The 72,089-nt window shown below is 44.2% G+C and overlaps 1 long non-coding RNA gene across 1 annotated transcript; it reads right to left on the reverse strand.

Moving 5' to 3' along the window:
• Nucleotides 1–17,582: 17,582 nt before the first annotated feature.
• LOC134928948 (uncharacterized) lies at nucleotides 17,583–40,022 on the reverse strand. The gene is made up of 3 exons (XR_010178149.1): nucleotides 39,892–40,022; nucleotides 18,742–18,980; nucleotides 17,583–18,583 (listed from the first exon to the last, which is right to left on the reverse strand). It is a non-coding gene; the product is annotated as an uncharacterized LOC134928948 (long non-coding RNA).
• Between the last annotated feature and the right edge of the window lie 32,067 nt (nucleotides 40,023–72,089).

Genomic DNA, 72,089 nt, shown 5'->3' on the forward strand with positions numbered 1-72,089 from the left:
TTGACCAAATCTAATTAAGCTTCTAACTACAGGTATCATTTCATGTGCTGTGCTAGATAAGTGACAGAAGATGATTGGGTGGTTTGGACATCTGCACTTTATCTCTCTCCAAGGCTTGATACATCTCCCCAAGAGTGCTGTGTATAAAATATATGCCTGGCTGCTATACAGCAGGCCAGGAGCACCAGCAGAACAGTAGAGTAACAGTCATATCAGTAATAATTTGCAGACCCTGTGAAATTAGCATTCAGTAAAGACGGGAGACTCAGTCAATGAATACATAAAAATTTTTTAGTTTATGTTAAAATATAAAATGTTTATTAAGTGGAATATTTAATAAATAATATTTGCGAGATATCTCCAAAAACAGTCAGTTTTGGGGGCTGCCCACAAATATTAACCAGCCCCTGAATGTATGTATTGGGGACTGCAATGGATATTTGAGATATCTATTGCATACCTACTATTTTGAACACAAAAGCAGCCACCAAAAGTTTCTACGGCAGATGGTAAACATGTGAAACTCATCAAGCTCCAGAATGCAAAGCATTTCTGAGCTTGGCCCGGCAGCTAATGCCATTTCTAAATTACTTTTGTAGCCTGTGGGATACATTATGAAATAATTCCCAGGAGAAGGATCCTTGGGATCCCTTTTCATTACTGTCTGCTCTCACATACGCAGTCTGACGATTGCACATGTGAACTAGCGCAGCCGGGGTCTAAACCCAGAAGTAAAGTGATCGCATTAGCAATTATTTTACTCCTTATACATTGCAGAGACGGGCATGAGATTGGTACTCATTATGGCATAAAAGCTACACCTCTGGACTCATGAAGAGTCATCCTTCAGCACTCAGGAGAGGAAAACCCCCTTGGGGGGAAACCTCTGGGGAACCATGGCCTCAGGATCGCCCTTCCCTCTGGGCATTAAGAGGTGTACTAATAGAGGGGTCAGTATGCTATCCCAGCACATGGGATCCTGGTGGTTGTCATACCGATGCCGGGATCCCAGTACAGAAAAGACCAACAGGGGTGAGTAAGAGGTGTTCTCTCCTCTCCCCACCCCCCTAACCCTGCCTGTCCGCAGTCTAACCCTAGCCTACACCCTTTGTGCCTAACCCTCCCACGGACCTGCTTAGTCCTAACCTCAATCCCTGCTGCCTAAATCTAACCCTCCCTTTCCCACAGCCTAACCACTCCCGGGGGTGCCTAACCCCCTCTACCCACAGCCTAACCCTAACTTCCCCCCATAATTCCCAAGAGAAGGATCCTTGGGATCCCTCTGCCATACTGTCTGATCTCACATACGCAGTCTGATGATTGCACATGTGAACCAGCGCAGCCGGGGTCTAAACCCAGAAGTAAAGTGATCGCATTAGCAATTATTTTACTTCTTATACATTGCAGGGACGGACATGAGATTGGTACTCATTATGGCATAAAAGCTACACCTCTAGACTAATGAAGAGTCATCCATCAGCACTCAGGAGAGGAAAACCCCCTTGAGGGGAAACCTCTGGGGAACCATGGCCTCAGGATCGCCCTTCCCTCTGGGCATTAAGAGGTGTACTAATAGAGGGGTCAGTATGCTATCCCAGTGCATGTGATCCTGGTGGTTGTCATACCGATGCCTGGATCCCAGTACAGAAAAGACCAACAGGGGTGAGTAAGGGGTGTTCTCCCCTCTCCCCATCCCTGTAACCCTGCCTGTCTGCAGTCTAACCCTAACCTCCCCCCTTTGTGCCTAACCCTCCCGCGGAGGTGCCTAATCCTAACCTCCATCCCTGCTGCCTAAATCTAACCCTCCCTTCCCCGCAGCCTAACCACTCGCGGGGGTGCCTAACCCACCCTACCCACAGCCTAACCCTAAATTCCCCCCACCCGCAGCCTAATCCTAATCCCCCACCTGACTCCTAAACCTAATCTCCCCACATGATGCCTAAACCTAAACCTCCCTCCCCCGCAGCCTAATCACCCCTGGGGGCCCCTAACCCTAACCCACCCTACCCACAGCCTAACCCTATCCAACCCCCTCCCACAGCCTAACTCTAACCCCTCTGCCTGATGCCTAACCCTCTCCTTACCCCCCTAACCCTGTCTGTCCGCAGTCTAACCCTAAACTCCCTGCTTTGTGCCTAACCATCCAGCGGAGGTGCCTAATCCTAACCTGTGTCCCTGCTGCCTAAACCTAACCCTCCCTCTCCTGCAGCCTAACCACCCCCCTCCATCCCTGCTGTCTAAACCTAACCCTCCCACCCTCCCAGACTAACCACTCCTGGGTGTGCCTAACCCTAACCCACCCTACCCACAGCCTAACGCTAACCTCCCCCCACACACAGCCTAAACCTAACCCAGCCCCTGATGCCCAAACCTAACCCCCCCTCCCCCACAGCCTGACCACCACCAGGGGTGCCTAACCCTAACCCACCCTACCCGCAGCCTAACCCTAACCTCCACCCCACCGACAGTCTAAACTTAAGCTCCCCGCCTGATGCCTAAACCTAATCCACCCGCCTAAACCTAACCCTCCCTCCCCTGCAGCCTAACCACCCTCGGGGGTGCCTAACCCTAAGCTCCCCCCACCCGCAGCCTAAACTTAACCTCTCCGCCTAATGCCTAAACCTAACCCTCCCGCCTGATACCTAAACCTAACCCTCCCTCCCACGCAGCCTAACCTCCCCCGCGGGTGCCAAAACCACCCTATCCACAGCCTAACTCTGACCTCCCCCACCTGCAGCCTAACCCTAACCCCCCGCCTGACACGTAAACCTATCCCTCCCTCCCCCGCAGCCTAACCACACACCCCGTGCCTGATGCCTAAACCTAATCCACCTTGCCCATCCCTAAACCTATGATCGTGGGGATACGGGCGTCAGTATCCTTGCCCATTCGGAGATCCAACGTCGGGATTCTGAAGAGTGTCGGGATCCCAGTGTCAGTATTCTGACTGCCGTAAACCCGACAGCTGGCATCTTTACCGCATCTCCTAATAGGTAATGCTTATTTCCCAACATTTGGAGCATGTGTCCGCAGCTCTCCTCCAAGGGCAGCTATTCAGGGATCACCAACTGCGTGTAGACGAAGAGGAAGAGATGAAAAATCATTGTTAGTGGATGAACAAGCAGAGAGACAAACTGCAAACAGTGGTGTGGTTGTGTAGAGAGAAAAATCTCTCTATGTAAATATGTTACTCTAACTACTGAGGACATGGAAAATACCTAAAATAAGGACAATTATCCCAAAGGGCCCATTGTTTTTATACAATACACACATTGGGGGGATAAGTTCTCTCTTATAGTAATTAGTGGGTACCTTCAGAAAATAATTTTGACCAGTAAATAATAAAAGCTATAAATTGCTAACATTTAGGGGTCAATCCAATTAGGTACGAGTTACCATTGCTGCAACGTTTCAACAGCATCCAAACTCACACCCTTCGTGGCCAGATTCAGCCTATGGGGCTACCGGAAAGTGCGGCTGTTGTAAGACAAACTGGCACTTAATTAAACTGACCCCTTAGTTGTTAAATGTGATAAAATAGTAAAATATAATGGTGTAATTGTGGGCCTGATTCAGTTGTGGTTGTTGAAGCGATCGCTGGTGCAATCTTGCCGTTCACATTTGCATCTTGAGTCTGAACAGTCGTAGGCTGAGCAAGTCTCCTAGATGCAGGGGGCTCTCCAGCAGCAACAGAGGTCGCAATGGGTAATTTATGCACGCACATGGAACGGCGTTTGAACGGACCTGACATGCCTGTAGACAGTTAGCCACCCCCGTTACCACCTCAAACGCTGACTTCCTGTCAATCACTTTGCGATGGGATCCGCTATGTGAGCTTGATTTCATTTTGTGCACAGTGCAGCTTACATGCATGCACAGTGAAAAAGCATTGAACCACTTGGTGCAACAGCAGCTCTGCGTCCGCATCTGAATCAGGCCCCCTGTGCGGTAAGGATTAGGACTGTAGGGAAAGGACTATGTGACCTTTATTATATGTAAAGATAGGGAAACAGTCACTTGTTACAGCTCCAATTCACATCATTTATACCATTCTGTACCATTTCATCATTTGGTTATTCTATGGGGGAGATGTATTAAGCCCTGCAGAGTGATAAAGTGGAGAGATGTAAAGTACCAGCCAATCAGATCCTAACTGCCATGTTACAGGCTGTTTTTGAAAAATGACAACTAGGAGCTGATTGGTTGTTAGTTTATCTCTCTCCACTTTATCACTCTCCCAGGCTTTGTACACCTGCCCCCAGTTCATTGATATACTGTAAATGTCAGCCATTTCACTATCTCCCCGATCTGTATTGTTCTTCCCCCGATATGTATGTTCTGTGTCATGCTCTCCCCACCCTTCCTGTTTTTCTGTATTACAGTATGTTCTACATCTCGCAACCCCCAAAAGTGTATGTCCTTCCTCTATATGTCCTATAGAGTACTCCACAATTTCTATGTTTTTGTATTGTTCCCCCAGACCATCTGTATTTGCTATACCAAGTTGCCCCCTTCTGCATGTTTTGTAATGTCCGCTCTCCCCCACCATAGACCCTATGTTTTGTACTGTGCTCTCAATACCCCCCACCACACACACACAATTACACAAGTATGGTAACTTACCTCTTGCATGCTATTCTCCAGTCACTAATTCCTCTGCGACCCCTCCCGTCATCTTCAACTGATACTTTGCAGATCTCTTTGCCGGTCACCCGACACTCTGCAAATCTCTTTCTAAATAACCAGAATATCCTGGTCAGACATACTATGTGTATTATTATACTACTACATTTTGTTACGTACTTTCATTTTTATTCATTTGCAATTTATCTATTTTATTGACTTTTTATCCAAAACCCAAGATCCTTTCTCATAGAGACCCTAGTTATCTGCTCCAGGTTTTATCTTCCCTAGTGCTAGGACCATGTTAGTATCATACACTGGGCCTAATTCAGACCTGATTGCAGCAGCAAATTTGTTCTCTAATGGACAAAACCATGTGCACTGCAGGTGGGGCAGAAGTAACATGAGCAGAGAGAGTATGGCAACTTACCTCCTGCATGTTATACTCCAGTCATTGCTACCTCTGCAAACCCTCCCGTCGTCTTCAACTGACACTTTGCAGATCTCTTTGCCGGTCACCCGACACTCTGCAAATCTCTTTGCCAGATGAACTAAAAAACACATAAGACTATTATTAAGCATAGTACTAGTTTGAGTACAATAAAATGTCCATGAGTCCACCAGTTTCCCAATTTTCCTTAAACCAAACAAGATACTTTCAAAGTTATCAATATCCCATTTATCTATTTTATTAACTTTTTCATCCCAAAGCCACAATCCTGCCTCATAGAGACCCAGGTTATCTGCATCCCCTGTATGTGTGCTTATCCTCCATACTGCCCTCTTTATTCCTGTAACGCTACATTTTTATTCCTAAATATGTCGTTCCTTCCTGCGCTTCTCCTATTTATGTGTCCTTGTACCTGTATTCCCTGTTCTGTCTATCTTGTCTTGCCTTTCAGTTGACTATACTGCACTCTGTCTTCCTTACCCCCTCCATCATACCCTGCTATGTAGTACTCACCTCCTCCTACCTGTCTTTCTGCATGGAAGCTGGAAACGTCAGCAGCTGTAGATAGAATGTTACAGGAAGAAGCATTGTAATGTCACGGGCTAGTGATGTCACAGGCTAGGTGTGATGTCACAGTAACCAGCAGCAATGCTACAGAGTTACAGCTATCTTACATATACATTTTCTACATCAATTACAACTGAATATATATGAGTTTCTAGTTTAAAAAAATTAGACTACTGTAGAAAATGAAGCATAAGGCAATGTTGTACAGAGTGCCTCAATATATAGGTAAAGGGAAAACATTAGTGACAGGAATTTCTAGACTTAATCACCGCTTATATTTTAGAATGAAATAAAGCTTTTTATCTCAGAGGCTGAATTAATCATTTTCCGTTATGTGTGTGTGTGTGTGTGTGTGTGTGTGTGTGTGTGTGTGTGTGTATATATATATATATATATAGAGAGAGAGAGAGAGAGAGAGAGAGAGAGAGAGCTATACTAACTATACTGTCCCATTAAACCAGGAAACTCACAAATTATACAGTTTCTGTGGCTGGCTGACCTCCAGTCTGCATTTCACCTGGTTTAATCAGCCACAGAACCTGTGTAACCCATGAGCATATAAAGAGGAGAAGAAATAACAGTTGTCTTTTTTGCTGGCGCACTAGAAATTTATTATTCAGTACCAGCATATATAAAACTGTAAGGCGGGCCCGCAAGGTGACATTCACAGGGACGTGTTGGAAAGAGGTTGAGTGGACAATGAGAGTGGCTGTGCCCTGTGGCACCACGTGGCACCATTGTACCGACAGCCGGACTGCTGAGAACGGAACCTGGAGGGTACATAACTTTATTGTTTTAATTTCATCTCATGACACTCCACCCAAAGCTACTCTCCTGGTTATCCTATCAACTAGGACAACAATGAAGGTGACTCCATAACATTTCTTCTATTGTTTTTCCATGTCACAGAAACATTACATGTGTGTTACAGGTGACCATCCTAATCATCTCTCCTTCACTTCACAGTAATGTCATTGTTACTGATACATTATTTGTATCAAGCATCAAAAGGAAACTTAGGTATAAGAGTCTGGCCGGCAAATCACTTATTGCATGACGACCTTGTGCCTGCGCTGTACTGTATGTAGACGGAGTATTTGGTTTTGCTAATGACTTACATAGACTCCATAAGAGGGCATGCCGACATAGTATATTGTTGAATGTTAACATGTATGATCTTAAACTCCATCTATAAATGTTCTGTTGCGAGACTTCCAATATGCTCAGAATATTGCTACTGTGACAAATGATTTAGTATATACTAGCTGGACTACCCAGCATTGCCCCGGATTTTAAGAATGTCTGTTTACAAAAATAAATGTAAATAATAAACACACAGTATAAATAACATTGTAGATAGCTGAACACCCGTGCTTTGTTACGGGATGAGGATGGTAAATTAGAATGATAATTTAATAATTTACGTTGATAGAGATCTAGTATATAGGCATATCTTGCTTCCCTGATGCACTTTGTGTAGTAGCCGCACCCCTTTTTGGTCCCCCAAGGGACCCTGCTCTTCCCACTATACAACTCTCAGGATGTGTACACACTGTGAGATATTTTCTTTCGATTTTGACTATATAGTCAAAATCGCATGAAAAGTTAGTGCAGATCGCAAGGTGAAAGTCACCTTGCGATCCCGATTCGATCCCGATGCGTTGTCCCGCCAGGTCGGCATCGCAAGAAAAGATAGACTGTGCAGGCAAGTCAATCCTTTCTAGATCGGTGTACTATCTAGTTCATCTCACATGTCAATGACATCTCACATAAGCCAAAATCTCACATAAGCCAAAATCGTAAGCACACATAGTCCATATCTCAAGAAAATTTAGTCAAAATTGGTGGTGCTGGGCTCCGGGGAGTTCAAGGGAAATCGCAAGTGAAAATCGGGCATAGCAAGGATCTCACCGTGTGTACACACCCTCAGTCTGTGGCTTCCTGCTGCTTCCATTGCCCTCCTCACATCATGTCACTGGCCCTGTCACATGTAGCCCTGTCATCACTGAGATATCATGCATGTCCTGATTTAGTGTGTTCTGCTGGCCCACCCCTAGGGATGCTAGTGGTGTGTTAAGGGGGGTACACACCAGGGACGTGAGGTGAGCTAAATGGCTTAGGGGGCACTGGCTAACCCCAGAGCCAGAATTCCATGCAATATATGAGCCAAAGGGTACATCTAGGCATTATACACAGGTGCAGCAGTATAAACTCCTGGAAATTTGGTGAGTTTTGATCACAGATGTGCGGAAAAGATAGTCAGGTGAGGCACTGCCTCACCTGCCATAGACCTTTTACTCCAGAGTTTGTGCTATAAAATTATTAGAATAATGCAAAGAAGATATTTCAAACAAATTATTAGTATTTTTCATATACTTTATTCAGTCAAAACTCTGGTGTAAACGTAAGTATGACAGGAAAGGCTCTGCCTCACCTGCCTCACCCCACCACACGTCACTGGTACACACGGAGAGATCCGTGTTTAAAATCTAAGCAATCTGACCAGATTGCTTAGATTTTAAGCAGGGATCTGTCGTGTATATGCCCCACAGCGATAGCGATGTGCGTCCCTGCGCTTCGCTATCGCCGGTGCCAATTTGATCATGCATGCAGGCTCAATCTAGGGGGTTGCTCACTTCACCACTGTGTGAAGTGAGCTGCCCCCCGTCCGTCCGTCCCCCTCGCTCAGCACATCGCGCTGTGCTGAGCGGGGGGAGAGATGTGTGCTGAGCAGTCTGTGTTAAGATCGCTCAGCACACATCTCTTCCATCAGTACCCCCCTTTACCCTCACAGAGTTTGTTCCCAAAGTGTAAGTCATCTGTGTAGCAAGTTTGGTGTAAATTGCTCCAGGCATTCCAGAGTTATGCTGACTGCTGAAAAACTCTGTGCTGCTGCCTCCCTCTAGTGGTGCTAGGGGTGTCTTACCCTACAGTGTTTGTTCCCAGTTTGCAAGTCATATGTGAACCAAGTTTGTTGTAAATTGGTCCAGGCATTCGGGAGTTATGCTGTCTCTTGATATACTCTGGGCTACTGTCCCACCGCTAGGGGTGTCTAACCCCCCACAGAGGGGTATATTTACTAAAATTCGTATTTTTCTGAATGAGGTTAAAGTTCAAACACGAATGACATCGAATGTGTGAAATTGCAACTTTTTTGAATTTTTTACGCCTCATTTACCATGCTGTTGTATTCTGCATTTTCGAGTTTTCCGATGTCGATGTCATTTGTATTTTCAGACAGTGTTTTACGGGAGTGAATAGTAAAACACTGCCGACATTAACACAATGAATCTCGGCCGGATCTGTGAGATCCGTGTAGGGCTTCATTGTGCACCTTTAAAATTTAAAAAAAAAGTGTTAAAAATCAAGAAAAAAAATGCGTGGGGTCCCCCCTCTTAAGCATAACCAGCCATGGGCTCTTTGAGCCGGTCCTGTTTGAAAAAAATATGGGGGAAAAAATGACAGGGGTTCCCCCATATTTGATCAACCAGTACCGGGCTCTGCGCCTGGCCCTGGTGCCAAAAATACGGGGGACAAAAAGCGTAGGGGTCCCCCGTATTTTTAACACCAGCACCGGGCTCCACTAGTCAGAGAGATAATGCCATAGCCAGGGGACACTTTTATATAGGTCCCTGCGGCCCTGGCATTAAATCACTAACTAGTCACCCCTGGCCGGGGTACCCTGGAGGAGTGGGGTCCCCTTAAATCATAGCCAAGTGTAAAAAAAGAATATTGTTTTTTGTAGCAGTACTAAAAGTCCCAGCAAGCCTCCCCCGCAAGCTGGTACTTGGAGAACCACAAGTACCAGCATGCGGTGGAAAAACGGGCCAGCTGGTACCTGTAGTACTACTACAAAAAAAATACCCAACAAAACACAGAACACACACACCGTGATAGTAAAACTTTATTACATACATGCACACCTACATACATATATACTTACCTATGTTCACACGAGGCTCGGTCCTCTTCTCCATGTAGAATCCTTGGGGTACCTGTGAAAAAATTATACTCACATAATCCAGTGTTGCTTGTGTTCTTTGAATAATCCACGTACTTGGCAAAACAAAAAAACGTAAACCCGACCACGCACTGAAAGGGGTCCCATGTTTACACATGGGACCCCTCTCCCCGACTGCCAGGACCCCCCCTGACTACTGTCAAAGAGGGTCCCTTCAGCCAATCAGGGAGCGTCACGTCGTGGCACTCTCCTGATCGGCTGTGTGCTCCTGTAGTGTCTGTGAGGCTGCAGACGGCAGAGATACAATGTTGCGCCTATGCGCTCCATTGTATCCAATGGTGGGTACTTTGCGGTCAGCGGTTGACCGAAAGTAACCTCACCGCTGACCGCAAAGTTCCCACCATTGGATACAATGGAGCGCATAGGCGCTACATTGTATCTCTGCCGTCTGGGACATGGGACCCCTTTCCCCTGGCAGTCGGGGAAAGGGGTCCCATGTGTAAACATGGGACCCCTTTCAGTGCGTGGTCGAGTTTCCGTTTTTTTGTTTTGCCAAGTACGTGGATTATTCAAAGAACACAAGCAACACTGGATTATGTGAGTATAATTTTTTCACAGGTACCCCAAGGATTCTACATGGAGAAGAGGACCGAGCCTCGTGTGAACATAGGTAAGTATGTATGTTTGGAGGTGTGCATGTATGTAATAAACTTATACTGTCACGGTGTATGGGTCCTGTTTTTTTGGGGGTATTTTTTTAGTAGTAGTACTACAGGTACCAGCTGGCCCGGTTTTCCACCGCATGCTGGTACTTGTGGTTCTCCAAGTACCAGCATGCGGGGAGGCTTGCTGGGACTTGTAGTACTGCTACTAAAAACAATATTCACATTTTTTACACTTGGCTATCAGCCCCCCATCCGCTGCCCTTGGATGGGGGGGACAGCCTCGGGCTTCACCCCTGGCCCTTGGGTGGCTGGAGGGGGGGACCCCTTGATTTAAGGGGTTCCCACTCCTCCAGGGTACCCCGGCCAGGGGTGACTAGTTGGGTATGTAATGAAAGGGCCGCCAGGACCACAATAAAAGTGTCCCCCGGCTGTGGCATTATGTACCTGGCTAGTGGAGCCTGGTGCTGGTTTTAAAAATACGGGGGACCCCTACGCTTTTTGTCCCCCATATTTTTGGAACCAGGACCAGGTGCAGAGCCCGGTGCTGGTTGATGAAATATGGGGGAACCCATGTCATTTTTCCCCCCATATTTTTTCAACCAGGACCGGCTCAAAGAGCCCATGGCTGGTTTTGCTTAGGAGGGGGGACCCCACACATTTTTTTATAAAACATTTAACACTTTCCCACCCCTTACCACTGATAAACATGCACGGATCTCACGGATCCGTTCATGCCTATCAGAACACGGTAACAAAAAGCAGGTCTATTTTAAAACTGCTTTTTTTACGATTTGTATTTATTCACGGCAGTGTTTGGCTATTGCCGGCAGTGTTTGTGAAATACAAATTTTAGTAAATGACCGAGTTCTATCAAATAACAGGCGTATTTGACCGATGGTGTATTCATTCGTATTTTTTTTCTTTGACTTCAAAAAAAATACGAATGCCCTCATCACTGCCGAGATTTGAGTTTAGTAAATTCCCGAGATGACACTTTGACAAAAAAACACCAAATCGGTCAAAATCGGGAGCTTAGTAAATATACCCCAGAGTTTGTTTGCAGATTGTACGTCAGATGTGTACCAAGTTTGGTGTAAATTGCTCCAGGCCTTCCACAGTTAAACTGTCTGCTGACATACTCTGTGCTGCTGTCCCTTCCCTAGGGGTGCTAGGGGTGTCTGACCCCCACAGTGTTTGTTTCCAAAGTGAAAGTCATATGTGTACCAAGTTTGTTTTAAATTGCTGCAGGCATTCCAGAATTATGCTGTCTGCTGAAATACTCAGTGCTGCTGCCTCACCCCTAGGGGTGCTAGGGGCGTCTTCCTCCCACAGTGTTTGTTCCCAGATTGTAAGGCATATGTATACCAAGTTTTGAGTACATTGCTCCAGCAATTCCGGAGTTATGCTGGATCCTGATATACTCTGTGCTGCTGTTTGACCCCCTAAGGGTGCTAGGGATTTCTAATTGTTTTAGTTGCCTCCGCCGTGTTTTAATACGCTCGTATGTAAAATTTCACGTTCGTTTCTTGTAAACTGTGGATTTGTATAGAAAGACAGGAGGACGGATTTTCGCTTTATATAGTATATACACTTAGAGTTTACTTTGATATGTGACTGTCATACTTGCCAACATTTTATAACAAGTTCCAGGGATGCTTGGAGGCTGAGCCCAGTGCATGGTGGAATGTCATGTGTGGATCTGTCTAGGAGGACCTTGGTGCACAACAACTCCCATTGTGTCGTGTTTACTGGACTTCATTATAATGTGATGATTTGTTTTTAATTCATGTTAATTACTCATGTTCCATACATTTTCATTTATACCACTTAATGTGCACATAACACAGTGTTTATAGGGCCTAATTCAGACCAGATTGCTCGCTAGCGTTTTTTGCAGCGCTGCCATCAGGTAATTACTGCACATGCAGGCACGTCGCACAGGTTCAAAGCGGTTCGTTGCTCTGCGATGGGTTTGTGCAAAGAATCCATACGCATGGGCGATCGCAAGGAGATTGACAGGAAGAAGGCATTTGTGGGTGTCAACTGACCGTTTTCTGGGAGTGGTTGGAAAAACGCAGGTGATCCCAAGCGTTTGCAGGGCGGGTGTCTGACGTGAATTCCGGTCCCGGACAGGTTGACGTGATCGCAGCGGCTGAGTAAGTCCAGGGCTACTCAGAAACTGCACAAAATCTTTTTGTACCGCTCGGCTGCACATGCAATCGCACACTTGCACAGCTAAAATACACTCCCCAGTGGGTGGCGACTAAGTGAACGCAGGACTGCAAAAAACAGCTAGTGAGTGATCAGGTCTGAAGTGGCCCCATAGATCCTCCAGAAACCCCATGGGGCTGTTTTACTGGTCCATGTCAGGTTTGGCCATCCAAGTGTGAGGTCAAATAGATGAATAATCCTGGGCCGCAGCTCCAGAGGCGGGATGGGCCTGCGTGTGGCCAGCTGTACAGTGGAGACATCGGATAACAGCCCATGTCCTCTCATACTTTACAGTGTTTAGTTGCATAATTGGTGGTGGTGGTGGTGGGTGTTTGGTAGGCTAAAGCACTGGGGCTCGTTACAAATACTGGAGTCTATTTACTAAGCCTTGGAGAGAGATAAGAGGACGGAGAAAAGTACCAGCCAATCAGCTGCTAACTGTCATATTATAGGCTGGGTTTGAAAAATTACAGGAGCTGATTAGCTGGCACTTTATCTCCATCCACTTTATCTCTCTCCAAGGATTAGTATATAGACCCCATTGTATGCAGTGGATGTGGGGGTGATGAAGTGGTTAAAAAATAGATACTTTTTTGCTGGTGAGCTACAGGTCCCAGATATCACACACTTACCAAGTTCTTGGCTGCCTGTTGGGAGTGGTATCGCACAAGAAAATGTTGTGGGGACTAACCCCAAAGAAAATTCCTTTTTTGGAGCACTCTTTTGAAATAATTAAAGATATATTGTGTAAAGAATTAATGACTAGTATTAAAACTTAACTTTTATTTCTAAAATGAAAGGGAGAATATACAAAAACAAATACACCAACATTAGACACTACAATAATTATCACTCTTGTTCAATGAATATCACTATCTCCCATTATATCAAGAGTGAATCAACATGTACATATAGTTACTTTTTTTCTTTTTTCTTAAAAATGCAATTGCAAAACACTACGGTTACTAAAAGATTTTTTTTTATATATATATAATAGTGCACGTTTGGCATATGTCAATGAAACTCACATTTTTTGTTTAGACACGCACTTACTATAACCGTACATATGTCATGTGGCTATCTTGCAAAGGAGGAAGAAGTTTTTTTATCTATGTATACATCGTGCAGTCGCATTTAGTTTAAACCACCTCCTAGACATTTCTCACAACTTACATGTTGCTCAGAGGTCATTTTTACTATCAACAATCATGTATTCCACATAACTAATTCAGCTCTGCAATACTTCTGAGCTCATTCTCAGCTCAAATGACATTAAGTTGCCCTGTGGCAAATTGTTGCAAAAGCTAGATTTCTCTCCAACATATTTCCCTGATGAATCAAAAACGGGGCTCAAGCGGCCTCACAGTTGTGTATAAAAAAGCTTATAATAATCACATACAATGTTTCCATAATAAACATGCAATATTATCAAAGACATATCATCTCTAGTAAATACTCTGAAACATTTTTCTTTCCCAGAAAGGTGTTACCCTCCTTGTTCATTTCCAATAACAGGGCACACAGAACTACAAATCATCACAAATGAGACCTTATACCCAGACTTGATCATATGGGTCTGGGACTCAGGATCGACAGCAAAAAGGTCGACAAACATTAGGTCGACGCCAATTGGTCGACACACCTTAGGTCGACATGGACAAAAGGTCGACATGGACAAAATGTCGACAGGAACAAGGTCGACATGGAAAAAGGTTGACATGAGTTTTTTATTTATTTTGGTGTCGTTTTCTTCGTAGAGTGACCGGAAACCCCAATTAGTGCACCGCGTCCCCTCGCATGGCTCGCTTCGCTCGCCATGCTTCGGGCATTGTGCCTTCGCTTCGCTCGGCACAGATTATCGTTCCAATCGTAGTCCACGTGGATCGTTAAGTATGAAAAGGTTCCAAAAAAGAAAAAAATCATGAAAAACTAATGTCGACCTTTTTCCATGTCCACCTTGTTCCTGTCGACCTTTTGCCCATGTCGACCCTTTGTCCATGTCGACCTAAGGTTTGTCGACCAATTGGCGTCGACCTAAGGTTTGTCGACCTTTTTGCTGTCGATCTGGAGTCCGGATACCGATCATATATGGTATACGGTGAGGGACAAATGTCACCTTGACTTTCACCGTTATGCCAGTGTGATCTGTCAGAAAAATATTAAATAGATTGTAGGTGCACCTTTATTTAATTATACCCATAGGGCTTCAATTGTGTTATATTACTGTGAAGTGTTTTAGGCTGCTTGTGTAGAAAATGGAGAGAAATAGTACAATCCAATATACAGTTACCCCCATCTGCTGCCCATACTCATCAAGAGAGCGGAAGAAGAGTGAGAGTAGGGGCACTGATGGATTGATAGAAAAAGAGCCACGGTATCCCCCGCTGCATGTGTCCGGTCTCCGGCGTTAGCCAATCAGAGCTTGCGGACCGGCTCCTTATTGGCTGCCGGTCCGCGAGCTCTGATTGGCTGGCAAACCGGCGCCACACAGCCGCCGGAGACCTGGAGCGGTGAGGGGAAGGAGAGGCGCTGTGCTCTCCTCCCCTCACATAGACACAACAGGTGCCGGTGAGTGACCGGGGGGAACGGACTCGGTGGAGCACAGTGGGGCATGTATCTGGCACTCGGGGGAGCACAGTGGGGCATGTATCTGGCACTTGGGGGAGCACAGTGGGGCATGTAGCTGGCACAGTGGGGCATGTAACTGGCACTGTGGGGCATGTATCTGGCACAGTGGGGCATGTATCTGGCACTGTGGGGCAATGTATCTGGCAATGTATCTGGCACTGTGGGGCAATGTATCTGGCACTGTGGGGCAATGTATCTGGCACTGTGGGGCATGTAACTGGCACTGTGGGGCATGTATCTGGCACTGTGGGGCATGTAACTGGCACTGTGGGGCATGTAACTGGCACAGTGGGGCATGTAACTGGCACTGTGGGGCATGTAACCAGCACTGTGGGGCATTGTATCTGGCACTGTGGGGCAATGTATCTGGCACTGTGGGGCATGTATCCGGCACTGTGGGGCATGTAACTGGCACAGTGGGGCATGTATCTGGCACAGTGGGGCAATGTAACTGGCACTGTGGGGCAATGTATCTGGCACTGTGGGGCAATGTATCTGGCACTGTGGGGCAATGTATCTGGCAATGTATCTGGCACTGTGGGGCAATGTATCTGGCACTGTGGGGCATGTATCTGGCACGGTGGGGCATGTATCTGGCATGGTGGGGCATGTATCCGGCACGGTGGGGCATGTATCCGGCACGGTGGGGCATGTATCCGGCACATTGGGGCATTGTATCCGGCACTGTGGGGCATGTATCTGGCACAGTGGGTCATGTATCCGGCACAGTGGGGCATGTATCCGGCACAGTGGGGCATTGTATCTGGCACTGTGGGGCAATGTAACTGGCACTGTGGGCCATTTTCAGTGGCCACAGCCCTTCTGGTGCATGACCACACCCCTTCTGGAGTGTGGCCACACCTCTTCTGGTGTGTGGCCACGCCCATTGTTCGGCACACTCGCCTTCGGCGCGCACACATGCTTCTTTTGCTTTTTTTTTTTTGGGGGGGGGCGCCATTTTACATCTTGCCCTGGGCTCCAAAAACCCTAGCTATGCCTCTGGGTGTAGCTAACATAGGTGCAGGGAGTTCAGCTGCTATGGGGCCCAGAGCTGAGAGGGGCCACCTTTCCTGTCACAGATACATGTGTTATATACAGGGTGTAGCTACTATAGGTGCAGGGAGTGTAGATGCTATGGGGCCCAGAGCTGAGAGGGGCCACCTTCCCTGCCACAGTTACATGTGTTATATACAGGGTTTAGCTACCATAGGTGCAGGGAGTGCAGCTGCTATAGGGCCCAGTGCTGAGAGAGGCCACCTTTCCTGTCACAGTTACATATGTTATAGTATATACAAGGACGTAGCTACCATAAGTGCAGAGAGAGCAGCTGCTATGCAGAGCTGAGAGGGGCCACCTTCCCTGTCACAATTACATGTGTTATATGCAGGGTGTAGCTACCATAGGTGCAGCTGCTTTGGGACCCACAGCTGAGAGGGGCCACCTTCCTGTCACAGTTACATGTGTTATATACATGGGTGTAGCTACCATAGGTGCAGGGAGTGCAGATAGCTACTATAGGGCCCAGAGCTGAGAGAGGCCAACTTCCCTGTCACAGTTACATGTGTTATATACATGGGTGTAGCTACCATAGGTGCAGGGAGTGCAGATAGCTACTATAGGGCCCAGAGCTGAGAGAGGCCACCTTCCCTGTCACAGTTACATGTGTTATATATAGAGGTGTAGCTACCATAGGTACTGTGACTGCCTACCAGTACAATGCCTCAGCTACTGGTGTGATTTCCATCTCCTGTGACATGATTCTCCTGCAGGTGATGTGACTGCTTACCAGTGCAATGCCTCATCCACCGGTGTGATCTCCACCTCCTGTGACATGATCCTCCTGCTGGTGCTGTGACTGCCTACCAGTACAATGCCTCACCCACCGGTGTGATCTCCACCTCCTGTGACACGATCCTACTGCTGGTGCTGTGACTGCCTGCCATGCTGCATTATACTTGCTTACTACCACTGTGGGTAATGCTAACAATTTGCTTAAGACCAATTTGTGTTGGGCCCCACTTATAGCTGACAGCCTACATGAGGCCACTTTTCATATATTTCTAGGGCCACTTTACATTCCCAATCCGCCCCTGCTCCCTCCAGGGTGGTCGTGGATCCTCAAGAGGGTAAATAGTTGTCGGTATGCCGGGTGTTGGGATTCCGTCGCTGGTATACTGAGCGTCGGGATCCCAAAAGCCGGCATACTGAATACCACCCTTGGATATATTTAGTGTATTGTGTGTACACACAGGAATGAGCCACCTGCAGATTACTTTTACCCAGTGGCCTATGCTTTACCTCCTTTACCTTAAACTTATTTTTAACAATGCTTAGGGGCCTGAGAAGAAATGACAATTATCAGGTGTAAAACCCAACAATTGATAAAAATTAGCCTATATCTCACCAACTACTTTCTTTTGCTTTTATATAAATTCAAATTATCAGGCAGAATTATTTATTCATTTTTTTTCTGGTATTTTTGTTGGTTATGTAAGGGCATTTATAGACCAATAAATGAATGACATCTAAATGTAGAACCACTCCCCCCTTTTAAAATATTTACAGCACAGATGTTTATGCAAGCCTAAAAGTACACATCCCGTAATAATGTTTAGGTTAATGTGTAATAAAAAGAGAGAGAAGAATAAGTATAAGAACAGAATTGTGTATCCTATACAGACTGTCAGCTATGTCTTTCATTCCATTATTGGAAGGTGTCTTTCATCTGACTCATCCCCCAGAAGAATAGTCTTTTGCTGCTGTTGCTGCAGCTATAGAAGTGCCAGAAGCACTTCTGCTCCTCCGCTTCTTCCGTTCTGTAGCCAGCAGAAACTGTCATTTCCTCCTGCACGTGGCAAATGACCATGTCTCCGGCTTCACCATCCTCTCTTCTCTATAATAAGTGTAACAGGGAACATAATTTGCGTTGCCAGCTTTCTAGGGCACTGATGAGGACAATGGTGTTCCTGTCTTCTAAGCTATGGCTCTGGCACGTAGGAACATTAAGTGAATTAGGGATAGAGAATAAAAGCAGTATGTTTGGGCACTTTGTCATGAGTGAGCACAATTAGTGGTGATTCATATCTGGAAGAAACCACCTTGGGACAGTACAAAAAGCCAGCTAAACATAAAGAATAGTTATCAGTCTGGCAGGGCGGGTGTTTGGGACATTTTGCCGTGTTGTAAGAAAAAAAAAAAGAAAGAAATTATTTTTCTCTTCTTGTTTTTAAATGTACAGTTTAATAATTTTTACTATGTGATCATACAAATTTAGCAATACATTCTGGGAATTGTAGTGTTCCAAGCAGGCTGCCATTGCTGGTTTCTTCTGTGCCCCCTTTCTGAACATGGGCGTATGCAGCATTAAGACCATCTGGTGCCTCACAGCATATGGACAAAAGAGATACCTCCACTTTATCCCCAAGCTTGCTTCGATGCAGTCGCTCAGCTCTCTCATAGTGGTGGATTTTTTAAGTGCTGAGAAAAAAACATACAGATTTTTTAACGCATTTGGGGTACCATGGTAGTGTCAGGGCCGGAGCTTCCACTAGGCAGCTTTAGGCAGCTGCCTAGGGGCACTGGGACCTGAGGGGACAGCCTGCTACAGCTGCCTAAAAAAGGTAGCATAGTCCTACCTTTCACAGCCACTGCAATCCCCCAGAATGCGTATCTTACAGTAGCCGTGACTGCTAAGCTCCCGTATTGCAGCCTCCAGCTCCACCTCCACCCGGCACTGGTAGTAACTTTGACAGGTCCTGGAGTCCTGGCTGGGGGTGACATGCAGCACTGCTCTTCATTCCAGGCTCTTTCACAGACTACTCAGTTCCAACTCTGTACTGCAGCCTGCAGGTAAGGTGACTGCACAGTGCATTCTCTGCATTGGTAAAGAAAGAGGGTGAGAGCAGCGGTGTGGTGAGGGGGTGGGGGGATGAGCAGCAGCATGCACGCAGATTTTGGGGGGGATAGCACAGCAGACATTTAACAGAGTAGAGGGGAGGGGGTGAGAGCAGCATGCCTTTCATCTGAAGGTTGTGGTAGGGGGAAGGGGCAGAAGGTAGAAGTTTTGCCTAGGGTGCCGAGAAACCTTGCAGTTTGCCTTGGGTAGTGTGACGCCCTGCTGCCCGCGTACTGGGCTTAACGTGTTCTGCTGACCTTGGTCACAATATTTTGAGAGCCACACAGGGCTGTGACTAGTTATGTGTGACTGGTGTCTCCACCTAGACTCCAAGGCTGAGGGGAAAGTCTAATTGCTCCTGTCTCAGGACATTTACTTTTAAGCACTTGTGATTTCATGATATCACGTGTGCAGGGGCTGTTGTCAGCAAGCCTGTGGCTGTATTCACGTATCACAAACTCAAAAGATATATATATATATACATAATTATTATTTTTTGGGGGGTGGGGGGGGTTGGAGGGGGGGGGGGGGGTCTGCCACAAATATTAAGGCACATGTATTAAACATGGAGAAGTGATAAAGCAGTGCTAAGTGGAAGGTGATAAAGCACCAGCCAATCATTACGGATTTGAGAAATGACAGTTAGGAGCTGATTGGTTGCGGCATTATCGCCTTACACTTATCACTTCTTTATCACTGCTTTATCACTTCTCCAGGTTTAATACATCAGCCCCAATATTTGATAAATAGTTCCATAATAGTGTAAAACATTTTCCTGAGCAGGTGAACAAACAATAACATATTTCAATCCTGGACAGTGTATTTTTTTAGGTCCCTACATCAGGAGATTCCATTAGAGAGGCTAATGGTGGCAAAATTAAGTTGCATTTCATTAAGCCACAAGTTGTGTTTCAACTTTATTTCATTTACAGACACTTTACTTCCATTATGTTTCTCTACATTGAACAAAGTTTCTCATATGGACAGAGGCATTTGCTTTATCTTTGGTTGCAGTCACATATACAATATTTATTTTACTGTACAAATAGAATTGAGAGGCTGATTAATCGGAAGGATAAACTTCTGTAACCATAACTCCTAACATCAGCTAATGGTAATTTGTGACGGGGAGGTGTGGCAGCAGTACACTGAGGTGTTGGTCGCTTATAGTAGGGTTAGCCATTCCCCGCTTAGCAACGGGGCAGGAGGAGGTGTGGTAGCACACTATGGGGTTCGTTGCTTTATAGTGGATTAGCCATGCCACCTTTGTCGGTTTTTGCATGAAAGTTTAACTTTCATGGTGTCTTTATAGAATTACTATTTTAAAAGGCGGTAGCTGAAGATAATATTAATAAATACAGTATGTCCCAGTTTGTGTAATGTAAGTTACATCTTCAATATACCTGTTAATGAAAGATTTTAATATACAGTACATACATGTAAAAATTCTATGCAACTGACAAATCATTCAGTGTTAGCAGTGAACACTGTAGACAGCAGTATGGAATTGCGCAGAACTGTGCACCATGAGTCATTGGGCGGGTACGGGTGGGTACGGCGTACCCGTAAGAATTTAGCCGTGGGTACGCCGTACCCACACCGACGGGCCGCCGCCGCTCCTCGCACCGCCGCTGATGTGTGAGGGAAGGAGAGCGCAGCCTGTGCCTCTCCTTCACCTCAGTCTCCGGCGGCTGTCATAGTTTAATTCAGCGCCGATCCGTGAGCCAATCAGAGCTCGCGGTGCGAGCTCTGATTGGCTCACGGATCGGCGCTGAATTAAACTGTGAGACACCCGCCGGAGACTGAGGGGAAGGAGAGGCACAGGCTGCGCTCTCCTTCCCTCACACAGGACGGCAGCGGCCAGCGGCAGCGGTGAGCAGGGAAGGGGGGGGGGGGGGGTTATACCTGGCACTGGGGGATATCTGGCACTGGGGGGGCATTTCTATCTGGCACTGGGGGATATCTGGCACTGGGGGGCATATATACCTGGCACTGGGGGGCATATATACCTGGCACTGGGGGATATCTGGCACTGGGGGGCATATATACCTGGCACTGGGGGATATCTGGCACTGGGGGGCATATATACCTGGCACTGGGGGATATCTGGCACTGGGAGGCATATATACCTGGCACTGGGGGATATCTGGCACTGGGGGGCATATATACCTGGCACTGGGGGGCATATATACCTGGCACTGGGGGATATCTGGCACTGGGGGGCATATATACCTGGCACTGGGGGATATCTGGCACAGGGGGGCATGTATACCTGGCACTGGGGGATATCTGGCACAGGGGGGCATGTATACCTGGCACTGGGGGATATCTGGCACAGGGGGGCATGTATACCTGGCACTGGGGGATATCTGGCACTGGGGGGGCATGTATACCTGGCACTGGGGGATATCTGGCACTGGGGGCATATCTGGCACTGTAGGGGCATTTCTGTATCTGGCACGGGGGGCAATGTATATCTGACACAGTGGGGGCATTTGTGTATCTGGCACTGTGGGGCAATGTGTATCTGGCACTGTGGGGCAATGTATATCTGGCACTGTGGGGCAACGTGTATCTGACACTGCGAGGCAATGTATATCTGGCACTCTGGGGGCATTTCTGTATCTGGCACTGTGGGGCAATGTGTATCTGGCACTGTTAGTCAATGTGTATCTGGCACTGTGGGGCAATGTATATCTGTCACTGTGGGGCAATGTGTATCTGACACTGCGAGGCAATGTATATCTGGCACTCTGGGGGCATTTCTGTACCTGGCACTGTGGGGCAATGTGTATCTGGCACTGTGGGGCAACGTGTATCTGACACTGCGAGGCAATGTATATCTGGCACTCTGGGGGCATTTCTGTATCTGGCACTGTGGGGCAATGTGTATCTGGCACTGTTAGTCAATGTGTATCTGGCACTGTGGGGCAATGTATATCTGTCACTGTGGGGCAATGTGTATCTGGCACTGTGGGGCAATGTATATCTGGCACTGTGGGGCAACGTGTATCTGGCACTATTGGGGTCATACGTGTATCTGCCCCTCCCCCATATGTGTATCACGCCCCCATTTCCATTGGCCACGCCCCATGTGGCATTTGGCCACACCCATTTTTTTGCGCGCGCGCCTTCGGCGCGCGCACACAGTACCCGTAAGACATTTTTTCTACTTGCACCACTGACCATGACAGAAGAGTGGGTATAAGGCAGTGCACATGGCTAGGTTTCCCTATTTGAAAGGGCAGAGGCAATTTTGCATGTTTGAAAAAAATACTAAAATTAATTTACGGCTGTGATTTTGCACAGTAACCATTACCTTTCTGACAGCAGCATATGTACAGGCATTGAGTCCAACTATCATCATTCCCAGTGGACTTATAACCAGTGTACAAACCCATAGCGGAAAATATTCTTCCTTCCACACATGCAGATGACAGGCTTTAGCTGTACAGCCAAAGAGACGTCTCTCTTGGCCCTGCAATTTATGATTGCTTTAATTTACAGGTCTTGCTAATTAATTTTCCAAGATCAACTGGAATACTGCCGCAGTCACAAAGAGTTTCATGTACCTCCAGTGGGACCTTTTTTCCTAATCACATTCCAGACAGCGCTCTTTTCAGCAGAAAGCTCATAAAATGTATTATGCTGAAAATGGTATTTTAGGGAAATAGAAGCAGATGAAACTGGTCTTTATTCACACTCACAATATAGTAAAAATGATTTAACTTTTTCCTACACATTCAATGCAACTATTTCCACTAAGTGACTTTTACCTGTAGGTTTCTAGAATAGCTGACTTATGTGTAATGTCAGAGGAGACTTGAGACCTAAAGCTATGACAGTATAGTAAATCAATGTAATAGTTCTACTTATACTATGGAACCTATTTATAAACAAATCTTTTTACCGCAGCACTCTGTACAATTTATGATCACCACTTATTGCAGTGATAAAAAAATGACTTCTCACCTTGATATATTAATATTTTATTGCCGTGACACCTGAGCAATACTCAGCTGCCACTGTGAAAGCTATCCAATAAGTTTACGGTCATCTAAGCTCTGTGCTACAGAGCCTGCGCAAGGGGTCACTAATATTAAAAATAAGAATATGAAATAAAAGCTTTTATGCATTAACAGTTGTAATATATCTTATTGTAATACTAATTCATCATTATAGCTACTATTCTGGCAGAGCATCTCCATTTGGGACTAATGTGCATGGCTGGACACAGCCACACCCCTGTGATAGACCACGCCTCCTCAAAGTACCAGGGCCAGGAAATTTACACAGCCACCCTGACAGGCAAAGACATGGGAAAGACTTCAGTGGCAAGAGCCAGCAATATGGTTTGACACATCTAAACCATAGGGCAGAGGTTCCCAAACTGTGTGCCGTGCCTCCCTGGGGTGCCTCGGAACACTTGTAGGGGTGCCCTGGGTTGGTGGTCCAGGACCAATTCAAATTAGTCATGGTCAATATAATAGGCAAAACCAGTGCTGATGGCTGCCAGTCATAAAATATGTGGCCAAACAGAAGCAAATCTTGTCCCTCATCACACAACTGACCCTACGGATGACATATAAACGCCATCTACTTAATGTAATATTTCTTTCTAAATTTCTCAATAAGAAATTTTTGGCCATGGGGTGCCGTGAAAAAAATTCTGATATTCTAGGGTGCCGTGATTCAAAAAAGTTTGGAAACCACCGCCATAGGGTGAAGTGGAAACAAGACCTATCACATAAACAAAGCAAAAGGCTGTTCACTCATAGATAAATCAGGCCCTACGGGGTCTATTTGACGAATATTGTGGCTAAACCCTAAAAAGTAAAGTTCCTTATTGTTGCATATTGCCACGATTTGGAAATCACTTTCTATTATATATATATATATATATATATATATATGCACAGAAAGGTATTATGCACGTTGTATGTATATATTTTTTCACTTTGTTTCTTCTTCTTTTTGTTAATGTGGTTGCCCAGGTTACCACCTTGCTTAGCGCCGCCGGATGACGTCACGAGTCAGCAGCGTGAGACCGCTGAGAATCCCCTGGTGTCCAGCGGGTGCAGCGTCAGGTCACCATGGAGACGGTCGAGTAGCGCGGCTGGATGACGTCAGGGGAGAGCGACGCGGGAGCGCTGCAGGACGTCTGGACGAACAGCTTGGCGCCGTGGAGCAGGTGAGCTTTATTCCAGCATGACTGTTTGTTCTGGGTTAGGTATAAATGTTTGTTTTGTGATCAGTTTGGGTTGTTAAGGCCCTGAGGACAGGGCAAGTCCCCGAAACATGTCGGTACATTAAACTGACCTTTTTTACCTGCAAAAGTCTGCGTGAGTGCCTCCTCTATTCTTTCCACATTGATAATGTTGATATTATCTTAAACCATAAAGCTATACCTTTAAACACACCTTTACCATGGAGCTGCTGCGGTCGCTAGCTCACGCTACGTACTTCGTACGCTGTTTGCGCACAGAGTCCCGTACCGTATACACACTCAGCGTACAAACGCCGCACTGTGGGTACAAAGCACACACAGCGTGCGCACACACAATTAATACACCTTAAAACCTTGTTAATGATACAATGTAATGATATGCTTACACTTTAAACCTTAGCAGCAAAGTACTGCAACAATGTAATACCTTTAAACCTTAAGTAGCGCTGGCGATACAAAGTATCCGCAGTGCATACACCTTAACAATGCTTATACACCTTAAACAGGTTAATCTACTTTAAAGCCCAGGCAGGAAAGTGAAAACACAACACTGTTTGTAGTTGAAACCACAGGGTTCTAAGGCCTCCGTGGATTGATTCCAAAAAGGTAAAACAATACAATTTATACACTACAGGCTAACAAGTAAATCTAAACAGAATAATGGCTACAGAGAATGTACATACGTGAGAATGTTTCGCAAGCGCAACCCGAGTCGGTCCTCCGCTGGTCATACAGATAGCGTTCAGAGTCTTTGATAGTGACCTGGCCTGCAGCTCGCTCTTTATTCAGTAGATAGATCAAGGCATAATACAATAGACACTGTGTGCTCTTCTTCCATTGGTTAGGGGGTGGGACATGTCCTGCACTGGGGACCATTGGTTAGTTCAAGAAGTGGGCGATGGCTAGGACTTGGGATGTGGTTTCTGTTTTTTACATCTAAGTTCTCGCCCCATGATCAGTTAAACCCATCACATTACACATAAATCTGGTATTATTAATATCTTAATGAGGTAAGTTTTAACAATGTTCTTATTCCCACCAGATTAATGTTCACGTGACTCTGAACAATATGATCCCACACATGATATTACTATCTATTTCAATCTTCAAGATATTCATATATCCACATATTCATATATAAATATATATATATATATATATATATATATATATATATATATACATACATACATACTCCTGCTATTACAATTTGTTAGGAATTATATATATATTTATTTATTTATATATATATATATATATACATATATAATATATATAAATGAATACCTCTATCTCCATGGATTTTGGACTAGGAATGTTAGTATCCTAAATTCCTGTCTGGTTTTGTTGTGGTTAGCTATTGTTTCTGATCTTCCAAACATACTCGGCTCCTGGGCATTGTTCACCCTTGTTTGTCCCTTACTTTCAGGTGAGACAATGACAACTCAGCACTCATTATTCTGAAGAGAAACCTGGCCATCTTAGTAAACAAAGGTGTTTGCCCTCTTCATAGAATCTCAAAGCTTAGTGTAAATAAGGCCATTGTATCTCAGTCTGTGGGAAATTTATGTGTGACTGGGTTCCATTCTCGTTCCCTCCACATTCATAATATATTTTAAATACAATTTATATCTATATTCTACTTCTGCACATAACTATACGCAGGAACATGCAATTTTTCTCTAACCAACACCAGTATGTTTCCCTTAAAATACCCTACAGCTGGATACTAGACATCACCTTCTAACCTTAGTCTGACCCTTCCTATCATGTAAAGAGGAATCTCTCTGTACAGGAACTGTTTAAACTAATAATACTCGCTGACATGGTCTAGGGGAACTATATCTACAATATACGCTATTTGGGTTAAATATGCTATGTTCTAATAACACGCTACACGCTCACAAACTCCGCCGTAAATACCCATATCGTGCGCATGATCGCCGGAGCGATCCTACGCAAATTGCGGATATGTGCACGCACGGCGGACTGAGTGCACGAGCAGCGGGCATGTGCATGGGGTTAGTACAAGGCATATGTATTATTATATTTTTCGACTTTGACAGTCCACCCTTTGACAGTCAACAATAACTGCCACTATCTAAACATTAAACAGAAAAATATACACTACGATATCTATAAATGATTGGGTGGTAGGAGGAGAGGAGTAGGCGGGAAATGTATAACCTAGTGGAATAGTAAAAGCATGTATGTATGAACTTCATGTCTGAGGGGCATGTATCATCGTGCCGTACATGTTCTAGATAAGCTTCGAGGTATTGCGAAGTATACATTAAATCCTTCTTATCCCGTATTAAGGGTCTGTAAGTGGGCCAACAAACACTACCGAGCTCTTTTCGGCTTCTTGTTCCAACAAATGGGGTGCACATTTAGTTGATGATACATGGAGGGGGAACATATGTGAATGCTACTATGTGGATATCACCTGTCGACTATGTGTGATACTACCTGAAGATTGTAGAGATGAAGATAAGAAACATATCACAAATACATTCACATAACAATTGTGCTATCATCCTTGGGTGTTGATTGAAGTCTTGTCCGGATGGGTGTATCCTTGCTGTGGGTGGTAATCAAAGTCTTTCAAGTGTCCATAAAATGTCTTTAAAAGTCTTTAAAGTGTCTATCAAAGTCTTTAGAATGTCCATCAAAGTCTGTAGAAATGTCCATCAAAGTCTGTAGAAATGTCCATCAAAGTCTGTAGTCTTCTTCCGAATGGATGTATTTTTGCTTGGGAGAAAAACAAAGGAGAAACGGGTGAAAGAAACGGACCGTGGAATCACGTCTTATCACAACATTGTCTCAATTGAAGGGTCATAAATTAAATCAGTTGTTGTAACAATGCCCCCGCTCCTCAAACTCATCACTTTGGTACTATGCTTGCGCCGCGTTAAAAATCGAACACACCTAAATATCAAACCAATCATTACGACGACTCCCAGGATACAAAGGAGAAACTTCCCTACATTCACGATAACATTTTGAGCCCATTCTCCTAAACCTGAGAACCAATTGCGTGGGTTCAACCATGAGACCCAGCCGGTCAGTTCATTACTCACAGCAGTAAGGGTAAGGTTGTGTCTCCTTCGGAACTCCCATTTCAATTGCAAGATATCGTCCATCTTTTGATCTATGACCTCGGTTGGGTCATCAGTGCTGTTTGTGATATATGTACAGCACTTCACACCATACTGAGTTGCTAGGGTGACAGAGTACCTGCCTGTCACCGCTGTGATGTAATTGAGAACCATCCTGTGCTGGATCAGTTCCGTTTTGTAAGCTTGCAACTCCCTCCCAGTGTACCTGAAGGTGTCATCATACATCTCGGTGATATTATCTATCAGGTTCGCTAGCGCATGAATATACCTAAAATTTATAATTCCTCTGGCGGTACGGGTGATATCTAACGTGAGTAGGAATTGAATCCCGGTGGATTCATGGATCAAATCAGAGGCTGCGTGCTCTGTCCTATCTATAAGGTGTCTCTTAACGATGTGTTCATAGTGAGTGTGGGTGTAAGGAGCTTGAGCATTGCGGTGAATGTCTTTCATCTTATTATGGGTTATGGTCATTACTTCTGGCAACACTCTTCCAATGTAACACAATCCCTCTGAGTTTGGGGCAAGCCACTTATACGCCTTCCTCCCGCATATGAAATATGCATCATCGGGGAGAACATTTGGGACAGAATATGACATTACCATATTGCAAACCTTCCAGGTGAAAAATCCTATCCCTAACTCTCTCATCTGTTCAGTACACGTATCAGGCTGTATGATATGCGCACAGTACCCTGGTGATACTTCTCGAACCCGTCTGGTCCTACTTCCTAGAGTATACCTGTACCGAAAATACCTTCCACCGTCGGCTATTTGGCGTATAAGTTCGGAGTCTACGGGCATTCTGTCGGCTCTGTGTGAAAATGCCATGGTTTGGTTATTCCATGTCACTTCCCAATTTCCCGGCTTTCGGGGATTGGAAATGTTGAAACTAAGGATTTATCCACATGATATTGGTGGAGCTTCAAACTAGGGGGCCCAGAAATATTAAATTTCTTGTCCACCGGTCTCCCACCCCTTAATTCAAGTACCTCATCTATTGTTAAGGGATACAGTACTAGTCCTGACTTGCTCTGACCTTGATGTATTTGTGAGCACACCCAGCATTCTGTTTGGTTTAAAACCTTACCCACTAATGAGTGATAGTCACTCAATGGATGATGGTCCATGTTGATATTAAGGCTGGACTGACATCTCTGGATGCACCCGTCCTCAACTATGTTTTCACAGTTTCTACAAATACAATTTTCCTCAGCCAATAACCCTTCACAGTGCCTCCTAGTTTCGTGACTACTAGATCGTTTTCTGATACTCGCCTTTGCTCGGTGAATGTGTTGCTCTTGGAATTTTACAAATCCGTCCTTGCCATCAGAACCCATTCCAGATCCTTTCTCGACCTCTCTGGTACTCTCACCGAAACAGACTGCTCTGGTCAACAACAGGGTCAATAGGAAAACCCGGAATGCAGTCTCTTGGGGTAAGTCCATCTTGTTAAGGGGAGAGAAAAAGGAGAAAGGAAGAGGGAGGAAAGGAGGGTAATAGAGAAAATAATAAAAAGAAAAAAGAAAAACTGGTACGACAACCGCCTCTAGTCTTGTTGTTCTCCGTGCTCAGGTGCCGTGCTCAGGTGTCGTCTCAACAGTGCTGCCTCTCAACCTTCCTGGAACAGACACTCCAGTGATACGATTTCTCTCCGAGTCAGCGACCTTTCTGTAGGGAACATAAATCTTGCATTACCATGTGTTTAACTGTTGTGTGAAATAAACCATCCGTAGAAAATGAAAAAAAAAGAGAGAGAGAATGATAAAAAGAAAATATGTCAGATTTGCGTTCACCATCAGGCTGTCACACCATCATGTCTATCGGTATCTCTGCACATTCTCCCTTCACCAGTATTTCCACTCTCCACCCTCTGTGCATGGCCAGGCACAATGATGCTGGTGAGATATACTGGGGTTGGGCAGACCTCTGAAAAGACCGAGTAGATTTGTGACGTTTGAGCTGTAAATCTGTCGGTGAACGTCAGAGATGAAGAGGAAACATTTTTAAAGATAAATTACAGAGTTTACCTGGCCGCCCCTGTATCTACAAGAAATGATCTGCCAACTACATCAACTGTGACCTCAGGTTTACTACCAAGGCTAGCAATCAATTTCACTGGCTGCAGACTACAGGTGTGGCCCAAAATTTTTCCTATGTGATCCCTGATCCCAATTACGTGTATCATAACTTTGCTCGTGTTCTTGTCTAGGGGGTCTGAATTTATGTGTGCTGTTACAGTTACTGGCATAATGCCCTTCCCTTTTACACAGATAACAAACTCTTGGCTTCCTCCATGTGCCAGGGGCTGGGGTTTTGGTCGAGTTGATGCTTCCAGTGCTTGGATGCTCATCACCATCAACCGCTCTCCCTGTGCTTTCCTGGTTCTTTGGATATTAAGGTCGTGCTCGATAGCGGACTCTCTTAATGCAGTCACCGAGATACCTCTCCAGTTAGGTTGAGTGGTTTGTACCCTTGTTCTCAATGATTATTTCAAGCCGTCCATTAATACGGACACAGCTACCTCTCTATGATGTATATTTTCCCCAATGTCCTCGATCCCAGTGTATCTAGACATTTCCTGCAGTGCTCGGTGGAAATATTCAGATGCCGTTTCACCTTCCTTTTGTCTTATGGAAAAGATTTTGTTCCATTTGACAACAGTAGGGAAATATACTCCTAATTGCAGATTGATTTGTCGTACATTCTCCTGAGTGTACTCCTCAGTGAGAGGTACTTCTGCGTCTAATTTACAATCAGTAATAAATTTTGCAGGGTCAATATTGGAAAGTAAACATACTCGTAGCACTGTTCGACAATCTTTGTTTGTGGGTTCGGTGGCATTACCTAATTCTTTAATAAACCTCTAGCATGCGACTAGATCTTTTCTGGGATTGTGAAATTCAGACATAATTGTCCTTAATTCTGTCCGGGACCAGGGGCAATGCATAGCAATGTTCCTGACGGGAGTGATTCCCTGTGCGTCAGTCTTCCCATTGGGGACTGCGATCACTCTGACAGGATTTAGTTCAATTACATCATTTTGTGTTGACTCTACAATGTGAGGTGCAGTTGCCTCTGCATAATGTACTGTACCGTACTTACCTGTGGACACGACCTCACCTGTTCCTCCGCTAGGGGGCTTTACTACTGCTCTTACCGGTTGGGCCGTGCCCACCTGGGTGTCCTGTATGGTGGCTGCTAGGGAAAGTGCCGATATCGTGCAGGGTTCATCTTCTCGCTTGTAATCCTGAGGGAAGTTTAAAATGGGGTGCAACTTGCACAGGTTAAAATTAATACATTTATCAGTTTTACTCATTTCGTCATTAATACATTTATCAACTTTACTCTTATCATCATTAATACATTTATCAACTTTACTCTTATCATATATCAGTATGCCATTCTCTGTAGCCACTTTCTCTCCTGTAATGTACGGTGGTGGTGCAGTTGCTATCAGTTTCCTGCTAGGGTTGGAACTAGCTGTTTGAGCTAATCCCCTTTGCGTATCACCCTCCTGTTGCCATAAATGTAAACAATCTGTATGTCTAATCCTCTGTTTTCTTGATTTTAACAGACATATCCTAAGCCTTAGATTATGCAATACCTCTGAGTCAAAACTACCTATCCCAGGAAATGGTGCTTTATCCCCCACAGTCATTCGTGTCCATTCATCACAAAAGGTCTCAGTGTGGGGACCATACTTCCCCCACATTACTAACCGAGCTGACGCCCTGGGTTTGAAATCTGCAGTCTGAACCCTGACTGCTGAACGTCCCTGTGTTGTGCACTTGGCTTCCATTGTGGACCTTTTTAACACGGGAAAACTTCCTAAAATGCACCAAACACAGTAGTCTACCGGTGGAAGTCCTCAAAGTTCTTCCACTAACTTCTTCTGCTCCGAGTATCACGGATCCGCCTTATTTAGCAGACACGTGTAGCTGTTGCAGGCCCTACTTCAGCCTATATCCCCTGGGCCTTTTGGGTACCCAGTGAATATCTGCCTCTGGAGATTTTCCTGAGAGACCAGCGAAAACTCCCTAAACTTTTACTTTACACAAATCACGCTTGCATGTGCTTCACATAACGCTTATGATGACGAGATTTACGAACAAATATGCAAAACTTTGTATCACGTTGCGCCGTGTTGCCCATACAACTGTGCGGTCCAATCGTACCGCTTATAGACACTTGCTATCTATAAGTGGAAGGATCACTGGAATCTTCACACTGTGCTCCAAAACAGCCGGAGCGTAATACCATGAAAACTTTATCACACTCCGTTGCACGTATTCACCAAGACCGTGCTCACCACGTTTTCACCTAGACCGTGCTTCACCAAGCTTCACCAAGTTTCACCAAGCTTCACCAAGCTTCACCAAGATCATCAAGTTCACTAAGTTCACCAAGTGGGATTCAATACATTCAAACCCTATTCAGCCCACACTAACATTCTATAGTTTTCTGATCAGAAAAATATCCTTTCCTGTTAACTGATAGCTTTCCCCATAGGTAATACAGTAAAAAAAAAGTTTTTAAACTTAATTTTGGAAACTGAACAAATTTGTGCTATTATCGCATTGCTACCGTCTCGCGCTTAAACTAAAACAATGCTATTGTGTGATTTGTATTTTAGCGGTCGTACTGTTACGCATGTTGCGTAAACACGCCACGTGCGTAGGCCTTTACGTTGCGTACGCAGTCCCACACGCTGTCCGAGACACGTGTACAAAGGCCGTACATCCGCAGTACTACAAATCCCACACTTCTATAAATGTAAGCGATATTTAACTATAATCGCTTACTTAACACTACACACAGTTTCTACTGTATAAACCTTTACTAGACCAGGCTGCGTGTGCGTATTACACTTATTTCCTTAACTATTAACTCTATATTTTAACTAAATAGCAACAAATTTTCCAGTACAGGTCAAAATAACTCTAGTAATCAGTGATTATGGCAATGGTGTGAGCAGATATGCAAAGTACAAAATACAGGTGTGTGCATGTGTTGCGTGCGCATTTGGCGCCAAAACATAAATTTGCAGATTTTAAAAAGAAAAATAGCTTTTGCGTTCTTACCTTACGGATCCCTCCAGCATCCCTTCAAACCGTGCAGGGCAGACGCTTATCTAATCAGCACTTATATCCCCCGACCAAGAGAAGGTGTACAGGGGGATACCCTTCCGCCCTTTGCTGATAGATAAAGTCTGCGAAAACTCTGCTAGGCTGCGGGTATGAGAAGGAACCGGACGAGCCCTCAATTGATAATGTTGATATTATCTTAAACCATAAAGCTATACCTTTAAACACACCTTTACCATGGAGCTGCTGCGGTCGCTAGCTCACGCTACGTACTTCGTATGCTATTTGCGCACAGAGTCCCGTACCGTATACACACTCAGCGTACAAACGCCGCACTGTGGGTACAAAGCACACACAGCGTGCACACACACAATTAATACACCTTAAAACCTTGTTAATGATACAATGTAATGATATGCTTACACTTTAAACTTTAGCAGCAAAGTACTGCAACTATGTAATACCTTTAAACCTTAAGTAGCGCTGGCGATACAAAGTATCCGCAGTGCGTACACCTTAACAATGCTTATACACCTTAAACAGGTTAATCTACTTTAAAGCCCAGGCAGGAAAGTGAAAACACAACACCGTTTGTAGTTGAAACCACAGGGTTCTAAGGCCTCCGTGGATTGATTCCAAAAAGGTAAAACAATACAATTTATACACTACAGGCTAACAAGTAAATCTAAACAGAATAATGGCTACAGAGAATGTACATACGTGAGAATGTTTCGCAAGCGCAACCCGAGTCGGTCCTCCGCTGGTCATACAGATAGCGTTCAGAGTCTTTGATAGTGACCTGGCCTGCAGCTCGCTCTTTATTCAGTAGATCAAGGCATAATACAATAGACACTGTGTGCTCTTCTTCCATTGGTTAGGGGGTAGGACATGTCCTGCACCGGGGACCATTGGTTAGTTCAAGAAGTGGGCGATGGCTAGGACTTGGGATGTGGTTTCTGTTGTTTACATCTAAGTTCCCGCCCCATGATCAGTTAAACCCATCACATTAAACATAAATCTGGTATTATTAATATCTTAATGAGGTAAGTTTTAACAATGTTCTTATTCCCACCAGATTAATGTTCACGTGACTCTGAACAATATGATCCCACACATGATATTACTATCTATTTCAATCTTCAAGATATTCATATATCTATATATATCTATATATATATATATATATATACATACATACTCCTGCTATTACAATTTGTTAGGAATTATATATATATATATATTTAGTTGTTTATATATATACATATATAATATATATAAATGAATACCTCTATCTCCATGGATTTTGGACTAGGAATGTTAGTATCCTAAATTCCTATCTGTCTGGTTTTGTTGTGGTTAGCTTTTGTTTCTGATCTTCCAAACATACTCGGCTCCTGGGCATTGTTCACCCTTGTTTGTCCCTTACTTTCAGGTGAGACAATGACAACTCAGCACTCATTATTCTGAAGAGAAACCTGGCCATCTTAGTAAACAAAGGTGTATGCCCTCTTCATTGAATCTCAAAGCTTAGTGTAAATAAGGCCATTGTATCTCAGTCTGTGGGAAATTTATGTGTGACTGGGTTCCATGCTCATTCCCTCCACATTTATAATATATTTTAAATACAATTTATATCTATATTCTACTTCTGCACATAACTATACGCAGGAACATGCAATTTTTCTCTAACCAACACCAGTATGTTTCCCTTAAAATACCCTACAGCTGGATACTAGACATCACCTTCTAACCTTAGTCTGACCCTTCCTATCTTGTAAAGAGGAATCTCTCTCTGTCCAGGAACTGTTTAAACTAATAATACTCGCTGACATGGTCTAGGGGAACTATATCTACAATATACGCTATTTGGGTTAAATATGCTATGTTCTAATAACACGCTACACGCTCACAAACTCCGCCATAAATACCCATATCGTGCGCATGATCGCCGGAGCGATCCTACGCAAATTGCGGATATGTGCACGCACGGCGGACTGAGTGAACGAGTAGCGGGCATGTGCATGGGGTTAGTACAAGGCATATGTATTATTATATTTTTCGACTTTGACAACATATATATATATATATATATATATATACATACCGTTGCTGATGTGGCAGGACAAAGGTTATATTATAATGTGATTGGTCTGATATCTACTGCATAAACTACTTATTAAATAGCTCCAATTCTCAAACTGCAGCAATCCTCCAAACATTGCCATTCTCAGTCTCAGAGGAAATAATGTATTTTTAGCATGATAAATAGGCTGCTTGATATAATATCAGTGGTGTAGCTAAACAGCCCCTTGTGGACATATGAAACCATCTGCCCGGTGCTGGTGCTTCTGTGACATCTCCACTAAGCACAGATGCAAGCACTGAAATATTAATGTCTTCATATTATTAAAATGCTTACGAGACCCAAAACGTCACAGAATCAGGTTTTCCACCCAGCAGTTTTGTCACCTGCTTCCCATCACACTCAGAATTCATAAGTTAGGGGGAAATGTACTAAGCAGTGATAAAAGTGGAAAAGTGAGCGAGTGGAGAAGTTGTCCATGGCAACCAATCAGCTGCTCTGTATATTTTTATAGTATGCAAATTATAAATGTTATGTCAATGCTGGCTCACTTTTCCACTTTTATCACTGCTTAGTACATGTCCCTTCTAAAGTAGAAATAACACATGCTGTCACCTTTTAGATACTAAGCAAAGACCATTGGTGGTATTCAAATGATATATCACGCCCAATCTACTTTCTAAAGTGATTCCCGTTATCGTGCATATCGCACTCACAGTAATCAGATTTAGCTGCGTAAAGGGTTGGGCTACCCCAGGGGTACCGAGATGAAATGATGATACCACACCCATCAGCAGAAACAGAACAGGTGTGGAAGGGGGCAGAAAGAACTGAATACCCCCCCATGAGTACAGCTTGAGTAGGATCAAGACACTCATCATATGTTCACAAATACAATGTTACACAGACTAAGCAGAAAAATATTTACCTCTAAATGTTCTGTGCTCACATTATACTAATATATATGGCAAAAAAAGTGTATCCAGTTGAATGTCATACAGTACTTTTGAAACTGTTGTATAACTGATCAATATATAAATATGTTCTTTGGTACTGCAGGGTTAGGGTATATGGAACTGTAGACCTGATTCTGAGTCACATGCATGCCGCCCTCTAAGTCACTAAAAAGTCACACAGAGCATGTGTCACATGATGTGTATAGCCAGAGGTGCAGTAGAGATTGAGATGCACTGGTATCTCAAGTGGTTAGGTATGGGTTGGGTCAAAGACCAACAAAGAATCCCAACAAGCAGAATCCCGACACCTGCTAGGTAAGTTTTCTAACCATCTTCCCCTAACCCTTACCCTCCTTCCATGTAGCCTAACGCTAACCCCTGAGGCTTAAACCCCCTTAGTGCCTAATCCTAACCATCCTTTCTGCATCCTAACCCTAAGCATACTCCCTTAGTACCTAACTCTCCTCAAAACCTAACCCAAAATCATCCACAGCCTAACCCTATCCTTCCCTATAATGCCTAACGTAAAACAGGCTTCCCCCGCAAACCTTAATCAGTCCCAGTATATTTACATTTGGGATGCCAGCAGTTGCGATTCTGGTGTCGGCACTGTGAGTGGTGTCGGCGTTTCGGAACTGGTCTTCTGCCCAGTGTCAGAATTCCAGCATTCGTATTCCAACTGCCGTCATCCTGAAAGCTGGCATGCCAAACGTATCGCATCTCAAAATATCTCAGGGTTGCTGGGAGCTAAGTGGAACACATCTGTGTCCCTTTGTGGCGCTCTAACACTGTAACAATATAGCCCCATGCATGCACAGAGGACCAAGCAGCAGCCAATCTAGTAAAGGGTTTGACGCCTTCCTGAAGGATCATTATGGAGAATGCACAGTAGGGCAGTCCATATTTCAACACATATCTGTATGTCTAAATGTCCAAGCTTACAAATGGAGTATTGTTATAGCTATTTCATTCACGATTGTGAGATGTTCAAGGCGGGGCTGAAAAATACATGTCTTCCAAAATTGAAAATGTTACTTCCATGCAACGCCTCATTATTTTACATTTGGAATTATTTGACCCACGTGGCATATACACAGGTATTCCATTAAATATGCATCAACAAGACTGAAGATGATGGAACCAGGGGGGTAATTCAAATCTGATCGCAGCAGCAATTTGTTAGCTAATGGGCAATACCATGTGCACTGCAGGTGGGGCAGATGTGACATTTGCAGAGAGAGTTAGATTTGGGTGGGTCATATTGTTTCTGTGCAGGATAAATACTGGCTGCTTTATTTTTACACTGCAATTTAGATTTCAGTTTGAGCACTCCCCACCCAAATCTAATTCTCTCTACACATGTTATATCTGCCCCCCTGCAGTGCACATGGTTTTACCCATTAGCTAACAAATTTGCTGCTGCGATCAGATCTCAATTAGGCCCCATGTGTACATAAGATCCATGACTGCTTTCATTTAAACATTGTAGGTAGGTTTTTTCTCATACTGTCCTGCTGTTTTAGTATTTATTCTGTTTTATTCAGCATTTGTAAACATTCCTGATATTGTTGACTTTTATTTATTCCAATTGATTACATTGTTCTTTTGTGTCAAATTACAGCTTTAATGCAAGAAGTCTAATATTTCTATCATTAAATGTCTTTGTAAATGTACATTTTGAGTTTTTTAAGGCAATTTGTAAGACATTTGAAACATTTGGCTATAAAGGTCACCATGAAGTGTCACTGTAAATGTAGATACATTGTAAAATGAATAACTGGAATGGACTTAAAATTCCTTAAGTACTAATAAAAAGAGAAAAAGAAAAACACTTCACAGCTTTAATAAATGGAATAAAATATTTGCTACAACATGACAACAAATTGTAGTCCATATAAAAAATAACAATAGAAAAATATACAATTTGTGTTAGTATTAAATGCATTTTCTTTTCTTTTTTTTTTATAAAAGAGTCATTTATTATGAATGATGAAAAACCAAATGCTGATTAGGCAAAGGTTGATGTAATGTGCTAAATAATCCATTTACTGTCAAATCCTGAAATTGTATAATTACGTGGAGCTGCTAAGTTAATATTGAATATCATTTGCCTAACGCAGGAAGTCATCCTGAAGGAGGCTGACATAAATGTAAATAAAACACCTCACCCAGATTGATTATATCCTTGGCTTTCTTAAAAGCACATTAGTGATATTTTAGGATTTACTAAGTTTGTGAAAGTAATATAACATTACAGTAAAGTTACGTTTATGCACTTAATATAAATCAGATGCTCGACTAATGAGAAGACCACATTTATCACAATTTTCCCTAGACATATAAGTTCTATAATGGACCTTTCCTATCCATAATGGTGAAGATTTAAAAAAAAAGCATGAAAGGTTTAAATTCAGTGTTTGTGGTTACATTTTATTTTAATATTGGAATGTCTTTTCTTGAAATTTTTGCCACAGTCACCTATTAGAATCCCTATGCAGAATATAGTACCAGCAGAAATAGAAAATGTATTAACTGAATCTGTGTATACAAATGTATCTATAATATACCGTTTAAGCAGTTAAAAACAACACAATCCACCATAAACTACAGACATAAAATAAAAATAGATATTATGTAATAAACAAATATTGCAAGAAAATAAAGGAACAATGACAGTGAGGTGAAAACGAATGGCTTGTAGGTAGAATGTTCCATGTAGACACTGAATAAGGTACAATAAAAATATAAATATAACACATATAAAATGTTTATTTATACAACGTGTCCATAATATGTGTCAACGTGTTTGCATAATATCAAAAGAATATAGCTGAAAGTTTGCATTATCAGGAATTTTGGTTCAGCCTACAAAATGTCTGTCCACAGTGTAAAGGAAATTTTGGGAAAATAGCACTTATTGTATATTGGTGTAAATGGCTCAACCTTTGGTAAAAACAGATATATTGGAATATATAAATTATATATTCATTGAGCATTGCTCGCATTCTTTGCAGTCTCAAATGTGAGTCTTGAAAATACATGTCCTCTGCAGACAGGGGCACCAAGATGGGGGTGGGCCAAGTGCTAATTACTCAGGCCTAGGCTTGTTTGAGGGGGTCCAGCAGGGCCCAGGGCCATACAGGAAGAAGGAGAAGTGCCCTCTTTAGCTTGTGTTTCTGCCATACAATATTATACATAGCATTATTAATCTGATTATTTAACAAGCAGGCTTATCATGCCATTGTGTTTGGTCACGTGACATACATCCTTATGTCACAGCAGCCATGTCCACAAATGAAAATGTCACCACCAAATGCAGCTGTTGTCATATTGGACTGCTCTCCTCAATAATTACATTTTTGCCATCTATTTCAATTATTTTATAATGTGGCAATGCACAATACGTATCAATCTTTCCTGAGCAATTGATTTTTCTATTTGTCAAGATTACTTTTATGATGTTGCTAATCATACATACATACATACATACATACATACATACATACATACATATATTGCTGTGTGCAATATAACTGATATGAGTACACAACAGCACTGGTGATAGCTTCAGTTTACAAATGACCCAAAGTGAAGAATAATACTACAGCAAGAAGACCTCCTAAATCTAGCATTCCAGTATTTAAATATGTGATATGAATCTCAAGAGAAAAACATGGTATTTTAAAAAAAAAATCAAGCCAAAATTTGTATGATTTTACAAGGCACAGCTAATCATTTTTCATGCCTTAAACCGCTTACTTCCTTTAAGCACATGGAAAAAAGCACAGCAAATGAATTTGAACTAGTTAATTAAGCTTGAACTGGTGCAATACCAGCTGGCATGATGGATAACTGTGAGTCAACACCAATGGAATGACCTCATCACCAGGGTTTTAGAGTCAGTACTGAGCTGTTCCTCTGGTGTACAGCACAGTGTACTGTATCTAAACCTCACAGCTGGAAGCAGTCTCTGTTTAATTACCAACTACTGAGTTAATGCATAGGACAACTACGTGAAAGAGAATTATACAAGACACTCTCTCTCATTTGCATTATGCCACATACTGTATGAAGCTACAAGACAGCCTGGCTAATAAGCAGTTCTACGGACTGGTTTCTGAATTATCTGCAGTGTTACTTTTCACTCCATTGAGAAACAAGCATCTCCCCAAGAGCTTTGTGTGCTTTGAACTAAAGCCATTTTGTGGAGCCCATGATCTCAGACAAAGATCGTGTTCGAAACAACTGCACAGCAGCTGTCTTTTCAATATTCTCAATGTACAGTGATCTGACAATATATTAAAAAATTTATATATTATTATTATTATTATTATTATTATTATTATTATGTACTGTAGTAAATATTAAACAAAACATTTTTACATAGATGCAGTTTTGCAATAAAATGTGTGTATTACCTAAAGGCAGTGGTGCTGAGAGGGGTAAAGTACACTTTACATGGGCCCAGGCCTGCTAGAGGGGCTCGGAGGGGGTCCTTAGTCCCGGTGCCACACTCCTTCCCCGTTGTGCACAGCACCGGCAGTTGGAGCTGAGAGAGAGAGGAGTGACTACTGCAGCAGCAGCCTCTCTCCCAAGCCCAGCATGAGCACACATGCTGCTTTGTGCTGTGTTGGGGAGAGAGGCAGGTGCAGAAGCAGTGTTCTCTCTCTCCCTGCGTGATGTGTGGTGCGGGGGTGATCGATGCAACCCGCCTGCCGCACTCTTGCCCCCATTTTGGTGCCCCTGTATGGCTGCACAAAACTAATACATTTTAGTGTTACCAATGTAGGGGGGCTGGCAACACGTCCCTCCACTGGCCTCGACCCCCACTACCTGGGCCAGGCACAGCTGCTGGCGCCCCTGCCTAAAGGTTATGTATTCAGCTAATGCCACTAGAAACATTTGTATCTATTCCAATATAACACACTTTCTGCCTTTTTTTTTTAAATCATTGCTTTACATGTACTATTGCACATTTATTACACAGTGGCTTGCAAAAGTATTCAACCACCTAAAAGTCTACAGATTTGTTTGTATCCTGGGTGCACTGGAGTACTTATTGCATTGCGGCAAGAGTACCAAATGGGACATTACTGACTAAATAAGTAGCTCCAGGGTAGGATGTATGCTGGTCATGTGACACACTCTACTCTACGATGGATTAATATTAATGCTACTGAATTATCCAGCCGCAGCTCGATGAATATTGTGATGTGACTGAGAGTGTCCTACATTTTACGTGGCTATTGTATAGTGGTTATAAGCAGCACTGCACACAATTAGCATGTTAACTTCCTCTGCAAACTTGTTATGGAGCTCAAAAGAGGCCACTGGAGAGTCTTGACCAACTGCAAGCTACGTTACGGGAGGAAGCACCGTCCTGAACCACTTTGTTTCAGTGATTTGCATTTCAGTGCGGCAGACAGTCCTTGGAAGACCAGGAACATGACAACTGACCTGTCTCCACTATCACCAAGGGCAACATTGCTGCTATGCTGGCCACAGTTGAGGTGGACACCAAGGTGACTGTGGCCCAGTTAGAGAAGGAGATAAGCTTAGCCTGAGCCAAGATTTCTGCACACTGGGCACCCCATCAGCTAACTTGAGGAAGATGGAGGCTTGGGTGACTTGGTGCCGCAACATGCTGGCCAAGTTTGATGGACGTCCCTCAAACTCTGTCTGGGAGGATCATCAGTGGTAATGAATCCTGGATGTACAGTTTCAACTAAAAGACCAAGCAGGACTCAGTGGACCCAAGTTGGAGGTGAGCTAAGCAGATGGTGGCTGTTTTTGTGGTCAAGACTAATTGTGTAGTTACCATACCACTTGTGCAGTAACACACCATCACTGGGGACAGGCAAACCAATCAATGCCTGCCACAAGTGCTGGAAGCCATTTCCAGGAGCCGTCCAAGAACTTGCACTCATGTTGCCCTTCTTCATCATGACAAGTCCAGGAAAGTGGTGGATTTCTGGCTCATGAACACATCCAGGAGCTTGGTCATCTGCCAAACAGCCTAGAACATGCCCCTTCCGACTTCTTTGCGTTCCCACAAATCAAGCGCAAGATGCGTGGAATTTATTTTGAGTCACCGGATGCTGCAGTGGAGACTTTCATCCAGCATGTAGAAGACATAACTGCTTCGGACTGGTCCAGCTGCTTCACCAAGTGGTATACAACTTTGCATATATTCCTCTGGCAAATACTTTCAAAAAAAGTAATGTTAATTTTTTTGTATTATTATACTTCTCGTGCATCCAGAAACTTATACATCTACATGGGGTGTTGTCTACTGTGTACATTTCCCCATTTTCCCTTTTTCTACCTATCAATCAATACATTATTTACAATTTCTATGGGTAATGAGGAAGTGGAAAACCAATGTGGTTTTGAATTATCTCTTCACTGAATAAATAAAAACGGGTTGTGTACTGGCAATTTGTACAATGGCAAAAAACCTCATAAAGTAATTTATTATGCTGCAATATAAATGTGAGTTATTGCAATAAGTTGCAAGGAAAATCCAGCAGTGCTGTTATGTAGCAAGTGTGCACAGGCCCGAAGTGTTGATGATATTAATGGAGTACGTCATGGCTCAAGTCACAATCACAAAAGTATCATTCACATACACTTTACACTAGAACTTCCCACGAGACCCAGGGGAGCTGCAAATAGCTGTAGACATGTGTCATTTATTGATGCCTGCTGATTAGCTTATTTATGTTCCATGCACTGCAATTGGCCTTGTTCTCCACAGGGCATAAATTATTAAACCAATTTTGTATGGATATGAACTGATTTGCATATTATTTAGCAAATTGCTAAAATACAGCAGAATTTTAGACTCCAATTAGTTATTTTACATATACTTAACTGAAAAACACTAATTTACAAGTACAAAAAGGTGAATATTTAAAATGAAACACAAGAAAAGGAGTTATTTCAGGTGCTTTTCAAAAATTGGTTTCCAGTGCAATTGCATGGGGATTTGATGCAGATCTGGCCCTATGTTTTATTCATACTAGTAAATTCAAGCTGCACAGTGAAAATTTTGGTTACACATGGGCTGATCCTGGGCAAGAATCTAACAGGATACTTTTTCATTTTGACCATGCACTGGTGATCAAATTGTACAGTTGCTGCTCTTGGTACAAGTCTGGGGGGGAGTTCTGTATGATTTTCCGGTGTCCAGGATCAGGGCCATCTTAACAACAGTGTAGGCCCCTAGGCACAGCAATGCACTGGGGCCCCTAACCATCCTGCAGCGGTAGGGGTGGGGGGTGCTATTGGTGTCAGCTTATTTTTCTCACGGTCGGTAGGGGGTGTTCTATCTTCTGCTCAGCATGTAGGAGCTGGAGGAGTAATTTCTGCTAACTACTCCTTTACTGCACAGATGGGGCGGGAGGGTGAATACTAAACTGTAGAAGGGGACACTTTGCTGAATGATGGGGACCTGGTACATGACTTACAGGGTGGTATGGGGTGTTTAATACGTAAGAGAGGGGTGGATAGTCGAGTGGGCTTAATAGTCATAATTTTCTGGTGGGAGGGCAGCTTGCTTCACTGCAGATATCTCAAGTTCCTGGAAACAGATTTCTTAGCTTTGAATGGAATGAAAAAAACTAGAGACCCACTTTTCAAGAGGTACTGGGGACTTGGGGATCAGATTTCAGGATCCAGAGTAATCCACCAACAAAATATAAAACTGCATTCTAAGCATGTGTAGCTGGAGCAGGGACCAGCTGCTGGAAAGCTGATATCTCTAGTTCTGAGCAAAATAGCGAGAAGTTGCCAGTATTCACCATAAGGGGAGAGTTCTAGCTTTTGGTGTATACCCTCAAAAAAACTCTAAGTCAGACAGAACTCAAGATATCTGGCTAGGAAGAGCAATTAACAGGCTTGAATGACGACCACTGCTTTGACATTGGATATCTCCAGTTCCCCAGGGCCGATTTTCAAAAATCTGGTACCCCAGGAAAGAGGGGACCCTCGGTTACAAGCCTACAGCTTGGACAAGTGCCCATTGAGCCCATACAAAAAGATGGCCCTGTCCGGGATGCCGGTTGTCAGTATACCGACAATGGCATCCTGGCCATCAGTATGGCAGCAGCAGGGCGAGAGCATAGAGTCCCCCTGTGGGCTCATTGCACTCGCCATGCTGCTGACTTGGTGGCTCACTGCACTCGCAACAGGTTCTATTCCCACAGTAAGGGTGTCGTGGACACCCACGAGTGGGAATAGACCCTGAGCGCCGGGATTTTATCTGTTGGCATTGCCAGCTGTCAGGACTCCCGTGTCATTATACTGACTGCCAGGAACCTGACAGACTCAAATTAACAGCATCCCGTCTGGGGATCACATATGGACTCATGAGAGCATTGACTGGATGAATATCCACAAAGGTCAAAGGCAATCATCTTTTGCAGCCCTAAGCCATCCAATACCAGGAGAAGTTTTCCAATATTGGTGCTTTTATAGACACCTTAGGTTGACCCTTACATTTTCAAAGTTTAAATTACATTACGTTGCATATTAGAAAGCTACGTATTTCTTTTGGTAAGTAATACTTAATGCATTATCCACAAAACCTAATATACTGTATATTTATCCATTTGTGCAAGTATCTATTTTAATTAAAGAACAAAGTATTCAGACATTTTAGCACTGGAAAAACATTTCAAGTGAAAAAGTCTGTAAGAATAACAGTAAAGAAAAAAGATGTGACTGAGTTAAAACTTATTTTCTAATGTACCCTGGCTTTCTACTGTGATACAAATTGGCTGTTGTACTGGAATACAATACTGGTGAGAACATTCTTCAAAGCATGTGTTAGAAGCACAGCCAAGAACTGGCAAATATATATATATTCACCTTAATACCATGTATATGCTAGCGTTTGCAATGCGTTTTAGATCATATGTTTAAACCTTAAATGAAACAACACATGAACACAAGGCAGTTTATAAATTTTATATGTGTTTAATATGCATTTAGATGCATCTACAAATCTGTTCAATCTGGATTTTAAAACATAGATTTAGGACAACACCGAAAGTTGTTTTCCTGTTATGAAGCACATTTACAGATATGTCCTACACCAGTGGTTCCCAAACTTTTTTGAATCACGGCACTCTAGAGTATCAGAATCTTTTTTTTATGGCACCCCTAAACCAAAAGTTTCTTATTGAGAAATTAAGAAAAAAATATTAAATGAAGTAAATTATGTTTATATGTCATCCCCAGTTATGTGGTGAGGGACAGGATTCACTTCTGTTTGTCCCAATATTTTTTGATTGGAAGCCACCAATGCTGGTTTTGCCTGTTGCATTGACCATAAATCATTTTAGTTAGTCTTGAACCAACAACCCAGGTCACCTCTGCATGTCCCCCAAAGCACCCCAGGGTGCAGCGCAATGGTAGATTTAGGGGTCTGTCCACCCCTAGGCACAACATTGTTGGCCGACCACCTGCCCCCTCCCCCTCCCCCCATCCAGTGTCCATCTGTTCCAGTGCTGCCTGACAGACCTGTCCGGGGTCCATCCACTCGAGTTCAGCCGACACACCAGTCCAGTGTCTATTCGTTCCCCTGCTGCCGACACACCTGTCAGGTGTCCATCCGCTCTGTGCAACCTCTTGGACTAAACTGAATGAAAACAATATTGTGAGCTGTGAGGTGGTCAAAATTGATTGGAAATTACTGAAAATTAATGTTATTGAGGTTCATAATACTGTAGGAACACAAACAGGCCCAAATTCTATGATTTTAGCTGTTACATATCCAAAACATTAAGGAGATACAGATCCAGAAACCCCCCAAAAAAGTTGTTGCACACATCTCTATCGACTATCTAAGTAACCTATGCTCGCACAGAGTGGACGTGGGAACTGATACTCTGGCACCATGCTTTCTGCATGTGGGATCATCATTGTAGGCTGAGACATGCCCTGGAAACGGTTGCAGCATGCCTGCAATTTTGCTGCCACTCCCCATTACCTCCCCCAAATGGATTCTTACTGTCACTTTGTGAAGAAATCCTTACTGCATCGCTAAGGTACCTATCTACAGTGCGAATGTGATACATGCACAGTCAACCAATTATAGCCAACTGCATAAATATTGGCATTGCGTACATCTCTGAATCAGGCCCAGTATTCTGAAATTAGGATGAATGAAAGTTTTCAACTACGTAAAAAGAACACGTACAAAATAAAACATTAATTATTTTCAGCAAATATGTACTACCTCATTTGTTACAATGTTTTTATTTTCAGATCCATTTACAAGCAGATTACATTATAAGAAACACATTTTAAAATACAGCATTGTGACACCACTGTGTATGTACAGTAGTATTGCATGTCATTAAACACATCTAAGAATTGAATGCTTATCCAGCAGTGGTTTGTTTATACGTTGTGGAATATTACCAGAATATTTGTTACACATTAAATAAGTTGCTGAATAATAAAAGGTTGTTATATTCATGGATGTAACTCCCAGAGGCAATGAAGACGACTGCCTCCGGGCTCCAAGCCCTGAAGGGGCACCTGCATGTACAGTAGCACCTGTGTGGTTCACAGTGGAATCCAAGTGTGACTGCTGCTCTTCCAATGGAGCTCTGCAGCTCACCTGCTGCTGCTCCTGCAGAGTTAATCAGCTGTGTCCCAGGAGCCCTGCTAACACCTGCAAAAGAGGACAGGACAGCTTCCGCCTGGCCCCACTCAGCCTGTGCTGCAGAAGGCAACGGTGCACCCATCACTGCTGCGGGTGGTATTCAGTATGCCAGCTGTTGGGATCCCAGCGCTCAGTATACCGGCGCCGGAATCCCGACAGCCGGCATACCAACAACTCTTCTTCCTCTTGGGGGTTCACGACCCCCCTGGAGGGAGAACGCCACCGTGCCCACAAGTGACTCATTTGCGCTCTCCCCACTGCTGGCATGGCGGCAGTTGGGATCCTGGCGCCAGTATGCTGGGCGCCGGGATCCCGACTGCTGGCAAAACATACTACACCCCACTGCTGCTGCTAGACTGTGAGATGGGTCTCGCTGGTTGAATGCTGATTCTGCATGCTGCAGACAGCTCTGTCTGTGAGTCTGGACCTGACCCAAGTGACATTGTCACACAGCATAGCTGCAAATTCACTGCGGGCTTGGGTCACTGTATTTCGGCTGAGAGCGCTATCTATATGATTCTGTAAATTGTGTGTTTCTATGAGTCCATTTGGGGGAGCAGGGCTCAAAAAAGTACTGCAACCAGGAGTGTAGCGAGGGTAGCTCCAGTGGAGCGCTAGCTCCGGCCGCCGAAAAAATTAGAGGGTGCAGAGGGGGCGCACAGATGCGGAGACTAGGTAGGGAACAGTGCAGACCAGAGGTGACAGCAGGAGACACTGACTCTGCTCACCTTCTACATATGTCTCACTGTCTGCTTGTAGCTGTGCAGCAGGGTTACGTCTGTCCTGCAACACCACGCTCTGCCTCCACTGCTACAGCACCTCTTTCTGCCCTGGCTGCTGCAGCACCACTTTCTTTCTCAACTACTGCAGCACCTCTCTCTGCCCTGGCTGTTGCAGCAACCCTCTCTGCCCCAGCTGCTACAGCACCTCTCTCTACATTGATGCTGCAAGCACCTCTCTATGCGCCAGCTGCTGCTGCAGCACCTCTACCTGCATTAGAAGCAGCAATGTAACATGTATAAGCAGCTCTACTGTGGCAAAATGTGTATAAGCGGCTCTACTGTGGTGTAATGTGTATAAGTGGCTCTACTGTGGTGTAATGTGTATAAGCGGTTCTACTGTGGTGTAACATGTATAAATGGCTCTTCTGTGTGGTGTAAAGTGTATAAGGGACTCTACTGTTGTGTAACATGCAAAAGCGTCTCTACTGTGGCATGACTATAAATGTCTTTACTGTGTTGTAACATACATAAGCAGCTCTACTGTGGCGTAAGGTGTATAAACAGCTCTACTGTGGTGTAACATGTATAAGCAACTCTACTGTGTGGTGTAACTTGTATAAGTGGCTCTACTGTGGTGTAACGTATATAAGCGGTTCTGCTGTATGGTGTAACGTGTGTAAAGGGCTCTACTGTGTGGTGTAACATGGGGATGTAGTTAATTTGCCAGCGGTCTGGATCCCGACTACTGACAATGCCTACAGTTAGCATGCCGACAAACAGGGACTATTCCCACTTGTGGGTGTCCACAACACCTATAGAGTGGGAATAGAACCTGTGGTGAGCACAGTGAGCCACCGAGCCCGCAAGGGGCTCCATCATGCTCAATCCCTGCTGGCATTTTGGCGGCCAGGATCCTGGGGTTCGTATGCTGATCTCTGGGATCCCGACCGCTGGCATGTCAGCCCCAACCCACATAACATGTATAAGGAGCACTACTATGTGGTGTAATGTGTATAAGGGGTTCTACTGTGTGATGTAATGTGAATAACTGATACTACTGTTCGATGTGATGTGAATAACTGATACTACGGTGTGGTGTAATGTGAATTGGCACTATTCTGTGACCACGCCCCTTCCCCATGAAGCCACGCCACTATAGATTTGTTGTGTGCCTTCAGTGCACACAGTCCCTGTTTTTAACATGGGGGTTGCCCAGAGGAAGCTTTTGCCCTGTGCTCCACAAGGTCTAGGGGAGAGGGGCTGATGAAAAATAACCTTGCTCCGGGCACCATGACACCTAGCAACTCCCTTATCCCCTCTGCTCTAAACCCCTCCATGAGAGATAATAAGTATATTAACTAACAAAGCCCATAATTAGGACCTAACAACAAACATAAAATTAACCAGATAAATGAGGGAGAGCTGACAGTGTCCCTAAGTGGAAAAACAGATTTTATAGTTAGTCCAAAATCCTATTTCTCATTCATCCATTTGGGGACACTGCTCTACATTGGGCACATTCCAAAGCTTGTCCCTAAGGGAGTGAATGCTCAGTTAAAGCGGCTTACAAACCTTTACAACCATAATTAGTGTCTTTAAATACAAATACATTTCATTTGTATAACGTAGTAAATGCATGGGTGGATGACCAAACAGCAGCCTAGTACAGTTGTTCCACTGAGACACCACAGTATACAGCCCAAGAAGCGACCACTTACCACTGAGTCATGACATGATCAAGAATCGTAACTTTTTCTGAAGCATTGCTGTACTGTAGCCTTAATCCATTGTGTAAATTATGCTTTAGAAACTGGCCAACCTCTTTTTTGAGCCTCATATAATACCAGGAGAGAATCAGGCTTGCGGATAGACAGGGTCCTGTTCACAAAAAAATGCAAAGCTATCACCACACCAAGAAGATGGAGAGATGAATCACTAGCTGAGAAATATTCTGATACTAAAGCTGGAATGACAATGGTGCTAATTCAGACTGGATTTCTGCAGCGGCAGCAATCGCAGTCTGAATCTTTTTGTGGAGTGCACATGTGCATCTCTGGGCTGCGATCGCCGCTGCCTGATTGACAGGCAGAGGCGGTAGCGGGGAGGAAAAGGGCATGCCAACGGCATTAGAATGTCATTGGCAGGGTGCGGTCTGGACAACGGAGGCTGGGTAGGCCCCGGTAGCTGCGTGATGTCACACGCAGCTGCTGCTGCAACCCCGGACGCGGCCAGTAGCTCCCTGCCAGTGCACAGGAGCTGCGCTGGCAGGGAGCTACTCCTCAGGTACACAAGCATTACAGCTGTGCAATGCTTTTGTACCTGTGCAGGGGTGTGTGGCAGAATCAGACACGCGGGGTGGACTAGCCCTGTGCTGGGTGTCCCCCTGCATTTCTAAATAACTGATTGTAGATGTGCTAAATTTAGCACAGCTACGATCAACTCTGAATTATCCCCAATGTCTTGGTTGAGATGAAATTGTGACATAACCTTGGACTAAAAACTTGGTTTGTATGGAGTACTGCCCTATATGCATAAAAAAAAATAGATACTGTATTGATACTTTTATGATAAAACCACCAACTCTGATACTCTCCTAGCTGATGGAATGGCTAACAGAAAACTAAGTTTCCAAGTAAGAATATTAAGTTCCACAGATTTAAGTGGTTCAAATGGAGCCTTTTTAAGAGCATTAAGTACCCAAATAATGTCCCACAGAGCTACTGGTGTCACATATGTAGCAGTGATGTGTGGTGAGATGAGGCAGGTGAGGCAGAGCCTTTCCTACCATACTCAAGTATACTCCAGAATTTTGGCTATATAAATTATATGAAAAAAACAAAGAATATTAGAAATATCTTCTTTGTATTATTCTAATCATTTTTATAGTCAAAACGTTGGAGTAAATAGTCTATGACAGGTGAGGCAGTGCCTCACCTGCCTATCTTTTCTGCACTGCTCTGATCAAACTCACCAAATTTCTAGCACAATATACTGCTGCACCATTGTATAATGCCCACATAAAGCCTTGGGCTCATTTATTGTGTGTAAATCTGGCTCTGGTACTAGCCAGTGCCTCCTCAGCCATTTAGCTCATTGCCCACCCCTGATAACTTGCTATTTACCTCAGTTAGCCGAGTGGTTACATAATTAAGCAGTTCCTATTATAGAAATGAATGGTGTTTTCACACCCATTCATCTCTATGGGAGCTGAACACCACCAGTGTGCAACAAAGTTCCTCTGGAACTCAGCGCTCATTGGCTGACCTGATCTCCTAGTGACAGTAGTCACCTGGGGACCCATCAATCGTGCAGAGAAGCAGCATGTGGTAACACATTCTGCTTCTCAGTCCAATGGATTCAGATTTTCTGTTTGTTTTTTTAACACTTTGGATGTCTACGTGGACCGAAGTCTGCTGTGTGATGTGGCTAGGAAAGGATTGGGAACTCTTATGGTCAAAAGCCACCAAAAAGTCAGTTCATGTACAGTATGTGCTGCACTTTATACCACAACACCTTCCCTGTGTGATTCCAATGGACTAACACAAATATACCATACTAGCTGTTCTACCCGTTCTTTGCACAGGAGTTTCTGAATTTCATGGTTGTAAATATAAATGAGTGTTAAAAATTTGGTAAATCTATAGATATGTAAATTTGGGATGTCTTAATGTAAGTAAATATTTATCCATGGTTCTTTGCGTTACCTGAGGAGCACCAGTAGCAGATACGGTAAAAAATGACAGGACCATTTTTGTAGTTAATGAAATTCTACACACTGGAGGTGCAATCCAAATTTTGATCTGATTGTCCATTTGGGCTTATCGTTCAACCCAAGCCACTCATCGGTAATGATGTCATTATGTCAACCCCCTTTTCATCCCCTTGGGGAAGGTTTATTAAAATTCTAATTACATAGTTTTCATGTTTCCCACCTGCAGAATACCTATGTTAAATTTCAGCTTCCATCCTAACATATCGGGAAGTAAGAAAACTAGTGATGAGTGAGTGAGTGAGTGAGTGAGTGAGTCAGTGAGTGAGGACTTTTGCATTTATGTACAGTATATAGATAAAAAAAAAAGTTGCTTTCTTTAAAGAAGATGAATATTAGGATTTTCTCTTAGGGTTTGTCCAGAAAGGGACATTGTTTGTGAAACAGACTGCCATGCATATAAAACTTAGGCAAAGCCCTACTGTCTAGAGACCTATTAATCCCTATTGCATATTCTAGTTGCACAGACAGCAATAAAGTGCGCAGAGATTAAGTGAAATATTTAAACCGGTTCCATGAAATATTTGCTTCATTTGGCCAAAATGTTTTGCTTGTTTAGAAAACAAAATTTATCATTACGTGTTTTCAATCATACATGAACCACAGCACACAGTATGATAAATTCCTGCCAACCCAACTCCATTCACAGACTTAAAGACTTTGAGGTGAGTATGAGAAAAAGTGACCATTGTGGCGGTGGTGCAGTGCCTGGGGTTTGAGCTAAATCTGAGGGATGAGGTTAGAGATGAGGAGGTGGGATAGTTTGGGGCTTCATATGTGAGGGTGTTGCACAGGTTTCTGAGGGGGGTTGGAAGCTAATGAAGCAGGTTACAGGGATGGGAGACAGAAGCTTTATGGAAGGAGAAAAATAGAGGAATAAGTTACAGTAGTCCAAGGGGTATATTCAATTGAAGTCGGATCCATTCCGGCATTCATTTGTTGGAATGGATCCGACCTGGGTTATTCAATGTCATCTCAATTCGACATTTAAAAAAGCCGAATTGAGATGCGGGAGCTGAGACGGGGAAGAGCTGGTGGCAGACGGGGGAGAGCAGCGCTGCAGGAGCGGCTATATAGCCGCTGCTGTAGCACTACTCTCCCCCATCTGCCCACGGCTCTCCCCCGTCTCTCTGCCTCTCCCCATCCCTCCTCCCCGTACCCGCAACACAGCCGCCGCTCACGGCAGCGTCCACACGGCTCCAGCAAGCGAGGTCTCACTTGCTGGAGCCGGGTGGATGCTACTGTGAGTGGCAGCTGTGACATCCTCTGGCGCTGCTCTGCCTGCGGCTCTCCCAGTCTCAGGTCACTCATCTTACTTCGACTTTTTTTAAAGTCGAATTGGGATGGTCGAAAAGTGAGCCAAAACCTGTTGGTTTTGGCCCCGTTTTCGACACAAGCACTTGGATCGGCAGCTATTCCGCCGATCCACGTGCTTTTCGACAAGTCAAATTCCTTGACTTGTCGAATAATTTGGGGTTATATTGAATAGGTCGGAACCCCTTCCGACCTAAAAAAGTCAAAAACTGCCTTCTTTTCGACAGACGGCAGCTTTCGGCTTCAATTGAATATACCCCTTGTGGGAAATTATAAGTGTGTGGATGTGAGTTTTACTGGCATTAGGCAAGAGGAAGGGCCAGATTCTGGAGATGTTCAGGAGGTTGAAGAGGCAAGATTGAGAGATGACATATATGTGGGCAGTGATGTAGAATGTAGAGTTGATGAAGGCACTGAGGTGGCAGACTTGGTGGACACTAGAGAGGGTAATGTTACCCACAAATATAGACAGGGGTAGGTGGATGGGCCCTGGAAGTAGGGAAACAATGAGTTTGTTCTTGCCCATATAAAGTTACATTATATTGCTCATTGTCTTCCATTTGGAATGCAATCTTATTACGCACTAAAAATGTGATTGTTTCTAAAAACATTAAAACAACATAACTTTCTACCTTTCAAGTCCATAAAAAAAATATCACTTGGCTTCTTTTACGCATTCAAAGGTTAAAAAACAATATTCACAATACTTATCTAATCTCTGACATTTTAACTTAAACTGTATCACCCCAAAGAATCTCAGTACTAAAAACATAGAAAGTCAGTGGTATATTATGATATAATGAACAAAAACGGTATCACTGAAATCTTAATAAATGAAGCTGATGGCTAGTACTATATACATGTGCTTGTATGTGTTTGGGTGGGGGTGTAGGGTGTGTGGCGGGTTACCAGGTTGATTGAGTTCCATCCTCTAGACTCCTTTTCAAGGTTAGCAGAAGCCTATTTCTGCATATTTAGCTTCATTTCCATATTTAAAATAAATAAATAAATTAGCTGACAAAACAAATTCATCAAAACATTAAGGAAATCTTTTGATCAAGATCATTATAATGCAAACTATACTTAGATTTCCCAGTTGCTTACAGGATGATATTAAGCAGCTTTAGAACTGACAAGAGTGATTTATTTGGACCTACTATTCTTATGTAGCCTGTCACTAAAGAGGAGAAACGACATGACTGCAAGTTGGACTATGGTGGCTATAAATCTGCCACTTCACAAAACATAATCCATCCATCCAGTTATATTTAACTGAATTTAGCACTACCAGTATTATTCCCAAGTTTGTGTTTGTGATCATGCCAGATGCTGTTAGCTAGCACATCTATTATAAATGTCAATAAAAAAGTCCTTGACTCACAATATGCTTAAATTGAGTAAAGGCCTAATTCAGAGGTGGACGCAAAGACAATGGCCCTCATTCCGAGTTGATCGGTCGCAAGGCGAATTTAGCAGAGTTACACACGCTAAGCCGCCGCCTACTGGGAGTGAATCTTAGCTTCTTAAAATTGCGACCGATGTATTCGCAATATTGCGATTACTAACTACTTAGCAGTTTCAGAGTAGCTCCAGACTTACTCTGCCTGTGCGATCAGTTCAGTGCTTGTCGTTCCTGGTTGACGTCACAAACACACCCAGCGTTCGCCCAGGCACTCCCACCGTTTCTCCGGCCACTCCTGCGTTTTTTCCGGAAACGGTAGCGTTTTCAGCCACACGCCCCTGAAACGCCGTGTTTCCGCCCAGTAACACCCATTTCCTGTCAATCACATTACGATCGCCGGAGCGAAGAAAAAGCCATGAGTAAAAATACTTTCTTCATAGTAAAGTTACTTGGCGCAGTCGCAGTGCGAACTTTGCGCATGCGTACTAAGCGGATTTTCACTGCGATGCGATGAAAAAGAACGAGCGAACAACTCGGAATGAGGGCCAATGTTGTCCGATATTTTGCTACTACTTGTGTGTGAGTGTTGCACCTGCACGATAGACTTGCCATAGTGTGGATTGGGAGACAGAGGAGTATATTTACTAAAGGTCGATTTTAATCAATTTTGATCGATCCCAGCTCAATTAAAAATCGATCATAATCAATGTTGGTCTTTCAGGGTTGAAACACACATTTACTAACAGATTTTTTTGTATTCATTTTTAAATGTTAGTAAATGTGTGTTTTAGCCCTGGAAGCCCAACATCAATTAGGATCGATCTACCCTTAGTAAATAATATACCCCAGAGTGATTGACAGATAGTGACTGTTTGTGGTGTGGCCGATGTTATTCCGATGGTGCGCATATGTACACAAACGGCGGATCTGAATAGCTGGTGGTGGGTGTCTCTGTACAAAATACGGCACGTCTGCGACATTTGCATATTTTCTCATATTCGCTGCGTAGGAAGACGCAGCAGTGACGTGATTAGCGTTCACCGCTGAGCCAGGCACAGTAAACAATACAAGTGCATGACTATAATAATAACAACAAGCATGGTGGTAACCGCTGTGAGGAAGATAACTTCTGCTACTGTAGATGTTTTGTAAGTTTTGCTGCTGATTTTTTAGTATATGTAGAAAGATTTATTTATTAATATGATATAGCCAGTTAAAATTAACTTTAAACAGGCTTTGAGGAATAAATATTAAATATTCATAGATCTGCTAACTGATTAATAGATATGTTGATTAAATCTAGCTAGCTAGGTTCCTTTATCTATAGAGCTTTTTTGTTTTCTACTTTAATTCATGCAATGTAAGCTGCGGAACAAGTTTGCTTGCATTGCTTTGTTACTTTTTTAAAACTTTCACTTATTTATTTTACACTTCACAAGTCCATGGAGTCAGGGCCATCTTAACAGCATTGTAGGCCCTGGGTAAAGAAATGCCCCTACACACCCATTCATTGGAACCAATAAAAAAAATAAAAAATCAGAGCATGCCCTCCTGTGGTTCTACACCATCTTTCCACATGCTTCCATAGAGTGAATGGCTATCAGCACTCTGTTAGCTCCACCCATCCACCAATCAGCATGCTGACAGCCATTTACTGTGTGGCTGCAGGCTGGGAGGCAGGTAGAAAATGATGCCTCATCTCTCTGATTGTGTGACACCACCTGCCCCTGATTAAAGCCCCCTAGAACTGTGGGGCCCTGGGCAGCTCTCCAGTGTGCCTATATGTTAAGATGACCCTGCATAAAGTTCAGTAATTTTTTCTACTGTGCATACATGATTAACTTTAAAAACATGTAATGTGCATGTGCGGCTTTGGATTCTGGCATCAATGGAGGATCCAATGTGACTTTCCAAATTTGGGGCTGGCTGTAAGTCAAGCGAGGCTCATGGACCAGCAATGAGGAGTGGCTGCAGCAAGCCAATCACTGGAAGCTGCATCATTGCTACACTCTCACTCCATCCTTATCAGAATGAAGGTGGGGGATGGGACACATTGAAGATTTTCCTAAGAGCCACGAAGATGCTGCACAGAAGAGGCAACCCAGCTGGCAGAAGATGCAAACTACTGTAAGACAGAAGACTGGAGGAGGATGCAGAAGGAAGACAGAAGATGCCAGGTCAAACCAGAAGACTCCAGCAGAGAAGAAAGTCTTTCTGTCACCCAGAGCAAAGCCTCAACTCTGTGCCCCATCCCCACTCAGTTGATAGTAATCACCCTTGGCTTGTTTGCATACAAACATCAATGTTATAAAGACTAAATTGTTTGTAGGTTGAGGGCAAAACCTATTACATTAAGGTGCCATCTCGTGCTATATTTATTCTGTTGTTCTGTGGTGTCTTCACCTTTAAATGGAGTATGTAGCCTCCATTGTCTCAAGACTCAAAGGTAAGTATAGCTGCCTGTAATACACTACCTCACCCACCTCAGAGGATTGCAGTGGTCACCATACTATACAAAGAGTATTACAGTGACTGCCATATAATGCTGCAAACATTAAAGTCACTACAATATAATACAGAGGGCTTCAGTAACTACCATATAACACACAGAGCATCAGTGACTGCCATATAATGTAGAGAGTATCAACGATCACCATAAAGTAAAAAGATCAATGATCCCCATATAATACATAGATCATAGTATAATACAGATCATCAGTGAACCCCACATAATACAGAGAACGTCAGTGACTGATATGCACTGCAGAGAGTTTGTGATTCTCTTTTCATTACAGTACCTCATCAATAATGAACCATTCCTCAAAAATGATTATCTACTTCAGTAACCCCATTCAATTCAATTAACCTTTTTTTTATTTATTCTATTACGTTACAATAACCCCCGAATTACCTCCCTTAGTCTCATTAAAAAAAAATATTTGATCTTAATTAACCCCGATAAAGCATTAATCCCTTACTCTCCTTATTCTTACTATTACCTACCATAACCTATACCCATCCCACATTACAATAATTTACCTAGTGGTGATCTCTTCTGATAATCTTTGTGTAGCCACAACAGCCCAGTGTTGAGGTCCTGCAGAGGCTGCTGTGAGGAGGGGCCAAGCACAGTAGAGACAGGCAGGGCTGTTTCTAGACAATTTGTCTCCCAGTGCCAGCATTAAAAAAATCCCCCCCCCCCCCAAAGACATAAAAATGCACCCCCCCCATAGACAAAAAATACCTATTTTGTGCTCGAGTGAGAGGGCATGGCCTCGCTAAATGGGCATGGCCTCACTAAAATAGGCGTGGCCTCGCAGGAAAAGACTTCCTTACACCTTGACCCTGCACTGACCTTGACCACCACAGGAAAAAAAAATGACACCATATTCAGTCCATCACAGTAATTACCTTTGCAACATATTATGCCCCCTGCACCATATTATGCCATACACAGCAATGCCCGTGATATATTCTGCCCTTCAGTAAAGCTTCTAATTATTTTTAAATGACCTGCCTGTTGCCAGGAGTTCCATGCGCTGGCTGTCATGCTCATTGCCAGGAGTTCCATGCGCTGGGTGTCATGCTCATTGCCAGGAGTTCCATGCGCTGGGTGTCATGCTCATTGCCAGGAGTTCCATGCGCTGGGTGTCATGCTCATTGCCAGGAGTTTCATGCGCTGGGTGTCATGCTTGTTGCCAGAGGTTTCATGTGCTGGGTGTTCTGCTTGTTGCCAGGGGTTTCATGCTCTTGGATCCAAGCTCGTTGCCAAGGGTAATGCTTGTTGCCAATGGGGTGTGTATTCACTGGTGGCCACCAGCCCGCCATCACTGATATCCTGCTCCCTCTCCTCCCTCTGCCATAGTACTCCGCTTGGGGGAGGGGGGGGGGGCTGGAGATTCACACAATGACACAGTTGCGTCATGTTGGGGAGCAGAATAGGAGCCGCAAAGGGACATGGCACTGGAGACATGGACTGTGCAGCCTGTTGCTGTAGTACATGGACCCTGGGAGGGGAAAACAGTGCGGTTGACTGTCCTTCCTTCCTCTGCTGCCAGCCTGCAGGTTATGTTTTCACTACCCACTGGCTCCAGGCACTGATCACTGATGATCTTTGACTCCCCTGCTGGTGCTCCCCTTTTCTGTCAATGGTGATGGTGCCAAGTCTGCCCCCCTGCTGCAGCCCTCGAGTTCCCCATTTATATAAAAGGAAGTACTCAGGGGTAGGGATACTAGCAACTGGGCAGCAGAATCAGTCCTGCCTTGGTATTAAAGAAAAACAACAGAGCTTTTCTAGCAATTCTTCTGAATGGAGAATGGCTACACTAATTAACATGGATCAGTTGTGAGTTTTATCTCTTTTAGAAGGCAGTTTTAGATTTTACAGATTTTACTTCTGTGATATTAATGTCTATGATTCTCTTTTCTCAGTTGCACCTTTAGGGGGTATCCAATTAGTTGAGGTAATTTGCTGCAGCTAATTGGTTCGCCGTGGGCCATCCAATTAGCCCAGATGCAGTGCACTCCCCCCTCCGATGTTGGCACTTCCTGTGCCTCAGGTAAGTGCCCCCTAGACCCGCGATAAGTGGCACAAAAATACATAGGTCACCAGCATTTGGCGGGAGCTATGTATTTTTGCATGAAAAATGGGTGTTTTTCTGGGTACCTAATTGGATAAGGTATATTAGTCATATGTTTCTCCTTAGGTCAATATTTCTAAAACTATTTACAGAAAATAAAACAACATTGGTTATCCTTACACTATAGGCAACTAGCTCAAACGTCATCAGAAATGTATTATTTATGTGTCTTATTTCAAGGTCATATTTATGCTTATTGCAAAATCAAAGTTTAATAATTTTACACTAAAACTGCTGCAGATTACTATTTAGTTGAGCTTTCTTGTGACCTAACTCTTACATAATATATTTTTCTCAATCGTTATAACAAATCTGAATTAATTAAGAAATTATACTTTCTTATTAAAACAGCCCTATTGCAATCAACACCTTATTTATTTTCATCTACTTTCTTCAAGCTAAGTAAACACAGCTGCAAGAGGACCTTCCAAAAACCCAGGGTGGTCCAACAAAAAATATCTTCAAGAAGAATATAGAAAAGACAAATAAAAAGTTCTCTTGTGATATTTTTTACAATGAAGTCCATGATGGGGAATATTTTGTGTGAAGTTTATGTCGGTTGGATGCCAAACTCCAGAAAAAATATTGAAAGATTGTGTTTACCCTTGGTGAAAGCCTAAAGTTTAAAAATTCCTATGTGTATAACAAACTGGGTGTCATTTTACATTTTATAATTTCTATGGAATTATTCTTGGATGTAACTAGCGTACTCTCCATTTTATATTTACACATAGAATGTTAGGTTATATCTGATTAATGTGAGGTCTAGCAGAATGTAGACTAGCTGACGATGGACAATTTTAGCTTCCTTTCTTAGTAACGTTCTACATTGCAATCACTGGTAAACAGTTACATAGATCAGTGAGTATTTATCGATGGTAAAAAAATGCAGCGAATACGGAAAATCTTAAAATCTTGGTTCAAAATAAAAATATAGTAGCCAAAGAAAATCAGAACATCATAAATTACTTTGACATTCTAAAAATGTGCATTCTGACAGTTTTACAATAAGAAATGCATACAATTCATGCAAAAATGTGAAAGCTGAAGGGTACTTAAATTCTAAAATAAAGATTGGTGACTGGTTTCTAGGAGAAATTACAGGTTTTAGGACAATGAGCATACAGGGAAAGTTATGGGCTGACCTATTAACCTGTATAAATTAAAAATGCTGGTCAATACAAGCTTTCATTGTATACTGGAGGTCCAAAGTCTGCTCCAGAGGCACTTCTGTAGAAACTGTCCTTCCACAAAAGAGGTTCATACCTGGCAGTAAAGCATCTCAGAGGGCTGTCTACACCCCATCATGATTTTGCTACATGAATCCAATGATATTTGTCCCAGTAACAATAGTTACCATACCAAATGGAACTTTGTACTGTATTTTATTGTATTGTTATTGTAATGCTTTTGAATTACAGAAAGGACACATTACTGAGTGTGCTTGGTAGATTTTTCCCTGGAAACTATGGGCCTGATTCATGTTTGTAAGTAAAGCATAAAAGCAGACAACTGGGCAAAACCATGTTGCACTGTAGGTGGGGCGGATGTAACATGTGCAGAGAGATTTAGATTTAGGTGGGGTATGTTCAAACTGAAATCTAAATTGCAGTGTAGAAATAAAGTTGGCTAGTATTTGTGGGCTATATGCAAAAGCAGCCAGTAGTTACCCTGCACAAAAAATATAACCCACCTAAATATTCAGATTTAGGTGAGTCATATTTTTTGTGCAGGGTAAATACTGGATGCTTTTGCATGTACGGTAGCCCACAAACACTAGCCAACTTTCTACACTGCAATTTAGATTTCAGTTTGAACATACCCCACCTAAATCTAAATCTCTCTGCACATGTTACATCTGCCCCACCTGCAGTGCAAAATGGTTTTGCCCAGTTTTGTGCTTTTTTGCTTTACATGGATCAGGCTTTATGTCTGCATAATGGGTTCTACTTTGTAGAGGCCCCACATTAAAGGAGTAATGCACATTGCAGTCGATTATTGTAGAAATGTGCTTAACATCATTAAGATTAATGATTGTACATTCCTATGGTGGCACAGCAGTAGGAAAGCAGCATGAAATAACAAAAAGTCTAAATTGGGTATAGCAGCTCTAGTCCTGCACAAATAGCCGGACCTGAACTATAACAAGGTATATATTTATATAATAGTATAAACCATGCTTGGTCCTTTTATTATTCCAGCTGCAGGTTAGTGATCAGTGTAGTGAGTAAGGGATGTAGTTACGTGATCAGTGGTCAGGAGACTGCCGGTCACATTACCGATGGCTAAATCCCACACCCCATTAAATCCTGGCAGTCGGCATGCCGACTAGCAGGGACTATTCCCACTCGTGTTGCACTCACACCCCCGCGCTGCCGGCATTCCGCTGCCGGGATCCTGCGGTCGCTATGCTGACCGCCGGGATCCCCAGCGGCGGTAACGCGTCCCCAACCTGCGAATAATATTTAGACTTTGAGGCTGAATGCTAGGACATACCCAAATCATGTTAACCAGCCTCTTACAATTTACTAAATTATAGTTACTATCAGGGTTGTAACTAGATCTTTATGGGCCCCATAGCAACATTTTGAAAGGGCCCCCAAGCACTCCGCAAGGATGAGAGAGGTTTGGGGTGAAAAAAGAAGAGGGTTAGGGGTCTGATAGAGTAGAGGGCAGGACCAGAAAGTATGGAGATTGAGGTGTTAGTTATACTAATATATATATATATATATATATATATATAACAACAAAGAATGCTCCGGCACTCCAGCAATCCCGTAGGACCGGCTTGCTCAGGTGCCCTCCCCTGAGGGGTCACCCCAAGATGCATACAATGAAAGAAGAGGCGGCACTCAGAGTCTTAGTAGCGGTGTCAAACTTGTATTACGTGCGATCTACGTTTCGGGGACCAACTCCCCTTCGTCAGGGGAGTTGGTCCCCGAAACGTAGATCGCACGTAATACAAGTTTGACACCGCTACTAAGACTCTGAGTGCCGCCTCTTCTTTCATTGTATATATATATATATATATATATAATAAAATGTTTGTGCAATACAATTAAATGTTAAAAAAAACTGAATTTCATTTCTTTCAATAAATAAAGGAACATTAAAAAAAAAATCATAATTTTATTTACCAGAGTTTTGCTACAAGGGGTTCTAGATTAAGGGGAATAAGATGGGGGCAGTGACCTGGTTGGATAGGGAGGGAGACATTGGGCTGGCAGGGTGTGAGATGGGGGGATGGGGGGGGTCAGAGAGCAGGAGGACTGGAGGGGGGTGAAATATGTGCAGGACACTGGGCTGGAGGGGGTTCTAGGTGGGAGGCAGTGAGATGGGGCAGTGGGCTGGTTGGGGAAGAAAGGGGGGTACTGAGATGGAAGGGTGTAAGATACTGAGATGGGGGGTCAATGAGCAAGTGAGGGCCACTGGACTGTAGGGGTGTTGGGGTGGGTGAGATATAAGTCGAGGGCACTGGGCTGGATGGGAAGAGAGGCAGAGAAGTGGAGATGAGAGGGGTGAACACTAGCCTTGAAAATGGAGTACACTGTGCTGAATGAGGCTGAAGGGCACTGTGACTGTACTAGCTGGGAAGGGGGGTAGGTGGAGGGGGGCAGTTGGCCAATTGGGGACTGGCAGAACCAGCCCTAACCACTTTGGTCCCCAAGGCAAGATTTTGGCTGGTGCATTTGTATAATGGGTGCAATGTGTGCGATGCACATGGGTCCCTGGGTCCAGGGGGGGGGGGGGGGGGGGGGCACACCGCACACATTGCACCTATGTTTTAAAACCTACCTCCCCATTCAGTGTTGGGTGCTGCAGCCAGAGCGTAAATCTCCTCCATAATAGCCTCCTCGCATGCGCAGTAGTGAATTTGGTCTTCGGAACATAGCGGGCACCATGTTTCTGGAGACCTGCGCATGCGCACTAGACTTTAGCACGACTACTGTGCTGTGCAGAGGAGGGGGCCCACCAGGAGTCTGCACAGGGGCCCCCTCTTCTGTTAAAATGCTCCTGGCACTGGGGTGCAGTGCACACTACAAATACAACTATTTTTATTTTAAAATTGCCAGTTATGCTCACACTGCGTGGAGTTTGACCGCTTTTACGTGCACACACTGGGATACTACACGGTACTGGGGTGCAGTGCACAGAACAGTACAAATGATTTTTTTAAAACATTTTTTTAACACTTTTTTAATTTTGTTTACATTTTTTGCTGGCAGATATGGAGTCACACAGTGAAACACAGTGGGTGGGACCTGCAGAGTCAGTGCCGCATCACTGTTATGGAATTAGACTTATTAGACTAAGTGGCCTGGACACAGCTTGTGGATGGACACAGCACAGCCACGCAGATGAACACAGTGACAGCACAGCCCTTAGAGATGGACATAGTGACAGCACCAGAGCCCTTTAGAGATAAACACAGCACCAAGGCTCCTTAGAGATGGACACAGTCCAAGGAGCACACCCCCTTAGAGATGGACATGGCCCAAGCAGCACAGCCCCTTACAGATGGACACAGCCCCAGCAGCACTGTCTCTTAGAGATGGACACAGCCCCAGCAGCACAGCCCCTTAGAGATGGACACAGCCCCTTAGAGAAGTTAGAGATGGACACAGCCACAGCAGCACACTTGGACACCACAGAGCGCAACATGCAAAAGCGTGACTGGACTGGAGTGAGATGGCGCAGAGTCCCGGCTCCTTATTTGGAATCCAAAACCTGCATGAATCTGATGCCGGGAGGATGACGTTCCACCTCGATCTGATATCCAAGCCTGGTGGGAAACCCAAAGCCAGGACTCGCATGCGGCTCTGATTAGCAAATTCGGAGCTGTCAGAATTCAAGGTAATCTGGACTGCTCATCTCTACATATAATAACAGAAACCCAAACGTAAAATGTTGTGCCCATAATGTTTCTTTCTAAATGCCGAGTCAAATTTGCCGCCAAACATTATGTCTAGCCATCAAGTACATATTATGCACTAAATACAAATACTTCAAAACTAGAGATGAGCGCCTGAAATTTTTCGGGTTTTGTGTTTTGGTTTTGGGTTCGGTTCCGCGGCCGTGTTTTGGGTTTGACCGCGTTTTGGCAAAACCTCACCGAATTTTTTTTGTCGGATTCGGGTGTGTTTTGGATTCGGGTGTTTTTTTCAAAAAACCCTAAAAAACAGCTTAAATCATAGAATTTGGGGGTCATTTTGATCCCATATTATTATTAACCTCAAAAACCATAATTTCCACTCATTTTCAGTCTATTCTGAATACCTCACACCTCACAATATTATTTTTAGTCCTAAAATTTGCACCGAGGTCGCTGGATGACTAAGCTAAGCGACCCTAGTGGCCGACACAAACACCTGGCCCATCTAGGAGTGGCACTGCAGTGTCACGCAGGATGGCCCTTCCAAAAAACACTCCCCAAACAGCACATGACGCAAAGAAAAAAAGAGGTGCAATGAGGTAGCTGTGTGACTAAGCTCAGCGACCCAAGTGCCCGACACAAACACCTGGCCCATCTAGGAGTGGCACTGCAGTGTCACGCAGGATGTCCCTTCCAAAAAACCCTCCCCAAACAGCACATGACGCAAAGAAAAAAAGAGGCGCAATGAGGTAGCTGTGTGAGTAAGATTAGCGACCCTAGTGGCCGACACAAACACCGGGCCCATCTAGGAGTGGCACTGCAGTGTCACGCAGGATGTCCCTTCCAAAAAACCCTCCCCAAACAGCACATGACGCAAAGAAAAATAAAAGAAAAAAGAGGTGCAAGATGGAATTGTCCTTGGGCCCTCCCACCCACCCTTATGTTGTATAAACAGGACATGCACACTTTAACCAACCCATCATTTCAGTGACAGGGTCTGCCACACGACTGTGACTGATATGACGGGTTGGTTTGGACCCCCACCAAAAAAGAAGCAATTAATCTCTCCTTGCACAAACTGGCTCTACAGAGGCAAGATGTCCACCTCATCATCATCCTCCGATATATCACCGTGTACATCCCCCTCCTCACAGATTATGAATTCGTCCCCACTGGAATCCACCATCTCAGCTCCCTGTGTACTTTGTGGAGGCAATTGCTGCTGGTCAATGTCTCCGCGGAGGAATTGATTATAATTCATTTTAATGAACATCATCTTCTCCACATTTTCTGGATGTAACCTTGTACGCCGATTGCTGACAAGGTGAGCGGCGGCACTAAACACTCTTTCGGAGTACACACTTGTGGGAGGGCAACTTAGGTAGAATAAAGCCAGTTTGTGCAAGGCCTCCAAATTGCCTCTTTTTCCTGCCAGTATAAGTACGGACTGTGTGACGTGCCTACTTGGATGCGGTCACTCATATAATCCTCCACCATTCTTTCAATGTTGAGAGAATCATATGCAGTGACAGTAGACGACATGTCCGTAATCGTTGTCAGGTCCTTCAGTCCGGACCAGATGTCAGCATCAGCAGTCGCTCCAGACTGCCCTGCATCACCGCCAGCGGGTGGGCTCGGAATTCTGAGCCTTTTCCTCGCACCCCCAGTTGCGGGAGAATGTGAAGGAGGAGATGTTGACAGGTCGCGTTCTGCTTGACTTGACAATTTTGTCACCAGCAGGTCTTTGCACCCCAGCAGACTTGTGTCTGCCGGAAAGAGAGATCCAAGGTAGGTTTTAAATCTAGGATCGAGCACGGTGGCCAAAATGTAGTGCTCTGATTTCAACAGATTGACCACCCGTGAATCCTTGTTAAGCGAATTAAGGGCTCCATCCACAAGTCCCACATGCCTAGCGGAATCGCTCCCTTTTAGCTCCTTCTTCAATGCCTCCAGCTTCTTCTGCAAAAGCCTGATGAGGGGAATGACCTGACTCAGGCTGGCAGTGTCTGAACTGACTTCACGTGTGGCAAGTTCAAAGGGCATCAGAACCTTGCACAACGTTGAAATCATTCTCCACTGCACTTGAGACAGGTGCATTCCACCTCCTATATCGTGCTCAATTGTATAGGCTTGAATGGCCTTTTGCTGCTCCTCCAACCTCTGAAGCATATAGAGGGTTGAATTCCACCTCGTTACCACTTCTTGCTTCAGATGATGGCAGGGCAGGTTCAGTAGTTTTTGGTGGTGCTCCAGTCTTCTGTACGTGGTGCCTGTACGCCGAAAGTGTCCCGCAATTCTTATGGCCACCGACAGCATCTCTTGCACGCCCCTGTCGTTTTTTAAAAAATTCTGCACCACCAAATTCAAGGTATGTGCAAAACATGGGACGTGCTGGAATTTGCCCATATTTAATGCACACACAATATTGCTGGCGTTGTCCGATGCCACAAATCCACAGGAGAGTCCAATTGGGGTAAGCCATTCTGCGATGATCTTCCTCAGTTGCCGTAAGAGGTTTTCAGCTGTGTGCGTATTCTGGAAAGCGGTGATACAAAGCGTAGCCTGCCTAGGAAAGAGTTGGCGTTTGCGAGATGCTGCTACTGGTGCCGCCGCTGCTGTTCTTGCGGCGGGAGTCCATACATCTACCCAGTGGGCTGTCACAGTCATATAGTCCTGACCCTGCCCTGCTCCACTTGTCCACATGTCCGTGGTTAAGTGGACATTGGGTACAACTGCATTTTTTAGGACACTGGTGAGTCTTTTTCTGACGTCCGTGTACATTCTCGGTATCGCCTGCCTACAGAAGTGGAACCTAGATGGTATTTGGTAACGGGGGCACACTGCCTCAATAAATTGTCTAGTTCCCTGTGAACTAACGGCGGATACCGGATGCACGTCTAACACCAACATAGTTGTCAAGGACTCAGTTATCCGCTTTGCAACAGGATGACTGCTGTGATATTTCATCTTCCTCGCAAAGGACTGTTGGACAGTCAATTGCTTACTGGAAGTAGTACAAGTGGGCTTACGACTTCCCCTCTGGGATGACCATCGACTCCCAGCAGCAACAACAGCAGCGCCAGCAGCAGTAGGCGTTACGCGCAAGGATGCATCGGAGGAATCCCAGGCAGGAGAGGACTCGTCAGAATTGCCAGTGACATGGCCTGCAGGACTATTGGCATTCCTGGGGAAGGAGGAAATTGACACTGAGGGAGTTGGTGGGGTGGTTTGCGTGAGCTTGGTTACAAGAGGAAGGGATTTACTGGTCAGTGGACTGCTTCCGCTGTCGGCCCAAGTTTTTGAACTTGTCACTGACTTATTATGAATGCGCTGCAGGTGACGTATAAGGGAGGATGTTCCGAGGTGGTTAACGTCCTTACCCCTACTTATTACAGCTTGACAAAGGGAACACACGGCTTGACACCTGTTGTCCGCATTTCTGGTGAAATACTTCCACACCGAAGAGCTGATTTTTTTGGTATTTTCACCAGGCATGTCAACGGCCCTATACCTCCCACGGACAACAGGTGTCTCCCTGGGTGCCTGACTTAAACAAACCACCTCACCATCAGAATCCTCCTGGTCAATTTCCTCCCCAGCGCCAGCAACACCCATATCCTCCTCATCCTGGTGTACTTCAACACTGACATCTTCAATCTGACTATCAGGAACTGGACTGCGGGTGCTCCTTCCAGCACTTGCAGGGGGCGTGCAAATGGTGGAAGGCGCATGCTCTTCACGTCCAGTGTTGGGAAGGTCAGGCATCGCAACCGACACAATTGGACTCTCCTTGTGGATTTGGGATTTCGAAGAACGCACAGTTCTTTGCGGTGCTACTGCTTTTGCCAGCTTGAGTCTTTTCATTTTTCTAGCGAGAGGCTGAGTGCCTCCATCCTCATGTGAAGCTGAACCACTAGCCATGAACATAGGCCAGGGCCTCAGCCGTTCCTTGCCACTCCGTGTCGTAAATGGCATATTGGCAAGTTTATGCTTCTCCTCCGACAATTTTATTTTAGGTTTTGGAGTCCTTTTTTTACTGATATTTGGTGTTTTGGATTTGACATGCTCTGTACTATGACATTGGGCATCGGCCTTGGCAGACGACGTTGCTGGCATTTCATCGTCTCGGCCATGACTAGTGGCAGCAGCTTCAGCACGAGGTGGAAGTGGATCTTGATCTTTCCCTAATTTTGTAACCTCAACATTTTTGTTCTCCATATTTTAATAGGCACAACTAAAAGGCACCTCAGGTAAACAATGGAGATGGATGGATACTAGTATACAATTATGGATGGACTGCCGAGTGCCGACACAGAGGTAGCTACAGCCGTGGACTACCGTACTGTACTGTGTCTGCTGCTAATATAGACTGGTTGATAAAGAGATGTAGTAGTAGTATGTATGTATAAAGAAGAAAGAAAAAAAAACCACGGGTAGGTGGTATACAATTATGGACGGACTGCCCAGTGCCGACACACAGGTAGCTACAGCCGTGGACTACCGTACTGTACTGTGTCTGCTGCTAATATAGACTGGTTGATAAAGAGATGTAGTAGTAGTATGTATGTATAAAGAAGAAAGAAAAAAAACCACGGGTAGGTGGTATACAATTATGGACGGACTGCCCAGTGCCGACACAGAGGTAGCTACAGCCGTGGACTACCGTACTGTACTGTGTCTGCTGCTAATATAGACTGGTTGATAAAGAGATGTAGTAGTAGTATGTATGTATAAAGAAGAAAGAAAAAAAAACCACGGGTAGGTGGTATACAATTATGGACGGACTGCCCAGTGCCGACACAGAGGTAGCTACAGCCGTGGACTACCGTACTGTACTGTGTCTGCTGCTAATATAGACTGGTTGATAAAGAGATGTAGTAGTAGTATGTATGTATAAAGAAGAAAAAAAAAACCACGGGTAGGTGGTATACAATTATGGACGGACTGCCCAGTGCCGACACAGAGGTAGCTACAGCCGTGGACTACCGTACTGTACTGTGTCTGCTGCTAATATAGACTGGTTGATAAAGAGATGTAGTAGTAGTAGTAGTATGTATGTATAAAGAAGAAAGAAAAAAAAAACCACGGGTAGGTGGTATACAATTATGGACGGACTGCCCAGTGCCGACACAGAGGTAGCTACAGCCGTGGACTACCGTACTGTACTGTGTCTGCTGCTAATATAGACTGGTTGATAAAGAGATGTAGTAGTAGTATGTATGTATAAAGAAGAAAGAAAAAAAAACCACGGGTAGGTGGTATACAATTATGGACGGACTGCCCAGTGCCGACACAGAGGTAGCTACAGCCGTGGACTACCGTACTGTACTGTGTCTGCTGCTAATATAGACTGGTTGATAAAGAGATGTAGTAGTAGTAGTATGTATGTATAAAGAAGAAAGAAAAAAAAACCACGGGTAGGTGGTATACAATTATGGACGGACTGCCGAGTGCAGACACAGAGGTAGCTACAGCCGTGGACTACCGTACTGTACTGTGTCTGCTGCTAATATAGACTGGTTGATAAAGAGATGTAGTAGTAGTATGTATGTATAAAGAAGAAAGAAAAAAAACCACGGGTAGGTGGTATACAATTATGGACGGACTGCCGAGTGCCGACACAGAGGTAGCTACAGCCGTGAACTACCGTACTGTGTCTGCTGCGACTGGATGATAAATAATGATATAAAAAAGATATATATATCACTACTGCAGCCGGACAGGTATATATTATATAATGACGGACCTGCTGGACACTGTCTGTCAGCAGAATGAGTTTTTTATAGAATAAAAAAAAAAACACCACACAAGTGAAGTCACACGACGAGTGTTTAACTTTTTCAGGCAATCACAATATAGTATACTATACTACTAACTATACTGGTGGTCAGGTCACTGGTCAGTCACACTGGCAGTGGCACTCCTGCAGCAAAAGTGTGCACTGTTTAATTTTAATAATAATATGTACTCCTGGCTCCTGCTATAACCTATAACTGGCACTGCAGTGCTCCCCAGTCTCCCCCACAATTATAAGATGTGTGAGCTGAGCACAGTCAGATACGAGTGTTTAACTTTTTCAGGCAATCACAATATAGTATACTATACTACTAACTATACTGGTGGTCAGTGTGGTCAGGTCACTGGTCAGTCACACTGGCAGTGGCACTCCTGCAGCAAAAGTGTGCACTGTTTAATTTTAATAATAATATGTACTCCTGGCTCCTGCTATAACCTATAACTGGCACTGCAGTGCTCCCCAGTCTCCCCCACAATTATAAGATGTGTGAGCTGAGCACAGTCAGATATATACATAGATGATGCAGCACACTGGGCTGAGCAGTGCACACAGATATGGTATGTGACTGAGTCACTGTGTATCGTTTTTTTCAGGCAGAGAACGGATATATTAAATAAAACTGCACTGTCTGGTGGTCACTGTGGTCAGTCACTAGTAAACTCTGCACTCTCTACAGTTCTACAGTACTCCTAAGCTCCAGTAAATCAGGTCAATCTCTCTCTCTCTCTCTTCTAATCTAAATGGAGAGGACGCCAGCCACGTCCTCTCCCTATCAATCTCAATGCACGTGTGAAAATGGCGGCGACGCGCGGCTCCTTATATAGAATCCGAGTCTCGCGATAGAATCCGAGCCTCGCGAGAATCCGACAGCGTCATGATGACGTTCGGGCGCGCTCGGGTTAACCGAGCAAGGCGGGAAGATCCGAGTCGCTCGGACCCGTGAAAAAAAACATGAAGTTCGTGCGGGTTCGGATTCAGAGAAACCGAACCCGCTCATCTCTATTCAAAACATTAAAAAATTTGGACGGCCGTGCTTCGATATAGCAGGCTGCAAATATATACATTATTAAAATCCAATAGGAATAACTACGCCTTGCCTCCTCAGTAACTGGACCCCCAGCCTTTGCTGTACCCAAAGCTTTCTTTGCATCATGCGTGATTGCAAACATATCAATAAAACAACCTTTCTTAATCATATCCCTAACGCTAGACCTCACCCCCCTTAATATACTGTAGCAGTATTAGTGCAGTGGACTGTGGGCCTAATTCAGACCTGATGGCAGCAGCAAATTTGTTAGCTAATGGGCAAAACCATGTGCACTGCAGGGAGGGGGGGGGGTGCAGATATAACATGTGCATAGAAAGTTATATTTGGGTGGGGAGTGTTCAAACTGAAATCTAGATTGCAGTGTAAATATAACCCACGCAAATCTAACTCTCTCTGCACATGTTATATCTGCCCCCCCTGCAGTGCACATGGGGCCTAATTCAGACCTGATCGCTCGCTAGAAGTTTTTTGCAGCGCTGTGATCAGATAGTCGCCTCCTACAGGGGAGTGTATATTAGCTGTGCAAGTATGCGAACGCATGTGCAGCCGAGCAGTACAAAAAGATCCTTTGCAGTTTCTGAGTAGCCCAGTACTTATTCAGCTGCTGCGATCACTTCAGCCTGTCCGGGACCGGAATTGATGTCAGACACCTGCCCTGCAAAAGCTTGGACATGCCTGCGTTTTTGCAACAACTCCCAGAAAACGGTCAGTTGACACCCACAAACGCCTTCTTTCTGTCAATCTCCTTGCGATCGGCTGTGCACATGGATTCTTCGTAAAACCCATTGCACAGCAACGATCTGCTTTGTATCCGTGCAAAGCGACGCGCCTGCGCATTGCGGTGCATATGCATGCGCAATTCTGACCTGATCGCAGCGCTGCAAAAAACGCTAGCGAGCGATCAGATCTGAATGACCCCCATGGTTTTGCCCATTAGCTAACAAATTTGCTGCTGCAATCAGGTCTGAATTAGAGATGAGCGGGTTCGGTTCCCTGAGAACTGAACCCTACCGGACTTCACTACCCGAGCCCGGATCCGAGCCCGACTCTGGTTTTCCCGCCTCACTCGGAAACCAGAACGAGCCAAAACGTCATCATCCCGTTGTCGGATTCTCGCGGGTTTTGGAATCCATATAAGGAGCCACGCGTCGTGACCATTTTCACTCTGGCATTGGAGAGTGTAGCGAGAGGACGTGTCTCCGTCCTCAGTGTCTGTGCGGGAGGGAAAGTAAAGTGGCGATTCCAGTGCTGTCTTGTGCTGCTGAGTCCAGTGTAGTGTCTTATGCTGCATCAGTCCAGTCACAGTGGTGGTGTCCTCTGCTGCCATATGTCCAGTGTAGCTGTATAAGTCCAGTGCAGTGGTGCTGTGTTGTCCTGCATCAGTACAGTGGTAGTGTCTTGTGCTGCATCAGTCCAGTCACAGTGGTGGTGTCCTCTGCTGCCATATGTCCAGTGCTGCTGTATAAGTCAAGTCCATTGCAGTGGTGATGTGTTGTCCTGCATCAGTCCAGTGGTGGTGTCCTTGTGCTACTGTGTAAGTCTAGTGGTACTGCCATATATGTCCAGTGTTACTGCCATATAGGTCCAGTGATTCTGCCATATAAATCTAGTGGTACTGGCGTATAAATCCAGTCTAGTGATACTGCCGTATATGTCCAGTGATACTGCCTTATATGTCCAGTGGTACTGCCATATAAATCCAGTGGTACTGGCGTATAAATCCAGTCCAGTGATACTGCCGTATAAGTCCACTGATACTGCCATATAAATCCAGTGATGCTGCCGTATATGTCCAGTGGTACTGCTGTATAAATCCAGTCCAGTGACACTGCCGTATATGTCCAGTGGTACTGCCATACAATTCCAGTGATACTGCCATATATGTCCAGTGGTAATGCCGTATAAATCCAGTGGTACTGGCGTATAAATCCAGTCCAGTGATACTGCCGTATAAGTCCATGATACTGCCATATAAATCCAGTGATGCTGCCGTATATGTCCAGTGGTATTGCTGTATAAATCCAGTCCAGTGACACTGCTGTTTATATTCAGTGGTACTGCCATATAATTCCAGTGATACTGACGTATTGGTCCAGTGGTACTGCCGCATAAGTCTAGTGGTACTGTCATATAAATCCAGTGGTACTGCCATATAAATCCAGTCCAGTGATACTACCGTATAAGTCCAGTGATACTGCCGTATACAGTATGTCCAGTGGTACAGCCATTTAAATCCAGTGGTACTGCCATATAAATCCAGTGGTATTAGCATATAAATCCAGTCCTGTGGTACTGCCGTATAAGTACAATGATACTGCTGTATATGTCCAGTGATACTGCCATATAAATCCAGTGATACTGCCGTATATGTCCAGT

Source organism: Pseudophryne corroboree, chromosome 5 (assembly GCF_028390025.1).
Source record: "Pseudophryne corroboree isolate aPseCor3 chromosome 5, aPseCor3.hap2, whole genome shotgun sequence".
Classification (NCBI taxonomy): domain Eukaryota; kingdom Metazoa; phylum Chordata; class Amphibia; order Anura; family Myobatrachidae; genus Pseudophryne; species Pseudophryne corroboree.